The sequence below is a fragment of the Pinus tabuliformis genome, chromosome J (assembly GCF_031772625.1).
Source record: "Pinus tabuliformis cultivar Carrire ecotype Pingquan chromosome J, CPIR1, whole genome shotgun sequence".
NCBI classification, from domain to species: Eukaryota; Viridiplantae; Streptophyta; class Pinopsida; order Pinales; family Pinaceae; genus Pinus; species Pinus tabuliformis.
In genome coordinates, this window is record NC_142295.1 from 857,938,669 (window position 1) to 858,010,757 (window position 72,089).

Sequence of the window (72,089 nt, forward strand, 5' to 3'; positions counted from 1 at the left end):
AAGCGCAGGTAGGAACGATGTTTCTGTCTCGTTCGTTGAACTGAAGCTGTACAGTGATCGGATAGGTGTTTCGTTATGTCATCGTTGCAACTGGGTGTCCTTCATCTCTTCCTCCCTTTCATGCAACCCCTACCCGTCCTTCACCCATGGTTGGACCTTCTTACCCGAATGAAGCTGCGGAGTACCCTTACTTTATTGAACTCCCGATAGAACTAGTCCTTCCACACGATTAGCAGTAACTTGAATTCCGATTCAACTAGTTGAATTCCGGAGCTAGATTAGTTGAGGGCGGCTAACTTGAACCTACCTTAAATATAGTTAGTTAGGGGTAGCCAATGAGTTCTTCTTTCTGGAGGGTTAACCCCAGTTAGTTGAGACTGAGGGTTCCCAATAGCTTTCATGTAGTTGGAGATGGGCTAGCTTCCGAACAATCCAATGCTGTTGGGGCAGGCTCCATCGACTAGCCATCAATCCAATAATGAAAGCATGATCCTTCACCCAGGGCAACTTTATTTCCCCCATCCTAACGTAATTCTGGAGTTGGTGCTACTAGCTACTATGGAAGGGGCCAACTATCCGAACTAGTTTAATTGTTAACTACTGGAGCTACCAATGGTCCGGTGGAGGATATAGAAGTCCTTCCGAACAGGGGGTGAAAAGGGTGGCAATGAAGGACTACCCTTAGCTATAGCCAGAGGAAAGAAATATAATTGGGGGTCCTTCACGTAATCTTCCTCGTTCGAAACTAGTATGGGTCCCTGCCTGAGGAGCTACCTCGTTGGGAATCTTCCGTTGAACTCCGAGTGGCTTAGTCGACTTGAACTAACCTGCTGCTAATTCTATTTCGTTTGTCGGGTTGCCTTCCCAAGCTCTTGCCTCCCAACTATTTTCATTAGCAAGAGGAAAGGAGTTGTTTGAATTCTCCCATCTAGTGTTCAGTTCAGGTAGTTACTTCCTCCCCCAGATTGTAGTTAATGCAGCCTGCTATTGAGCCTGCCGCCCACCCTTGGAGTTCTCCTTGCCCCTCACCCACGGTCCGGGGAAGACCTTAAATTAGGAAGGCTCGTTGTACCTTTCTATCCTCCCACTGGGTGGGAAGGAGAAATACACTGGGAAAGAATAATCGAATTCCTATACCTTTTGGGGTGGGGGCCTTATGGCACTAGATTGGTGGGGGTGGGTCTAAATAGAGTTCCTTTTAGGGATATATGGGTGTGAGGTCTGTGTAGGGAGGAACGGGAGAGGTTGATCGAGCGAGAAAGCCCTAATATGGGTGAGCAATATAGTGCCTTTTAGGGATATTTAGGGAGATATGGGTCTGGTCTGTGTAGGGAGGAGTGGGAATTGGCCCTATTGGTCGAGTGCTAACTCACTGGTATTAATGAACAGCCTCTCCGATGGCGGCCTGTTGGTCGAGCGATGGCGGCCTTTTAGTTCTTCAAGTTGATGGCAGGGGCCCCTCCCCCAAAAGAGAGTTGTTCCTCTCCCTCGTAACCTTGGTTGAGCCCCTTACCAGGTCCTCTCCCTTTGGTCGAGCACCCTACCGGGTCCTCTCCTCACACGACAGGCCCACCACCACCCAATAACGCAGAGCTTTTTGACATTCCCCCTACGAGATTTTCCATTTGACCGTGGCAGAGGTTCTTCAACCTTGACTTCCTATTTGATAATCTTTCATTTTACTTATTGGGTGGGGGGGTGTTGGTCGAGTCCCTCTGGGCCTCACCCTCCTAACCTCGGATGAGTCCCTTTGGGGCTTGGGTAGGTTCTTGCTAATTTCACTCCTCGATCTCCTATGGAGAGGTGTCACTTTCATAGTGCAATCATGGATCAAAAACACCTTCCTTATCAAATGAATTAGGAAAATAAGGAGTCTCAACGGGGTTGTGTCCATGCATTCTTGGTACTCCATGCTGCCAGTACTCATTTCAGCAGGTGGTTAATACACTACGTCAGTGTTACATACCAAGGTTCAATGCCCCATCCATTCACTTAATGCCATGAGTAGATCACTTTATGCCAGATTTCTATTTCTTCTTGTCCATTTGGGAACCAATTTCATAAGATAGTGTCTGCTCTCATTCACATGGACTAAGGAGGCATGGAACTAATCCCTAATGATTATTGCCAGGAGGTGTTGATTCAATATATTTTGGTACTTCGCTAGTCAATTCCTATGGGTAGCTCTAATCCGCTAAATAAGGCAGGCTATTCCACTAATTCAATGGTAGAGGCTTCTAATCCTACTACAGTGATCCAATGGGGAGGAGGAATCAACAACAAAAGAATCAATGGGAATAATCCAATGGGAGGAGACTCCTATATAAAAGAAATTCGTTGATAGTAAGTGCCCAAGAGGTCTTTGCTCATTGTTAAGCTGATACCAGTGCCAGTCTCATCTGGAGCCATATGTTCACACGAGGTGGGTTGTTGCTGCTTTTATTTTACCCTGCCCAGGAGGTTTTATTTGTCTATATATTCTATTGCATATCTAGGCTTAACTTATCCATTTGAATAGGTCTCCTTAGGCACCCCACCTACCCATTTCCTATTGTTGTATCAATCAATAGGTCTGCTCCATTGTAACAAGAAATCAATAATTGATATACGAGATCGCATCTCTACGTCGACCTTGTCCATAAAGAAATAGGAGAACTACTCGGAGTGTAAGTTCCTACCAAGGAAGCTTGGCGTTAGAGAGAGCTGGTTGAATACGAAGGCTGGTCCAGTTAGGCGAGAAGAGAACATGTGGATGGCTAGATAGGGAAAGTTAGTTAGTGCTGTTAGTAGCGAGGGATGGACTTGAAATGGATATAGTGTGGGAAGGCTAGATAAGGACTTTAAATGGCTAGGGACTTGAACCAGTCGTTATAGATAGGGACTTGAAATGATCATTATGGACAATGTATAGGGATACTATTTATTACGTTATTTCAATAGTGTTTTCTACCTACTTATATATCTCCCCCAGGGTAGGTTAGCACAGGCCTCGATACTCTGGCTACACTATAAAAGTGAGTCATGCCAGAGTCCATCCTTGTAAGAAGGAAGGAAATAAGTAGGAGGGTGACCATCAGGATACAAACCATCAGGGGGAAAGATCTCTGGTATGGAAAGATCGGGCAAGATGGGCAAGAGAGCCTACCTTTCCCGTAGCTCTGATAGGCATCCATAGAGCGTGCCCTTACGAGCTTGGGTGAAGGTAGCTCAGCCTGGTTGTGAAAAGAGCGAGCTGCTTGGGTGAAGTTAAAGCAGGGTTATCCTCTTATCCATTCAATCAGGGGAGAATCCAATTCCTTTACTATGTGGTCCGGTACGTGCCCAATCTTTATTCCCTCAACGAATTCTAACCATGCATCCTCCCTAAAAATTACGACTTTTTAGTGTGAACGTAACATAGGGGTGGCATTTGAACCAGTTCCAGTCGCAGTTCAATAGTTAGTAGCGTCCCTTCCTATTAAATAGAAAGACGCAGCATCAAGGGTAACATCAGTTTAGGCGGTGAAACCCACAATGAAGGGGCAGCCTTGAGAAATAGATTTACCCCCCCAAGAACAAAGTCAGGTAGAGCGAAGGCATAGGCATCGTAGGTAGAGGAGATAGAAGAAGCGTAGCTAGGACTTGAATTCAGAGCATAAACCAAGCTCATAAGTATCAAAGGCTCGGTAGGAATCAGAACTATAGTAGTGGGGAGGTGCACCGGAACTACTAATCCCGTAAAGGATCAATCGTAGTAGAATAAAACCCATGACCTTCCCTTTTACCATATTACTTGCTCTGTCTATACTTTTCTTTTCCGGTCACTTCCTTTCCTATTCTCTATTACCGCCCCTATCTTTCCTATCGTACCAATGTATAGGTTCAACTGATCATGTAGGTTGTGTTGGGGAATGATCTGATTGACCGTTTCTCTTTGATCCCACGGATCCCATTGCATATCCACCACGCCATCAGCAATAGGGGTAGCCGCAGTTCAAGATCGAGATTTAGATCTCGTGCCAGAACCCATTGATTCACCAGCAGAAGTGGTGGATGCAGATCTCGTTGTAAAGCTACCAGTAGCAGATGCAAATCCAAATGCATAACCTATGGACCTGATCTCTCCGTTCATAGAAGGTATCACCTTACTGGGCCTTTATATCTTGACTTTATTCCCCTATTTCATTCCATTTACGACCAACACCCGCCTTTTCTTCGTCAAGCTTCTGGTCCATTAAAAGGAACTAGTGAAGATTAAACTTGAACTTGCTCTGGGATAGGTTATGCTGCCTCTCTAGTCTTTGCTCCTGGTATTGTTGGTTCAACTCCAACCTAGCCTTCGCCCCTGCTACCTTCCTTATGGGTGCCACTCCCTTTGATACTGGAGTGAAATCGAAATATGACACTATCTAAACTTAATCCACTGGTTCTTCTTCAACGGATGCTACTTAAACCGCTGCTCCTTCCTCTGCACCTGGAGGATCTCCTACTATAGTTGCCTTTGCTCTACTTGATGTCCCCCACGATAATACTTTTGTGAAAAACCAATCCAACCACATACTGGCATCGATGATGCACCGTACAATCCTGAATCAAACCTAACAAGCCAAATACTTAAGCCACACATAGGCCTAATCACCTAATCGTCGAAGTGCTAGTGGGATGTACATTGACGAGGCCATAGGTATAGGTCTCTGCTGCTATCTAAGCCCAGATTCCAATCACTTGATGCTTGAATGCATAGTGCCCTAATTAGCTCTGCAATGTAACTTGTGCTTCCATATGTATCCACTTGCTGCTACTTGTTCTGTCTAGTCATTTAACTAATCGGCCGAAAACCTACTAATAGGACATCGCTCAGTACCGTATAACGTCATTCAGCATGCCCAAGATTTATCTTCAATTGCGGGTTATGCGCCTGGATATGTACCTGGATATGCACCTGCTCCTGCTTTTGATGCACCTGGACTTTGAACTAATAGCTTCGCCTCTGTATTTAATGCAAAGATAATGTGTATAAGAATATCATACCTGGACATAAAATAGAACTTACCACCGAGAGGCTTCTAATTACCTGTCAATCTCCCTCCATCTATCTATGGGCGGGTTAGGTAACTCATGTGAGCCGACTCGTGCATGTAGAATAGGGAGTTGCCCCTAGGTGGGCTGAAAAGTAAGGCCGATCCGATCGGGCTGGACTGAGCAAAGAAGAAGTGAGAAGGGCATGATTCACCAGACGAAAGCACCTTTACTTTACTTCTATACTGGGTAGCCAGATGGAAGGTACATTATATATGTAATTTAGGGTTTTTCTGAAAAAGAAAAAATACCACACATGCATGCAGAGAATCAGGTCATGCGATGGATGATTTCAGATTTCTCCTACCTTTTGATTCAGAAGGTTATCCATCACTATCTATAGGCCCTATCGGACCGATACCTACCTTACTCATCTTCCCCTCAAAGCAGCTTATATATGGTCCATAGGGAAAGGAAATATTGAATTACAGATGCACGGAGAATAAAAGAGCTTTTCATGAAGCTACAAAGCGGAAAAAGAACAAAATAAGGAGAGAATGCATTTGATCCTAGACGTATGATATTTGGTTCAAATTAGATTACGGAGCGGAGGGTATAATATATATACTCTATTTTGTTAAACCCAACCAAAGCAGGAGTGGAGGGAGGGGAGAATGCATTTGTATGTATACGAGTGAGTTTCGTGAAACGTACCAAATTCACCCTAGCGCAAGGAGAGAGAGAATGCTCTACCGCTAACTAAAGGAGATAATGCACTCCCCCTATATTTATTACCCTCAAAGCCTGAGATAGCGATTGAGGGAAGAAAGTAGTATTTGGTTCTTACCCCGAAAGATAGGCATGCATCAGACTGCCTAGCCAAGCCAGATAGGTAAGCAATAGAATTCTTATATAGTTTCCCTACAATAAAATAAAAGATAGGTAAGCAATAGTACTTCATTCTTATGCCTGCCAGGGGGCCTTTGCTTCCCCACAAGTACGTTCTCTTTCGTGCGTGAAAAGGAAGGCAGGAGATCTCTTTCGTTCGGGTTGCCCACCCTAAGGCTCTGGGGCTTCGTAGAAGGCTTTGGGCTTCGTAGATGGGTAAGGCATAACGTATTGAAAGCCAGTGGTCAATATATCTTCAGTGGTTTGAATCAATAGTTAGTCAACAGCCACGAAGTGGTAATAAAAATTGGAACTAACCCTACTACTTATATCTATTTAGGAATTAATGGTCAACCTGGAATTTTCTTTACTACTCAATCAGGAAGGTCCCGGAGGGGCTTGCTCTTCCTAGTGGAAGGACCCGACAAGGGGCTCGACTGGTAAGGAGAGGAAATACTCTGTTAAGTTCATGAGCCACACCCCGGTAGGCTACACAACACAACCCTAACCTCTCACTTCTATCCCGAGAAAGGGAACTCTATGAGAGAAAGTGCACTCAAGCATGATAATTTCCTAACCAGAAGCCCTATCCCTCCTTGTTGTATCCCAGTACCCTCTCTCCTATCTCCTTTCCTTCTTCTTGATTGACCAAATATCCCTACTAATGGAACCTTCTCCCCACTTGGATCTCTCCCACTAATGACAGGATCTCTTCAGCTAATGAAATACAAAGTATGGTATAGGTTCTTCATGAGGTAACAGATCATCCTAACAGGACCTTATTGTATTATCAGGTAACATGATGTCTATGGAATTGTAGTATCACTTATGAAAAGGTGCATTTTCCGGGCCTGATCATGGGTCCGGGAATGTCGGGTGATGAAGGGACGGGAATCTTGGATATGAATCTGTTGATTGAATTTGAATGAATGGATGAGAGAGTGATTGAAATTGGTAAGGGATGGGAAGGAAAGACCTATCCTTTGCGGAAGGGTTAAGGGCTTCGGCAACACCCTCTCTACCAACTACTGATCATACCTTTGCGGAAGGGTGAAAGGCAAGGCCCGGTAGGGACTCATTATTCATATGGTGAGGAACGGCAGGGTGCGTAGCATGCTCGACTAATAAGGCCACCATCGGCTCGACTGTTAAGGAGAGGATGCCCGCGGCAGGGTGAAGTACAAACGCTCGACTGTTAAGGAGAGGGCTCGACCAACAAGAGAGGATTTTGTCTTGAGATTGGGGAAGGAAGGACTGACTATTTCTATCAGAGAGTTTTGTTATATAGGCGATTATGCTAGCCAGGAAGGTGAAGGTACTTTCCCTTATAGTATAGATAGGATGCCCAAAGGGCATCGTAAGGTAAGGCACGCTTGCCTTCTTGCTGGAGAGAGAATGTCGAGAGAGATAGATATTCGAAGGGAGATATGGAGGGAGGGTTGACTTCGCTTCAGGAAAATAATTGGTTTGGGAAGACATTGAAAGCATTCGATCGAGCGATAAAGAAGATTACTATAGATAGCTGGTGTCTGATGGGCTTACCTTATAAGTTCAGTATGGTACTCTTTCTTATTTGTGAGGTAGGTTCATGAAGGGTCGAATTTGATAATAATCGATCGTATCGTGCGAAATATCATATAATAATATAAGCCAGCTGGTTAAGAAAAGAAGCTTTCCTCCTGGGTGTGAACCGTGACAGCGACACCTTAATCAATCGTTGGAAGAGAATGTTAAGGCGGTGGGACTTCGAGCCAAGGAGATAAGAACAGCCGATTCGAGCCAAGCCCAGCCCAGCCAAGGATATAAGCGAGCGAGGCAAGGCGTATTTGAAGAAGCCCCGGCAGCAACACTTATTTCCTATTCCAATAGGATGGAAGGTGTCTAATAAAGGCCTCTAGCAAGGGCACTTTATGCAAAAACGATCCGCCGTTGATGTAGTATTGTTGGGGGCTCTTCGATTAGAAACAATGATAGCGCTAAAGGCCCATAATATCGAGGGAACCTTTCTCTCTCCAGGTGGGGATATCGAAGAAGTAAGTGAACGTGATCGGCCGGTCCAGTGCCTACATGAATATGGAGGGCCCCACGAGCGAGATGGACCAGGCTTTCCCTGCCCATGAGGGCTCGGGACCTGTTACCTCACGCTTTCTTTCGCTTCAATCGTATCCATTCAGCCGCACCCCGTTTCACTATCTAATGGTCGATCAGCGGTGGTCAATCATCCATCGGGAACCGGTCCACTAGCGGCGGCCGGCTAACATGTATTTGGCGTTAGGAATACGGTCAAGTTATTAGGCGTAATAATGCCCCACCACATAGAAAGCTTCCGCTTCCTGGTCCACTATTATTGAGTTAGACCGGCTAAGCTAAGATCGTGTTCATTAATTATATTGTTCACCGAATCACCGGTTAGCTTTACGCTTGATCACCCTTACGTAAATCGGTATACAGCAAAATACCAATTCTTCCTAACCCATATTCTATTCCTGGGCGCATACTAAATCTCTGCTGCGGCATATCCCATGGGGTAAGGAAAGATAGCATACGAGGGAGGAGGAAAAGGACAAGGAGGGAGAGATATATTCGAATGTAACCTATTGGCCCTGTGTAGTAGGTTCTGAGACCCGTTCCAGAATGATATACGCCTCTGTAGGAAGATAGGACTAGACTCTGGTGAAAAATCCCAAAGTCAGGTTAGGGTCCAAGGTAAGGTTAGGAAGTATGGTCCATTCATTTCATGTCATGTGGCGGGCCTGCCTTAACTATAATGAACGAAAAGGTTCTCACTTCACTAAGGTTATCCACTTTCCCCTATTCCAGAGTATTTCCATCCAGTAGAAGGGAACAGGCCGGAAGGCTGGTAGGGCGCTAGGGGCTGAAGAATATGGGGCCGATATAAGAGGTTAGGGCCGAGATGCCACTCACTGGCCGGTAGAAGGGGCTGAGTAGGGCCGGTAGAAGGAGCTGAGAGGGCGTTTTCACAAGCTCTGGTATCTTATATAATACATTCATTCCCTGACCCAGTTCGAGCCGACTGACTGCGGAAGGAAGAAAGGGGGATCGAGAGAGCAGCTCTCAATAAGTACTTGGCAGGAGATGCGCTAGAAAGAAGGGTTATCCCCACCATGAAAGAAGTCATAACTCCATAGATCACTTGGCAATGAAGTGTTTCTATAACATAGGTAATTGGCAAGAAGTGTTTATTTCACGTATTACTTGACTATCCCATTTCGGTAACTAGGGATAGCACAAGGAGAAAACATAACTCCATATTCCACCACTACACTACTTTAGCCCATCAATCGAATTCGTTAGGCGAATACGAAAAGTAGCAGGCATGTCAAGGCCCTGTAACGTTATAGGCGGACCTATTTGATACAGTGCAAGGCCATTCTGGTAAGGTCCTTCAAGGTCTTACCTGAGCTCTGCAAAGGTAAGGTTCCTCAAACCCTATCATTTGAACCCGGTAAGTAAGTCGAGTAAGGTCGCCATCGTGCCCCGGCAGGGTGAGGTAACAAACTCTCGACTAAAAGGAGAGGGCTCGACCAACGGGAGAGGTACATTAAGTGACTTGCCTAACAATAGGCCCTAAGGGTGAGGTAACGTGTGAGGAGACGACCCAGTAGGGGACTCGACTAACAGGCTCGTAGGGACGGAGTCACTCACTATTCATATGGTGAGGGTGCGTAAGCACACTCGACTGTTAAGGAGAGGCCCGGTAGGGGCTCACCATTCCGATGGTGAGGACCGGCAGGGTGCGTAGCACGCTCGACTAATAAGGCCGCCATCGGCTCGACTGTTAAGGAGAGGCCCGGTAGGGGCTCACCATTCCGATGGTGAGGGATTTATCGCTCACCTTCCCCAAAGAAGTGAGGGACTCGGCCAAGGTTACGAGGGAGAGGAACTTTAGTTGCTTGACCATAAGGTCCGGAGGCACTCGACCATAGGACCTTTAGGTGCTCAACCATAAGGACCTTTAGGTGCTCGACTGATAAGGAGAGGATGATCTGGATTTAAACAGGAACGCAAAAAATTACAGAGATAACCATGTACACAAAGATGCAGCGGAAATAATACTTCATTTCATTAATGGAAAATACCGAAATATGCTTACAACCAGAAATGGAAATAAACCAGCTAGGGCGATGGTAGCTTATCTCTGAGAAGAGATGTGATGGCTACATGCCTCTGAAATGTCTTACAATGAGGCTCAAAGGTATATTTATTGTTGAGAAACAGTGGAAAAACCCTTAACATTCCAAAACCTAACCCTAGAAGATGAAACGCCAAACTATGGGGCCCCGTTTGGGGTAAGTTGGTACATCAACTTCCCGAGGTCGTAACTTTGGCATACGATCTCCGTTTGATGCATACAATAGCTCGTTAGAAAGATCTATCCGAGCACTATCATTGTTGGAACGGGCAACATCGGTCCATTCCAAAAAATTGGACTCCCCGGATTCCCCAAAAACGTCGTTTAGGGCCTCAAAACGGCTCCGGAAGTTCAGGACCCGAAAAAGTGCTAAAAATAGTAAGTTGTGCTACAATTAAGGAAACTGAAAATGCTGAGAAGAAAAATGGTGGGGGTCCAGGTGGACTTGGCAGGTGGCCACCAATATCCACCTGGATCATTCCTCCCCCCTTAGGAAGCAATGGTCCCCATTGCGTTGAGCTCCTCCATGAGATGAGGAAACTTTTGCTGAACTTGTTCCCTGGTGAGGCACTTGCCTTGCTGAAGGAGTTGGCCTACTTTGACAACTCGATACAGTTGGATATTCTGTTGGAGAGTGTTCTTGATCTGTGTGTCCATGATCCGATCAGTTGCAGCTTGTTCCATGCAATCTGGATTTAATTCTGTGGGTTTGAGCTGTTCTGCAATGTCGGATGTGTCTAGCAATGGTGGAAAGTATGGCCGAAGGCAGTCCACATTGAACACTAGGTGCAGGCCAAGGAATGGGGGAATGCTAAGCTCAAATGCATTGTCTCCCATAGCCTTAGTAATGGTGTAAGGACCATATTGGAGTGGTCTCAATTTCAGATAGGCTCCAGTAAGGCGTTCCTTTTGCAAATGCAACCAGACTTTGTCGCCCACCTGAAACTTGTGTGGCACCCGATGTTGATCATGTCGCTGCTTGTACTTGGCATTTGATTTCTCAAGAATGTCATGGACCTGCTGGCGAATGTGTTGGATGTGCTCAATGAAGCTGGTGGCCTTATCTGTTTTGGACTGGACATGAGCTGAATTTATGGGAGTAGCTGCAAGTGGCATGGCCTCATCAATGGGGCATAGTGGCTGGAATCCCAAACCCACCTGAAAAGGGCTATGGCTAGTGGAGTTGTGAAGAGCTCGGTTGTAGCTGTTCTGAACATAAGGGAGGCTCTCGTCCCATGTGCATGGATGCTTGGAGTTATACATGCGCAGAATGTGCATAATCATCCTATTGACAACCTCTGTCTGGCCATCAGTTTGAGGATGGAAGGCTGTGGACTTCGTGATTTTGGTGTCCAACATTGACCAGAGACTGGACCAAAATGTGCTGAGAAACCGACTGTCCTGATTTGAGATGATAGACTATGGGATCCCAAAGTGCACCCACACTCGTTCAAAGAAGAGTTTAGCAGTGGCTTCTGCTGTGATATTCTTCTTGCAGGCCACCATAATCGCCATCTTCGAGAACCTGTCGATGACCACAAAAACACAGTCATTTCCATGCTTGGTGGAAGGAAGGCCTGACATGTAATCCATGGAGATGGATTCCCAAGGTCGACTTGGGGTAGGAAACGGGGTATAGAGGCTGTGCTTCTTAATGGTCGGTCTGGCAATGGCACAGGCAGTAGATTATCTGATGTACTTTCCAAAATCCTGTCTAAGATTCGGCCAATAGAAATAATTTTGCAGAACTGCCATTGTTTTCTCGACCCCGAAATGCCCAGCAGCCCGACTGTAGTGGGCTTCCCAAATCATCTTGGCACGCTCGCTTGAAGGAACACAAAGGTGACCGAGGTGGCATAATAGGGCATCCTGAAGGTGAAAATCTGGAACATGCCGACCCTCCAAGAGTGTCTGGTATGTGTGGCCGAATGCTGGGTCGCTTTTGTATAGAAGTGGCCAATCAGAAGTCTCGTGCCCACAAGAGTTGAGCACGGTGGTTAACGCCATGATCGGTGGTCAACTGAGGCAATCTGCAACATTATTGGTGCTGCCCTTCTTATACTTGATATTCAAGTGGAACTGTTGCAGGTATGTAGACCACTTCTGATGGCGATCATTCTGCAATTTCCCTTGGGTCTATATGAACTACAGGGGTCGGTGGTCTGTGTGGATGACCATTTCCTTCCCCAAAATGTAATGCTTCCATTTTCGGCAAGCTTGTACAATGGAAAACATCTCTTTATCATAAGTGGGTTACTTCCAGACTGTGTCTGAAAGTGTTTCACTGCGATATGCCACTGGATGTCCATGTTGAGTAAGGACTGCCCCAATAGCATAATCAGAGGCATCTGTCTCGACCTCAAATGGTTGTTGTAAATCTAGTAACGCGAGCACTGGTGCCATGCAGAGGTGATCCTTCAACTCCATGAATGCCTTCTGTTGAGATTCAGACCAAAAGAATTTTGCTTTCTCCCCTCCCTTGGTGACTCGACTCAAGGGCCAAGAAATATGAGAAAACCCCAACACAAACCTGCGGTAGAAGTTGGCAAGACCTAGAAAGCTGCGGAGCTCTGTTAGAGTGGTTGGAGAGGGCCAATCCCGAATGACTTGGATCTTGGTTGGATCGACATGCACCCCCTGTTCATCAATGATGTATCCCAGATACTGAACCTGGGTCATGCCAAAAGTGCATTTCTCCAAATTGCCACATAGCTTGTGTTGCCGCAGTGTTTGGAGAACCTGTCGGATGTGGTGGAGGTGCTCTTCCCAACTCTGGCTGAAGATCAGAATGTCATCCAAGTATACTACTACAAAGGAGTTGGTGAATGGCCGCAAGATGTCATCCATTAGCCTCATGAAGGTTGCAGGAGCATTCGTCAATCCGAAAGGCATAACCAACCATTCGAAGAGGCCCTCCTTGGATTTGAAGGCAGTCTTCCACACATCAGAGGGTTCGATTGGTACCTGGTGATATCCTGACTTCAGATCGATCTTGCTGAAATATTTCGCCCCCTTTAGTTGGTCTAGGAGGTCATCAATCCGCGAGATCGGGTACCTATTACGGACAGTGATCTTGTTCAGCGCCCGATAGTCAATACAGAGTCTCCACGTCCCATCCTTCTTCTGTACCAACACGATCGGGCTCCCACAAGGTGATGAACTCGGACGGACGTGACCTTTCTGCAGGAGCTCCTGAATCTGCCTCTTGATTTAATCGTTCTCCAGAACGGAGCGCCGATAAATTGGTCCATTGGGTAGCGGCACACCTGGGGTCAGATCGATGGAGTGCTTGACTTGATAGTGCAGAGGAACCCCTGCCGGGGAGGTGAAGATGTCCTCGTACTCCTCCACAACCTTGTCCATCTGTAGTTATCGTGCAGAGGGACCCCGTCTGGAGGCCGCGACCACTGTCTTCTTCTTTCTTTGAGGACGTATCATCAGGAAAACAAATTTCCTGGTTTTGGAAATGATCTTACTGCATTGTTTTGCAGTAATCAAAGAGATGGCGGTAGGTGGTGCTACCTCTGGTATCCTGTACAACTTATTTCCTAATGTAATAATAACAAAACGGGGCCTTGATTCATACACAGCATGTCGCTTCCACAAGTATGGTTGTCCTAGTAATACATCACAAACTTCAAGGGGAGCAATGTCACATAATACCTCATCCGTGAAGGGCTTGATGTTGTATGGAAGGCGACACTGTTGGCTCACGCGAAGATCTCGTCCTTGGTGAAGCCACCCAATGGTGTATGGTTGTGGATGTGCTGTGGTCGGTAAGCCCAACCGCTTCACGACCTCTGCCAAAATGAGGTTCTTTTGACTCCCGCTATCAACAATGAACTGTATCGGGGAGGTCTTTACCCACATCTGGGAGTGGAAGAGACGCTCCTCCTCCTCTGGATCTTCGGGTTCATTTTTCTGGATCTTTGTGGTAGCAACAGTGGCGCTGGGATCCGCATCAATGATCTGCTTCCCTTTTTCATTCCCCTTATCGGGTTCTGACTCAGAGTCAGAACATGCATCTGATTCTGAAACCTTTAGCTCAGCCACCAATGACTGCTTGGCCTAACACTCACTTGTGTTGTGAGTGGAGCTCTTATGGAACTCGCACCATTTTCCAATGTCCTTTCTCGGCTTCGCGGCGCTATTCTTTGCTTGCAACTTCAGCTAGTTGTCTTGGGTTGTCTTGCCTTGGCTTTGTCCTTTGTTCTGTGGTTTAGGGGCACCTTTCCCCTGCTTTGGATTCGCAGATCCAAAGTCTCGCTTCTTTTGTTTAAACTTCTACTCGACCTTGACGGCATATCGGTATGCTGCACCGAGCGAGGAGATGTTTAGGAATTGTATTTCTTCCTGGATGTACTTGTGCAGGCAGCCACGATATTTGAGTATCAAATGTTGCTCCGAATCCTTGATACCCAACTTTGTGCGAAGGGTATGGAAAAGATTGGTGAACTCCGGCACGTCTTGGTCCCTTCCCTGCCGCAGCGTGGTCCACTTTATGTATTCATCCTCATAGCTTCCAACCGGGTAGTACTGCTCCTTGATGGCATCCCGGAACGAATCCCAGGTGGGTGCGGTTGAAAATAGTGAGCCAGTACTTTCATCCTTCTGTTCACAGTAGGTTTCCCACCAGTCCTTGACGTGGGGGGCTGCTTTGAGAAGAGCAAAAACAATCTTTTCCCGACTCGAAAATTCATGAACAGAAAAATAACCCTCTAGCAGATTTAACCATTTATCTACGACATCTGCGTCTATCTAACCCTCGAATATGGGGATTTCAAAATTAACTTGTACCTTAAAGGGTGTGGCGTTTCCAGAGTAGCTGCTGGAAGCCGATGCGTTGCTTCTGGGTAGCTGTTGAAGGATCTGGGCAAAGTTGTCCATCATCGTGTTCCGTTGTCGCTCGAGGGCTTCTTCGAGCAAGATTTTGATGGGATCTCCTGCCCCCTCGTCTTTCTTCTCATCCGCCATGGGAGGCCATTGGGATTTTCGAGGCTAGTCTTGCAAAGGTTCAACCAGTTCAAGCCCTAACTCCTTATATCCTGACCTTGTTGGGGACATGCAAAGAAAAACAGAGAAAAAGCAGACCGTTCTGATACCAGTGATCTAGATTTAAACAGGAACGCAACAAATTACAGAGATAACCATGTACACAAAGATGCAGCGGAAATAATACTTCATTTCATTAATGGAAAATACTGAAATATGCTTACAACCAGAAATGGAAATAAACCAGCTAGGGCGATGGTAGCTTATCTCTGAGAAGAGATGTGATGGCTACATGTGTCTGAATTGTCTTACAATGAGGCTCAAAGGCCTATTTATTGTTGAGAAACAATGGAAAAACCCTTAACATTCCAAAACCTAACCCTAGAAGATGAAACGCCAAACTATAGGGCCCCGTTTGGGGTAAGTTGGTACATCAACTTCCCGGGGTCGTAACTTTGGCATACGATCTTCGTTTGACGCATATAATAGCTCGTTAGAAAGATCTATCCGAGAACTATCATTGTTGGAACGGGCAACATCGGTCCATTCCATGGAACCATGTTGCCCCCGGATTCCCTAGAAAACGTCGTTTAGGGCCTCAAAACGGCTCCGAAAGTTCAGGACCAGAAAAACTGCTAAAAATAGTAAGTTGTGCTACAATTAAGGAAACTGAAAATGCTGAGAAGAACAATGGTGGGGTCCAGGTGGACTTGGCAGGTGGCCACAAATATCCACCTGGATCACAGGATGCATAAGCAGGCTCGACTGTTAAGGAGAGGACCTTTAGGTGCTCGACTGTTAAGGACCTTTAGGTGCTCGACTGATAAGGAGAGGATGCATAAGCAGGCTCGACCATAGCCCCCCCACACAATAAGTAAATTGAACCTTTAGGTACTTGACCATAAGGGAGAGGAGAGGGAGAGGGAGAGGATGCGGAGGTAGGCTCGACTGTTAAGAATGCATAAGCAGGCTTGACTGTTAAGGAGAGGACCTTTAGGTGCTCGACCATAAGGACCTTTAGGTGCTCGACTGATAAGGAGAGGAAGCATAAGCAGGCTCAACTCTTAAGGAGAGGACCTTTAGGTTCTCGACTGATAAGGAGAGGATGCGTAAGCAGGCTCGACCATAGCCCCCCTACCCAATAAGTAAATTGAACCTTTAGGTACTCGACTATAAGGGAGAGGAGAGGGAGAGGAGAGGACCGGAGGGATGGAGTCACTCACTCATTCCGATGCCCACCACCCAATAAGCATCAAGGTACATTAGTGACTCGAATGATAAGGACCCTTTACGGGGCTTGACTGATAAGGAGAGGAGAGGAAAGCACACTCGACTGTAAAGGATGCGTAAGCAGGCTCGACTGTTAAGGAGAGGACCTTTAGGTGCTCGACCAAAAGGACCTTTAGGTGCTCGACTGATAAGGAGAGGATGTGTAAGCAGGCTCGACTATTAAGGAGAGGACCTTTAGGTGCTGACTGATAAGGAGAGGATGCGTAAAAAGGCTCGACCATAGCCCCCCCACCCAATAAGTAAATTGAACCTTTAGGTACTCGACCATAAGGGAGAGGAGAGGGAGAAGAGAGGGGCTCGACCGTTAGCCCCCCCACCCAATAAGTAAATTGAAACTTTAGTTGCTCGAACATAAGCCCCCCCACCCAATAAGAAAACCCAAACCAGCAACGGGGCTCGACCATAAGCCCCCCCACCCAATAAGTAAATTGAAACTTTAGTTGCTCCACCATAAGCCCCCCTACCCAATAAGCAAACCCAAACTGACAACGGGGCTCAACCATAAGCCCCCCCACCCAGTAAGTAAATTGAAACTTTAGTTGCTCGACCTTAAGGGAGAGGGAGAGGAGAGGCATTTCACTGTCATAAACTGGTAAATTCTACCAAATACCGACCCACTCTCCCGACCAAAGAAGGGGGAGGGGCCCCAAAAGAGAGGCTCTCTGCATGGTATTTTGATAGCTCGATCGACAATGAATATATTATATATTTCATTATGCATTCATTCTTTATATATGTCATTATGCATTCATTCATTATATATGTCATTATGCATTCATTCATTGCTCAATATTCCAAAACCTCCACCACGGTCAAATGGATAATCTCATAGGAACGTAGTCGCTTGTCCGCATCAGGCAAGGGTGAGGAATCAAACTCTCGACAAGGGGGCCACCATCAACATAGTCGCTTTTCCACATCAGGCAAGGGCCAAAGCATCAAACCTTCGTGTTATTGGGTGGGGGTGAGCCTGTCGAACTCTCGACAAGGGGGAGAGGTAGTTGAAGGGTTGGAACATTCATTCAAAGGTCATAGGTCAAGCAAGTAGTTTCAGGGTACTCAAGTTGTATGGGCTAAGATGAAGGGGAATAGCTCAAGTTGTATGGGATAAAGACGACATGACACAACCTTACCTTAGATGAAGCGAGAGCCCAGCCAGAAGCCAGCAAGATAAGCCTTCGCCCAGTCCCCCAGCCTTAAGCCCTACCTGGCTTAATCAATTGGTTGGTAAGGGCAAGCAGTACTCCCTCCATCCATAAACTAAGTAGGATGAAGCATTAAGTAAAGTATGGTAATCAAAATAGGTGGATAGCATGCACGTAAGTAAAGGTAGGCTAAGTAAGAGAGTACTAGTGCTGATACTGCTACCACTAAGTATCTTAAAGCAAGTGTTATTTATTGAAGCCTGCCTGTGAATCTTGTATTTGAAGCCCGTGACCAATGCTCTATGTTGAAGTCCATCTCTCTCTGCTCTATGTGAAGCCCTTCCATCCATCTTCTCAAATGCTTGCTTTAAGTCGTCTAAGTAAGGCAGGCAAGTCTCTATCTATCTCTAGGTGGGTAAATCTCAAAGTAAAGGCAGTAACGTTATTCAAGCATATTCTAGCAATTCTCGCTGTCTAAATCAATCAATTGTATATGTAAGCTCGTCTACCGAAAGCTCAATAGCAGTACCACTAACTAACTAAGATTCCTGGCTAAAGCAAGTGCTTAGGGCAGGCAGCACTCCATGCATTAACAAGGGTGGTTAAAGAAGTAAGTAAAGGTCCGGTAAACAGGTGGATAGAGATCGGGCAGCAAGAACTCGGATCAATCACCAATATGAAGGCAGGTAAGAAGGTTTGATGGGTGGCTAAGAAAGTTGGTGTGCTAAGAAGGACTGAAGTATTGATTATGAGGAAGGCAGGTGTGACTGGATCATAAGGCAGGTTGTTCTACTGAATAACCATCCTAGTCTGTTTGCTTGATTGATGGCTATAGACCCTCTGGTACCTATCCTTGATTCCTTGATTGAGTGAGCTTGGTTGGAAGGAGGAGTCTACTGAGTGTAGGTAGGTCAAGGTAAGGTGGGTTGGGTAGGCACGTAGGGTAGATTAGGCAGTATAGGCATCTAAGTAGATAGATAGAGCTAGCTAGGGATATAGATGTGTATAGCTATATAGAAGGTAGGATGGGTATGGGGATAGAGTGAGTATAAGGGTTTGAGTATAGGTGGTATAAGTGGTATAAAGTGTCTTAGTATGATAGTTTTATGGAGGGTTAGTATGCTTCCTTGATTGAATGAAGTGTGGAAGGCTAATTTGTATTATGTTTCAATGGGTAAAACCCCGTTTGAAGGGTGTAAAGGTGGTTATGAATAACCCATCCTAGTTAGTAAACCGACCAACTAGCTTTTTGTAAAATGTTATTCTCAATGCGTGGATTCAGCAGTTGAGTACATGAATGAATGTTATCTATCCCATTCGATGGAATTTCTTTGCCTCATCTATAGCTTGAAACACCTACCTTTCATTGCTTTGAGAGGGAGATTTAGATTAAGTTCCACAGCCGAAAGAAGTTTGGGAATGATGTGTATGCTGACGGGATCTCGGACTAGCTTATTCACACAGAAAGGGGTTTCTTTCTTTCTGCCCAGATCCCAATTCTGTGCTAGGGCCAGATGCAATTATATACATAATAAGGCAGATGTATAGGATGGATGATATGGCTGGTATTATTGGTCTTGCTGGCTGGTACGACTAGGTGGGGCGGATGGTAAATGAAATACAGAAAAATAGCGTTGTGAGAATGCTTGATTCGTTGAACTTAGCAATTGAAACTGGTAAATTCACAAGTGAGAAGGTGGCGTCTCCAGATGATAGAGAGTGTGGACCTATCGACGAGTTCTCCTCTGTTTACCTGGCCTTGATTGAAGTGGTAAATTAAGGAAGCAAAGGTGACATATCCAGATGAGAGAGAATGCGAACGTAGCCTATAAAGTTATCCTTCATATGTGAACCTGGTCCATCCAGATGGTGGGAAATTAACGAGTGAGAACCTGGCGTTGCGAATGCTTAATGGATCGTTGAACTGAGTAACCGAAACTGGTAAATTCATGAGTGAGAGGGTGGAAACGACGATAGGCCCGGAGGGACTCGACCGAGGTTACGAGGTCGAGGCCCGGAGGGACTCACTATTCATATGGTGAGGAGCTTGGTCTCTGGGGGAGGGGCCCCAATAACAGAGAGGGGGGAGATTCCTAAATTAATTCATTAGATAATTCTTCAAGTTGGGAGCCACCAGCTACTTAGAAATAGGGGGTTGTGAGTGGTGGGACTGCACAACAGCAGACGTGATAGCACCAGTGGTGTAAACACCTTCAAATGCCCTTCTTATTCAATATAACGTAACCTTTCGTCAATTTGTGATGGGAGTAAATTGAACGAATATGAATACAAAAGGTGGGTTGTTCCCGTTCGGAAACGGTTCCACAACGTATATATGAGATTCCAATAGCTGGCCGAAAAAGAGCCCTTGTACCAACCAATCGATCAAGGATGGGTGAACTGGGAGGTGGAAAAGCAGAGAATCAGGGCTGCGGTAGGAGGGAAAACACGCTTTTGAAGCTATGCAGTTAGTGTGGGAGGGGCGAAACGTTACATACGATGCACCAGATGATCATTTGTTCTATCCATTTCATAAGCTGAGATGAACATATTTTTTATTGCTTGTTTAACACATGGGTTTTTGTCTTTGGGTTGCATGAGGACATGCAATATATTCAGTTTTCGTTGCATGAGGACATGCAACATATTGGGTGTGGGGGTATGTTGGGTCATTAATATGCCATTATTATTATCACTTTTGAACACTTATTCCACCCATTTCTATTATTCTTCATCATGTCATTTATTATTATTAATTTATTATATAAATCCATTTTATGATGATTTATGCTTCTATGAATGAATATTATTTATTCCCCTTTATTTATAATAAATTGATGATTATGCATGATTTTATCAATGATAGTCTTAATAAATCAGTTGTAACATTATTCACCATTTTTAGCCTCCAAGATAATTTCCAGATTGAAGATTTGATCATTAAAAGTGTCAACTCAGAAATTCGCTGGAATAAGAAGTGACAGTTTTGCGGTTGAGATTCCGAGCAAATGAAGCAGAATCTGGAAAATATGGAACATGGGTTTTGTCCAGAACGGACCCAATTAACTTTATGAAAGAATGGTTTTCCAAAATTCGGCTTGTACTGAGAGAAACGCAGGGTTCTTTGAGCACAATTTTCTCAGATTTGTTGTTGCGGCCGTCCTCCAAATCTCAGCTGCAAAGCCAAATTCGTCTTGCTCTTGTTGAAAGCTGGATGAAAATATATCTTCTTGTTGATCAATTGGTTAGAAGAAAACCACTTTTGTAATAGAAATCATGTTGTACTTATGTTTATTGTAATTGCTCTGATCTCTCTTTATTTAAATCAGAACAGAGATCAAAGATGGGATGATTTGGGGGATGGAAAAATGATGGAATTGAAGATTTAGAACTAGAGATTTAGAATTAAGAATTCATCATAGGATAGGAGGAAGAAAGGATTGTTTCATGCTGTAAGTCTCAAAGCTTCATCTGTTGTAATGATTTCACCATTTAATGATTAATACCTGATTTGGGAGTTACTGTTCATTCTTTTCATCTGAAGTAACCGAGCAGCGTCTGCTGGCGGCTAAGGGCCCAGCCTCTCGTGGAGTACGCTGCTGCTGTGTATCATATCTTTACAATTGCTTCTGTGTGATGGTTTGATTTATTTCCAATTCTTTTGAATTGCATTATTTTACACTTTCATGTTTTTATAGTGTGCTGTTAGAATATTTTATGGAATTGTTTTATTACACAAGTTGAGATTGAATCGCTTGGCTGTTCTTTTCCATCATAACAGAGATTATTATCCTTTTCAACTTATATTGTTATGTTGTTCATTTCAAATGTAGAGCTCCGCTGTTCATTTCAGATTTTTGGTTATTCGATTCCACTAATCAGAGTTTGCTTTTAAAGAGTTTTCCTAGTTTACTTTCAATGGCAGCTTTAGTTTAATTTCTATTTCCTTTTAATTGCTTTAAAACATGACTGTCAACTGTAGATAACATTGGTTATTGCTTCCTCGTTCCCAGATTGATTGTCTTGTTCCGGTTTGATTTCAATTGCATCAATATCCAGAGGAATTGCTACTGTATCCTCGATTGATGGTTGTTTGAGTGAATGATTTAGTTTAAGAACATTTCAGTTTCTTACTATTCCATTTCTTAATTGTTGTTGCATTTCTTATATGTCGTTCCATTTTCTGTTATTCGCATTATCTTTGCTTTGGTGTGAAGAACGATTTGAAACTATAGTGGGTATTGGCATTTGCTGTCTAGTCCCCAGATTGATGATCTGTTCCTTGATTACTTTTGGTTACATCAGTTTCCAGAGGGATGAGTTATTGTTACTCGACCCTTGACTGATACATTGCTTATTTTTCTGAATGCATGATTTAAGTCTTAAAGTGCTTTGTTGTAAGTAGATTTTATTTCCAGCTTTCATTTACTTTTGGATTTTGAGCACTATACTGCAAAACATTACTCTTGAGTAAATAGCCGCCTGAGACTGAGTACACTCTTGAAATAAAAATTCGTCCCTGGGTTGATAATTAATGTGAAGGTAATTAGGAGTTAAAAAGACACCTTTTTATCGCACCACAAAAGGCTACAACCATACAACACATGGAGAGGTACTTCAATTTGCTGTGAACGTGGCTAATTGGCTCCAAGTTTGGATATTGAGCACTATTTCATTTCAAATTTTTGGCTTCTAAAATTAGTTTGGATCATGTCGATAGGTGGCATATTGTCTTAGGAGGTGCACTTAGAATTTTATTTGAAAATATTCCAAGTTGGTGATGTTTTAGGATTGGATTGGTTGTAAGGAAAACCACACCTATTTTTCAGTATATGCAGTAAAACTTTGATGTATCTAGTTAGAAGTTTCTTTTGGTCAATTATTTCCATCACCTAGAGTAGGATATCGAACCTCATGATGTATATAGAGATGAAATAGATGGTAATGGGTTTTGTCGGTTAGATTAAAGAAGAACAAACTTTTTGTGCACTATATTTCTTGAAAACTTTGTGAGTGAATGAATTAAACTTACAAGGTGATTTGCAAGTACTCCTATGTCAAAATCTTGGCGGTTTGTGCTCCTTTTATATTGTAAGTAGTCTCATGTGTTTACATTTCCTCAATGTATATCTTCTTTCTTGGAAAAACCACATGGTTAATTGAGAATTCATCTTCATGGTGTTGTGATTTAGTTTTCCAATTTATTGATGTTTTCATCTCGAAGCAAGAGTTTATAATTTATATATGGTATTGATGCTCTATTTGTTCTATTTCACATCTATGCACTCACCCTCTACAATGATTTAACCTAAATTCCACCATCACAGCTGCCTACCTTGCCCTTGTGGAGAAACCCTTTCTTTCTTCATCATATCACTCGACAAAAAAATGATTTGACCTCATTCCATGACCAATGGATCTCTCCCTTTTCTCATCAACATACCTTAAAAATCAAACACTTTTTAGCATTATACCTAGCCTAATAATTAATTTGTTGAGAAACCTAAGTGAGACAACCCTCTCCAAGGCTATAAGGGCTACATTCTCACCTTAAGTGGTTTGTGGTTACCTTTGTAATTTCTCTTTTCAGCCTACAGAATTGATAGAGTAATAAGAGATTCATTCACCATATTGGAGATAGTTTCAATGGGAGCTCATTATATGGTAAAAGTTGGTGTAGTTGTATTGGTAATTGGTATTGTTGGTATTGAGGGATTCGATTATGAAGGTGTTCCATAATTACGACTATGAGTTTAGAGCAAGGCATATGTTCCTTGAATGTAGATGTCATGACTCACATTGTCATTGGAGCTGCGTCATGTTTGATTTTCATATTGGGGAGGACCAATGTCATGTTCAGTAGCTACTTCTCCTTGATGGGAAAATATATTATCCATGAGAGATGATTATTGTTTTGCACCCCCGATACCCTAGTATATCTCATGTGTTTCAACTCTAGGATTTGAGGGAAATTATGGGTATAGTGCCCATATTCTCCATGAATGATAAAATAATGTATTCCATAGAATATCATTCTTATTTTCCTTTTCTAAAATAATTCATGGGATTTCCACAAGTCGTACCATTTCGCAGCAGGGATGGTGAGGGTGTGTTGAAATATTATCAGTCAAACAAATTCATCAATGATATTGTTGGAGGAACACCATAGATTAAAGGTCATTACATGTTTGGTGGGATATTCTCGTTATATTCCTTTTAATTTGAGAATATTTGATGCTAACTTGGTTGACATAGGGGGCACATTTTTGATTGTATTCAATGGGATCACTTGTAAGCTTCATAATGTTCAGGAAGTTGAATGAAGTTACATGATCCATATTTAAACACGAACGCAACAAATTACCGATATAACCATAAATACAAAGATGTAGTAGAAATAAAAATTCATTTCATTAATATCAAATACTGAAATATGCTTACAAAGAGAATAGAAATGAGACTAGCTCGGTCAATGGTAGCTTATCTCTGAGAAGATATGTGGTGGATACATGCCTTTGAACTATGTTACAATGAGGCTCAAAGGCCTATTTATTATTGAGAAACAATTGAAAACCCTTACATCCAAAAACATTAACCCTAGGAGATGAAGTGCCAAACTATGGGCCTCACTTGGGTAAATTGGTATATCAACTTCACGAGGTCATGGTTTTCCCAAAAAACGTCATTTAGGGCCTCAAAACGGCTCCGGAAATTCAAGACCCAAAAAATTGCCAAAAATAGTAAATTGTGCTACAAATAATGTAACTGAAAAAATAAAAGAAATAATGGTGGGGGTCCGAGTCAAATAGGTGGATGGCTACTAATTTCCACCTCGATCATTACAAATGATATTTTCCCTTTTGGGACAAACTTGCAATTCGGTGTTGATGGTAGTGTTAGTAGGGGGTACCTTGGAGGGTAGTGTTAGTTTTACCTCGAGGGGTGGTGATAGGGGTACTTTGAGAGGAACTAGATCCTAAGAAATATGTACCAAGACTAAATTTCACCAAAAAGGTAGTTGGATTTTGTCTCATATGATGATGTGGTGAGAGACCAGGAACTCCTCCTCGAAAAGGTGGGAGCTATTGTAGGCACCTAGAGTGATAGGAAAACCTAGGGTCCCCTATGGTGTTGTAAAAGGTACAAGGCAAATATTGTAGGGTGGGGGGGTTAGAAAACCAAATGTATCACATACATAAGACAAATCAAAGAATAAATGGTTAATTTTCCATTTAAATCTTTTAATGTGTGAAAAAAATAAAAAATAAGAAGGTTCGTGAGGTTTTTCCTATTATAAAAAAATCCTAAGAGACCTAGTTTCCTTCCACTCAATGGGAAAGAGAGATTTGTGAATGTTTTGTATAAGGGTACTAAGGCCACATCCCAAAAGCACCTACGATGTTTCTAATAGCTGAAAACCAACCAAGGTATGGAAGAGGGTTATATGAGGAGGGTACTAGGGCCACACCCTAAAATTACTCGAGACACTTCCAACAACCTAATTGAAATTGCCTCCACGTGCAAGTGCTACTGCACTTGACTACTAAGCTACCTACATACAATAGGAATGAGAGAATTTTAGCTTTTAGTTGTCAACTTTGGACCGAGTGGCCATACCAAGTGTTGAGAGAAAACAAGGAGGCTCATGATAATCTATTGTCTAGGTCGTTACCCTTCACGAGTTGCATCTCATTACTAGTTATATTAGTAGATAGTGTAGGATTTGAAAGCTCCCTAAAAATACAACTTCTATGTTTAAAATGTAAATAACGAAAAAAAACTTATGGGATTCCTACCCTTATGGTCCTAGCTTGAACTATAAATTATTTTGTGACCCATATGGGGAATTCAATTAGTTCAAGTTTTATTTTTAAAGAGCCTTTACTTTGCTTACGGTGTGCCAAAATATAAACACATAAGTAAACTAAGTACACATATTACAAAAGAGTATACCCTTTGTACAATGTTTATGCGAGTTTGGCGTGTGAGGAGATGGTGGGTGCAAGGAGAATGGTTAACATTCAATGATCCTTTACAATGTGGATATTCGACAATCATTTATATTTCCCACTTAGTTAAACTATGTTATGTTGTTCCTTGTAGAAAAGAAAATGATTTGTGGATAATGAGCCACTTACTTTTCCTAATTATGTTATGTGAGCCTATAGGGATATGGAAAATTAGTGCTTTGAGAAACTTATTGGACCCCCCCACACGTTCACCATGAGGGTGTGAGGAAGGGAGGGCCTACTCTCTTTCTTTAAACACCAACTCCTAGTCCCAAAAAATGGAATTGATTTCAAAAACAAGTAAAAACGATGTTAGAGACACTCACTTCTTTCCTAGTTAAGCTATATGTAATTTGTGAATTCAAAGTGACATGGTTGGTAGTATTTTAGAACATTTTTAGATTCCCCTAGAGGTTCACCACAAGGGTGTAGGGGGGGAGAGTCTACTCTTGTTCTTAATCACACTACTCATAGTCCCAAGATATAAAATTTAAAGTAAAAAATAAGAAAGTCACTCTACTTATGATGCCAAATAAAACAAAATTAAAGAAAATATGAACAATAAAAAATTGCAGGAGCTGAGGAAGGTCACTAAAGGCTCCTAAAATACTTAGGAAAGGGAAATTATAATGATAATTATAGTTCTTTGTGTGTATCATAAGTTATGGTTTAGACAATTGTGAGACCTCCATGACTCTCTCTATGAAAGGCCACGAGACCGACCCAAAAATTTGAAAAGGAAGAGTTTTAGGCAAGCGATAAGTCATAGGGGGACCTAAAAAGGTTTAGAAAAATAACATTAATAAAATGATATTTAAAAACAATGATATATTTCCTACAAAACAACAGATTATATAGAAAAAGGAAGGAAAGTGGAGTCGACATTTTGTATGGTGTGTTTGGTAACATATGAGTCCCAAATCCACCTTCCTTTTTGTTGGTTGCTTCCTACAAGGAAATATACAAAAAATTATTGACGTTAGTGATTATACATGGATTAAAAAAGAATTGAATTAAGTGGAAATTATGCATAAACAAAATCTAAAATAAAACAAAACTAAAAAACTTGAAACAAGTGAATGAAGCAAAAAAAATCAACAAAGGAGTAGGAAAGGGGTACTCTTTATTGATTGTTGGTAGTGGAAGAGTTACAAATGAATTTCAAAGACACTTAAAGATATTTGCTTGAATAATGGTGCTCAATAGACCTCAATAAGTATTTTCCCTTCTCAGTCACTTTCGGAAGCTCCTTCTCTCTCAAATGGTGTAATTATCTTAGCATTGGTATGCTTGATTCCTTTGGAGCAATTTTGGCAGCATAATAATGCACACCTTCTTCTTGTTTTTCAATCCTACACGCTCTTTCATTTATATGATTTTTTAACACTCTCTTCCTCCTTTGACTTATCAATGAGGTTGTTTGTCTCACAAATAAAAAACCTTTTTATTTTTCCTTTCTATAATTTTTTCGATTCGAAATGTCATGTTACATGTTGCTTACTCATTTTGAGTTCCTATTACTTGGTACAAATGAGTGTACCATTTTCTCATAAAAATGAAGGAAAATATTGATTTTATTATGGTGTGCTTATTGCATCCATTTCTTTATGTTTAAATAAAATATATATGTTTCAAGAGCTTACAACTTAACCCTTGTCATTAAAAAACAACCCTCGCTAATAACATGATTTCATGCCTTCACCTTATTCATGTGAATGAACCTTAAATATTATTCCATAATATAAGGAATCTACCTTAAATAAACTCATTTTAAATAAGAAAACACTTCACTCTTAAAAAAATTACATCAATCCTTATAAATCTCACATATCATTAACACACATAACTTCTCTTTTAATAAAATATTATGCTCCTTATATTTTTCAATTTTACATATATCCATTTAAGCTTATACCTCCTACACATTTATGGACTTCTCATATTTATACCATAAATACATTGCAATTTTATGTGGTGGACTTTAATATTATAATCACATGATTTTGCTTTATATTATTAGTGCTATCTTAAAAAGTGATTTTTTTAAAAGTGTCTATACATTATAGCTTTTTCAAATTTATACCATAAATACTTTACTATTTTATATGGTGGATGTTGAGATTATAATCACACTCTTTTACTTTATATTAGCTTAGATCCATCTTAAGCTTGGATCTATCAAGTGGATAGAGGGATCAAATGTCTCGAGGTTTTCACCTTGAAAGATATGATCCCTCTTGGCACTTGATATATAAGGGGTTCAGATTGATGTAGGATGGTTATGTAACACTATGTATTATCTAAATTTGTCTCTATGTGTCTCTTTCTTATTCCCTCTCTCTCTTCCCCAGCTCTCTATCTCTCTTTTCACCTACCCCTCCCACTCTATGTCTCTCTCTTTTTCTTAGTCTTTCTCCTCCATACCATATATATATATATCTATATATATATATATATATATATATATATATATATATATATATATATATATATATATATATATATATATATATATATATATATATATATATATATATATATATATATATATCCCTCCATTTCTCTTTTATCTCTCTATTTGACCTCCCCAAACGAACACATTTTCTGTCCTCCATATTTATCCCTCTTCCTCCCTCCCTCCATGTGTCTCTCTCTTCTTCCCTCTCTCCTCTCTCCCCCCTCCAACTATATATGTATCTCCCTTAGCCTCTCCTTATTTTTCTCTCTATCTCACCCTAAAAGATACACACACTCTCTCTATATCTATATATATCTATTTCCCCCCTCTTCCTCTCCATCTCTTTTCCCTCCCTCTATTTCTCTCTCTTCCCCTTCTCTCCCTCTCTCTCTCCTCTCCTTATTTTTCTCTTCTTTCCTATCCTCTATCTCTCACTCTCTCTCCATCTCTCTCTTATCACTCCCTTTTTCTCTCCACCTCTATTTCTCTATGTATTTGTTCTTTCCTCCATCTCTAGCCCCCTTAGACTTCATCTCTCTCTCCCTCCATCTCTCCTTCCCTCTCTTCCTTCCTCTCTCTCTTCCTTTCTCCACCCCCCTTCTCTCTCCCTATCTTAAAATTGATCCCATTGTATTGTATTTAAGAAAGTATCTAAATTAAAAATATTCACTTGGTTGTAAATATTAAGCATATATGTTGGATCAATCATGTCTAAGAAAATACAATAATGAAAAACTTAAAAGAATCATGCATTGTTTTTCCTCTATCTTTGTTAGTCACTTTGAAAGCTCTCATCCTTAGTTAAGATGGAATTGTGCTAGTACTTAATAATATTATTTATATTATACAAATTTTACATGTGTGTATACATAGAAATATTCCCATTTTTTATTTTATTAGAAAATTTATTTAATTTATATGGGAATATTTTTAGTAGTTGTCACTATAGAGGGTTTATAACTAATTATAACCTTTTTGCATTTAGATTTAACTAAAAAAATAATATAAAAATAAATTAAAGTAAAATATTTATAAAATATTTTGATTTTGACATAAGTTACTTTTTTTGGGCATGTGGTATTGATAAGTGGTAGTATTGACCAATAACAAATTTTATTTACATTTTAATAATATTCATAGTAAATTGGGGGTGAATATCCATGGTTAATAGTGTGGTCATATTGTTATAAAATATTTTGATTGTGAAATAAGTTATAGTTTTTGACCATGTTGTATTGATAAGCCATGGTATTGCCCCATGGTATTGTAACAAAGCCTATTTACACCATCAAGTGGGGATGATGGTTAAGGATATTTTCATCTTGTAATTATTAAGTTTTATGTGATTATTAATTAAATTTCAATATGGTTATGGAATCATTATTTTAATTTTCAAGGTAAAACGGATTTTACTTGATAGCTACTACTTATATTTTTTAATGTGGCATGTAAGTTAATTTTTTATCTAAAATGTTGTTCTTAATTTTATTAATTAAAAAAAATCAAATTATAACAAATTTAGTTTTATTGGTTGTATTACTTTTAACCTTTTTTTATTGATTGAAGCAAGATTTAGATATCTAAAGTCATACTTGAGAGTAACTTTATTTATGTGACTTTAAAATTTTTATTTATTATTTTTACTTTTTTTATTATTAATTGTCCAACATTTAAATGTTTACAACTATACTAAATTTTGAGAAACATTGTTACATTACACCTACATTTCTCCCATAATCTAGGTCTATTAATAGTGCTACCTTAACAATTGACTTTTTGATAAGTGTGCATACCTTGTCATTATATGTTAAGCCTTTGGCATTCCATTAAGATAAGATGTTCACACTAAAAACATTTGTTTTTCTTTTTTTTTTGAATATTCTATATTATATTGATATCAAAATATGTGTTTATAATACAACAATGATCATTTTCACTGCACCTTCTAATGATAAGAAATAAAAGTGTATTTTTTTGGACTTTTTGATTGTCTAGGGACTCATAGTGTGACAATAGTTATGTCAATTTAGGAAATTTTGAGTGCATAATTTGGAAAATAAAATCCTGGGAGCTCAAAGTTATGGAAATTCAGGTTATATTTAGAGAAAATTAGGTGAATATTTTTGTAAATCTAAGTTATAGCTGTTAAACTTCAAAATTTTAGGTGTCCTAGATGCTTTTGATGGTGGAAATCCATTTCCACCATTAAAAACACTATTAAAACATTGCTCCTACCAGATTTAAAAATATTGCGGAGCCACTTTTGGCAGTCTGGGAAAGGAATTCCTCAGCCTAGCAAAAAATAAATCATTAGAAACAAAGTCCATGAAGTGAAGTTATTTACATTTCAAATTCCACAAATTTTTTAGAGTTTTTATTTTTTTTGTGATGGTTGCAAATTCCACTTATTTGATCATTTTTTTTTATATTGAGCACATATTCCACTTAAAAGAATTCTTATAAATTTAGAGAAATGTGACATTTGTGATGGAGGTAGACATTTGGCCTTTAACAAACTAGTAGTTTTGGTAAACTATGGTATCTATCCATGGTACTTGAACAATGTAAGAAAACAAAACAGAAACCATGTACAATTAAAAGTGGACAAATTTTTAACGGGCAGTCTATGTTTTTTTGCCGTCAAAGTTATGGAAATTCCAGTCATATTTTTTGTAAATCCAAGTAAAAGTTCTCAAAATTCATAATTTTAACTGCCCTACAAGTTTTTGATGGTGCTGAATCCATTTCCACCATAAAAAATATGATTCAAATGGTGCATCTACAAGATCTTTTGAATTTTTTTTTAGGGGATTCAAGCCAGTTTTGACTATTCCTGCGGCTGGGTAGTGGATTCCAATTTTTAAGGGTTTTTTGGGTAATGGATGCAAATTTCAAAGATTGGATAAATTTTGATAGGGAGCACATATTTTAGTCAAACATATTCTTATAAATCTAGTGAAATGTGGCATTTATGATACACTTAGATGTCTTAGAATAGGCACTGCCAATAATTGTTTTCTATTGTTGGTAGTTAACAACCCCATGATATTAAAAACCTACAATTTTTAAGCTATTTTTTCTGGATGCTTGCAAATTTACCAAATTATGTAAATTTTGATACGGAACCCATGTTTTAGTCAAACATATTATTATAAATCTAGAGAAATGTGACATTTGTGATAGGGATAGATGTGGTTGAATAGCCAAAGTGAATAATTGGTTTTTTATTGTTGGTGGTTAACAAGCCCATGGTTTTGGTAAACCTCCATAAAGGCCCATTGTTATAGACATTTTTGTGCCTTGCATCACTGAGCATGAAATGTCAATAATTAAGGGATCCAAAGTCTCTAAACATGTTGTTCCTACCCCTAGAGGAAGAAGGCCAGCAAACCACAGTAGTTTACAAAAGTTCTCCACCTGAAAACACTCAAAAACAAGGCAATTCTGGATCATGTCAACTGCTCCACTGAGCATCTGCGCTGAATGTCAACTGCTCCACTGTCTACCTACGTTGAATGTCAACTACAAAGAAGGCTACCTGCGCTGAGCGTAACTGGACAAGTGGCAGACTCATTTCTCAAGGTGTCAATGCCCAGGAAGCTTCCAAAATGACACTTGGATCAGGGAATTCGACTAGTGATGAGTAAGAGGTTCCAAATCTCCAAGTGGAAGCAAGAACCTCCAAGTGGACTCAAGAACTGAAGTGGGAGAGGACACTAGTCAGCTCCATGCAAGCCTCAAGCTGACTCATCCTTTCTCCAAAACTCCTATATATAGATCTCTCTCATAAGGTCTAAGGAGGCTGGATTGTAATTGCAAAGAATTGTTGTTGGTTTGTGGTTGGATCGTTGGGTGTTTATGCTTTGAAAGGGGCTGAAGAAGGAATTCCATTCTGCTGGGAAGGAGATGCTGGGTTGGAACCCTATGGGTTGTATCTCTTCCTGAAACTTGTTTATCAATCAATAAAGCTTCTTGGTTCTTTCCTATATGCTGGTGTTTATTGTATGATTTGCATTAGTGTATTTGATTTACTTCTAATCCTCAATCATTTATGAATATGTATATTTGCCTTTGTGTTGTGTCCTTCTCTTGTTGCATGTAGCTGTTCTCTTGTCACAGGTAGTTGTTCTCTTGTGATCTCGTGGGAGCAAAAGCAAGGAGGCAAGTAGTTGCGGACACCCAAAGAGGAGAGGATCTAGATCGAGGGACAACCGAAAGATAACGGTAAGTATACCAATCTCCCCTCTTTCATATTTCATAAAGGAAGAAACCAAAGTAGCTGCATTCGTTTGTTGCTAAGGCACTATCACGCCTTAGGTGGATAGGATCGTCCTGCATAGGCATTTTTCCCCACAACAAATTGGCGACTCCACTGGGGAAGAACTTTGTTTTAGTCATTTTGTTTGAGTTTGCATCATTGTTTACTTCATAGACTCAACGACAACAATCGAACTACTTTGCAAAGTAGAATGTTGCTGCTTTGATCCTTCACTGGGTTTTTGTCTATGATCTCAACAATGGACTCACAAATGACTTGATGATCCTTTGTGATAGTCTTTAGTACCCTTTAAAAGCATCCCTCTGTTTATACCTTGCTTTTGTTTCTGATTTGGCCTGAAACAGTTGATTTTTGAGCATTTTATGACCTGGAAACCAAGAGAAACGAGAGGTTCTCCTTTCAGCGCAGGCACTGTGAAGGCAGTCTGCATTTCAACGCAGGTCTCGTGAAGGCTACCTACGCTGAATGTCAAACTGACAGTGTTACACCTGTGCTGAACCAGTGTGGCCTTGTGCAGCTGGGGTTCCTTGCTGTCTTTTTCCCTGTTTTGATCTCTGTTTTTGCAGCCTTTAACCAGCATAGGTACAACCACTGATACCCCTTTTCTTTGCTTGTATTCCGTCTCATTTTTGTACAAAAAGACTATAAGTGTTTTTATGTTTTTGTGGCGTCATTTACAGTTTTCCTTTGCATGAGCAAAATAGTCATCCTGTAGCCTTGATTCAAATCTGATTGAGTGATTGATTGTGATCTTAGAAGAGAGTTCATTGGCTATTTGCAGTTTGATTTATCATTTGCTTTTGCTTATTGGTTTGAATTTGTCACTTTTAAGTGTCGAAACAAGTATTTCTTTCGAAAAATCACAAATTGATTGTAATCTCTTCTACCCTTGCTGATTTGGGAAAAAGTAAACTTGTTTATTTTCAGTCACTTAAAAGCAAATTCGAAGTTGTGCAAAAAGCTTTCTTTGTAGGCATTTATACTAAGAAAGTGAAAACAAACACCTGCATTGTGCATTTGCATGTTGATAAGTTTGCATGTTGGATTTAGGAAGAGTGGATTAGAGTGTGTTGATTGCTCTTTGAGAAAAGATAGTCGCTCTCTTTTCCCTTAGTAGCTAGGATTTTCAAAGTTGAAAGATTATAAAGCTTGCTTATCATCTTAGACTGCATTTAGGAATTTGTACCAATACATCTCGTGGTGATCCTGAAAGACAAACTTTAAAAAGATCAACTTAAAATATATTGAATGAACCTAACAACGCTTTGCAACATAACGCTCATCGTAGAGGTCTAGGTAGAGACGTGTTCCGGCGTCGTTAAACGTAGTGACTGTCGATCTCTAAGAAGGTGGGTGATTCCTCCTGAGGGACGATAGCACTAATACGGACTTGTGCTCCCACGTACCGTCGCGTATATATTGGGAGACCCCTATAGGCATATATCCTTTATCCTTAGGAAGCCGTGTCGGCCGCCCTACTGATCGCAATGCAGTGAACACAGCATTCACGAAGATCGACCACCCGTACCGTAAAACGTATTCTGTGGTTTTGCGAAAGGTTTGGCACACCCTCTGCCTAGATCTCCAGAGCAGTTTCTTTTGGCCTTTTTCAGACTCTATAACAGAAAAAGTCCAACCGAGCATTTGTCACTTCGGGCTCGTTAAAACATCGAAGGAGACTAGAGTCATCTTTAGCTTTTTCTCGACTCTTTAAAACTGAAAAAGCAAGTTGTGTCTAAAGCGTCGCTAACAATTTATTTTAAACGGAACAATCACCCTTATTCCCACGTTGATCTTTGGGTTGAAAAGATGGAGCACACCAGCCAAGGAGTTCCCCTTGGTGGGAATCCTAGTCCCTTCTCCTCTTGGGGAGATGTTGGTGCGCCCCACATGGCCACATTGTCGCTTCCAGGATTGACAATTGGCCTACCTGTATGGCTCTTTTCAACCAGTGTCGTTCAGAATGCCACCATTCCTGAACAGTCGAGTCAACAGTTAGATCAGACAAGAGTTGCCTCCCAACCTTCTACTTCATCTTCCTCTCCTCCTTCCTCTTCGCTTGAAGGAACTGGTCGGTCAAAGAACCGGGTTCCTAAGGAGAAGAAGGCGAAGAAGAAGAAAGAAAAGAAGCAGAAGGAGCCTAAGGCGACTGGGGGCAAACAATCGTCATCTAACAAAAATCGACACAGAGCACTCGTAAGGCCTAAATCGCCATGCGTCATATGCAGGGGAGACCACTTCCATAGAGATTGTCCATGTATCCCCCGGATACTAAGCGACTGGTCCCCCCGTGTGCACAATTCGGTAGCGTCTACCTCTGATAGCCATGTCAATTGTTCACCGTCAACTAGTGGGAGTGAAGCTCCAGGACAGAGGGGGAAAGCTAAATTTCCCTGCAGACTATGTGAAGGCAATCACGCCATCCACCGTTGTCCCTTCTTAGACGAGGCGAAAAGAGTTCTGGAAGATCGCCCGATATTACGAGCGAATCTTCCTCCTGGATATCAAAAACTCTTGCCAAGTCCCTCACTAGTTGAGAATCCGGTTGACCCGCCCAGGTGGTCAGCCGAAGCACCTGTCATTGAAGATGAACCATCTGAATCCATACCTGACGAAAGTCTAAAGGTTGAAACGGCAGTTGACCCGGTTTTTCCTTCAGAGGCTCTATCTTCGGATGACACCATCACAGAGGAGAATAAAGATGACACCGTCCAAATTCTCTTCATCAGCACTGACTCTGATGATCAAGGAGGAAATGCCACCATTCTTTTATCGCAGGAAGGAATTTCATCAGAGCACTATCCAACCATTTACTCAGTCCCACCACCAAGCAACCTGGTTGTGTCCTTTGACTGGAACCAACTAGGCAGACCCCGCTTGCGAGCTAGCATACCGTTCAGAATTATTGTCCAAATATATAGAATGGTAATGGCTGGTACAGTTATTGATGAAGGGGCATCTGTGAGTATCCTTTCCTCTATTGCTTGGAAAGCACTTGGTTCGCCTGCGCTTTTACCTGAAATGAGAAATCTATCAGGCTTTGATAAGGGAACCAGTCGCCCTTTAGGGATCCTCCCCAATGTGCCAATAACATTGAAAGGGAAGACCGTTCAAATGAACGTGATGGTCATTCAAGGACCCTTGGATTATAACCTACTCCTTGGACGAGACTATATATATTGCATGGGAGCAATAGTCTCCTCACTCTTTAGAGTAATGTGTTTTCCGCATGGAGGAAGAATGGTCAAGCTCGTGGACCAACTTTCGTTTCCCGGATCACACATCGTAAATAGTCATATACCATCCCTAAATGGTCTATTCACGCAAGAAGTGTCTCAACCCACGGTCCGTCCTCCTGATGAGTGCGAGTAATCCGGGAGGACATGACTGGAACCCAGGGGGCATGCGTCCTGGTCTGCTTCGGCAGAGAACTTTGGGTATAAGGTAGGATTTCCGCGAGAGAATATGACTAGTCCGTACCCCGTCCGTGGAGGAAAGAGGGTTGTTCTAGAATAGGATTCTTTTGTCAAGGTTACGTGGGAAAGATGGGACCCGTCGCCCACCTTTCTCTATTTCGGTAGGCATTGCCGAGGAAGTGTTTTGTTTAACAAGACAATCTTTAGGTAACCTAAAAAAGGTAGGCCAAGGAAGTGTTTGGTTTAAAACGAGACAATATTTGGGTAACCGGAAGAGGTAAGCCTCCCTCAGTAACACAAATGTTTTGTCTTTGAGTAGTGTTCTTCTCTTGTCGCAAGTAGCTGCTCTCTTGTCGCAAGTAGTTGTTCTCTTGCGATCTTGCAAAAACTCTATTAAAAGTTGGACTAAAGAGAAGACAAGTATTGTATAGACCCGTTAAAACTTAACTAGCAAGACGACAAGTAGCTGTGAACACCCAAAGAAAAGCAGAGGTGAGAAGGAGGAGGGGCAACCTTGAAATTGTATTTTATACCTTGGGGCATGCAAACCTTTTGGAGTGCAAGGAAAGAGCGGTTATTTATTTGTTTTTTGGGTTAGCCATTTCTGAACTTGCATAAAGAAAGGAGATGGAGTAAAGCGTAGTGAGATGAAACTCCTTAAAAAATAGCGATCTCACATGAGACAATCTTATCATATGACTGGTATATACGAGCAGTTTTAGCATAAAGTTCATGCTCGTTAAAAAATAAACACAAGATCCGAGCAGTTTTAACGCGGAGTTCATGCTCATTAAAAAATAAACATAAGCTTGAGTAGTGTTTTGGCGCATTCAAGCTCGTTAAAAAATGAACCCATCTCGGTAAATAACCATTGTATATGTAACCTGATCAACCATAAAAGCCTTGGTCGTGTTTGCACCGTCACCTCCACTTCTCATTTGGCCGATCGTTTACCTCCATATGATTTTTTACCCATTTTGAGGAACAGATGCGAAGAGTGATTTCACTTAGCCATCCTTGTGACATTGCCGTGATTGGAAAATTCCAACCTGTACCTCGAATCAGCTGCTATCCCTGTTCATCACTCGTTCCTCAGAAGACGAATCTTCTTTAAGCTCTTTTCAACTGACTCATAAAATATGAAAAGATTGCCGAGTTTTGGCCTCCCAGCTCGTTAAACGACCGAAAGAGCTATCCCTCCTCTAGATTTTAATCTTTTTGGACCTCAGGGATTATTGCACAAAAAGATCGAGCGCTTGTTTTGTTCAGCTCGTTAAAACTATCGAAAACTCATCCCTTATGTATTGTTTTATACTTTTTCGGACTTAAGGGATTAGATGACGAAAAAGGAATTTTGGAGTTAACTTTATGTACCTTTTCAGACTCTCTAAAAATGAAAAGGGCCGAGTTTTCCTTGTCGTTAGACTCGTTAAAATCACTAAATAGCGACAAACTTGTCTTTAGACGAGAACGAGTTTCACTATCGCTAGGCTCGTTAAAACATAGCGATGGGCTTGGCCGAAGGGCAGGTTATAGAACAAGCATATGTTATCCTCCTCAAGCTTGACAAAAATAAAGAGGTACTGGTCAGCAATGACTGGGGAAAAATTGGGAAAAATTGAGAAGTCTTTGATGGTAGCAGGTCGCTCTTGAACATGACACTTTTCCTCTGTACCACATCGGGTTGGGTTGTTTCATTCACCAGTCACATCACCATGGTCTTTGCCACACCATCCATACTTGGGGTAATGCTACCGATCCATCACATCAATGTCGCCATATGTTCAAGAGAAGTCGTTCAGAAAGAGTCAACCAGGTCCCATCCACTGCCATACATTATCCTTCATCCATTCATGACCGCCACCCTGAATCATATGTCACAGATTGTTTTCACCTCCACTAAAATCATTAGCTCCGTTCCGTGTCACTGATGTGGGATTCATTAAGGCTCTCCTTTGACGGATCGCTTCTTGTCGACATCATCTCATTATCCAAGAAGCATATCTAGGAACAACCCCTTCAGTACTTTGAAGCTTGCATGCCTCAATGGCAAGTTTCTCACTTCCGGCGACAGGTATACATCAATGACCTTCGACCAGAAGATTTTGCGTGGTGTTCGACGCCAAGTCCTTTATTCACACCACGTGAATTGTACTGTAGTACCTTGAGGGTCATTATCATTATCGGTGATTCCTCTCGCGCTTGTTAACGGTTTACATTATTGGCCGGTAATCAAGCGATGTCTTTCCATGTTCGACTTCAGTGCAATTCTCACATGGATCGACTTGTACTTAGAGTGAATATCGAACGAGTATTGAAGACCCCAGATCTAGTTTCATCCATCCGGGCTGCGATATATATTCAGGAAAATAAGCACATTTGACATGTACATCATTCCAGCAGATGATCATCCTACTCAAAAGGATGGTAGTTTCACCAGAACTATCAGTCTACCATCAGACAATCGTCTGTTCTATGTACCAAAATGTATTTATAAAGTTGAGCATGGGAATGCCCGCCTCAGCTAGATCATGAAAGCAGTATGAATCATAATGTATTGTATTGTATCTCATTACAGGTCTCCTCCCAGCAAATGGATGAACTTCGGACTCCCCTGGATAAAGCATTTCACCCGATAAACGGCCTCATACTTTAGGGGGAAACTGTTATAGACATTTTTGTGCCTTGCATCACTGAGCATGAAATGTCAATAATTAAGGGATCCAAAGTCTCTAAACATGTTGTTCCTACCCCTAGAGGAACAAGGCCAGCAAACCACATCAGTTTACAAAAGTTCTCCACCTGAAAACACTCAAAAGCAAGGCAATTCTGGATCATGTCAACTGCTCCACTAAGCATCTGCGCTGAATGTCAACTGCTCCACTGTCTAGCTGCGTTGAATGTCAATTGCAAAGAAGGCTACCTGTGTTGAGCGTAACTGGACAAGTGGCAGACTCATTTCTCAAGGTGTCAATGCCCAGGAAGCTTCCAAAATGACACTTGGATCAGGGAATTCAACTGGTGATGAGTAAGAGGTTCCAAATCTCCAAGTGGAAGCAAGAACCTCCAAGTGGACTCAAGAACTAATGTGGGAGAGGACACTAGTCAGCTCCATGCAAGCCTCAAGCTGACTCATCCTTTCTCCAAAACTCCTATATATAGATCTCTCTCATAAGGTCTAAGGAGGCTGGATTGTAATTGCAAAGAATTGTTGTTGGTTTGTGGTTGGATCATTGGGTGTTTATGCTTTGAAAGGGGCTGAAGAAGGAATTCCATTCCGCTGGGAAGGAGATGCTGGGTTGGAACCTTATGGGTTGTATCTCTTCCTGAACCTTGTTTATCAATCAATAAAGCTTCTTCGTTCTTTCCTATATGCTGGTGTTTATTGTATGATTTGCATTAGTGTATTTGATTTACTTCTAATCCTCAATCATTTATGAATATGTATATTTGCCTTTGTGTTGTGTCCTTCTCTTGTTGCATGTAGCTGTTCTCTTGTCACAGGTAACTGTTCTCTTGTGATCTCGTGGGAGAAAAAGCAAGGAGGCAAGTAGCTGCGGACACCCAAAGAGGAGAGGATCTATATCGAGGGACAACCGAAAGATACTGGTAAGTCTACCAATCTCCTCTCTTTCATATATCATAAAGGAAGAAACCGAAGTAGCTGCATTCGTTTGTTGGTAAGGCACTATCATGCCTTAGGTGGATAGGATCGTCTTGCATAGGCATTTTTCCCCACAACACCCATGGTATTTGAACTCTAGAAGAAAACAAAATAAAAATCTTATTGTAAAAATAACTTTTACCATATACAGCCATTAGTTAGTTTTATGGTAGTGAATTATGATATTTACCAGGTAGTTTTTTTGTAACCATGGTATTTAAAATATAATCAAAATAGAAGATTCTAGGTTAAATCAAAGTGGATGATTCTATGTTAGAGGGCACCATAAATAAGGAAGGAAGATATTGAAGGAATCAAAAGCTCATTTGCAAACAAGTATTGAAGATTTTAGAGGTTTAAATACTCAGAGGTTCATTTACAAACATCACAGGTCTAGAACAAAATGAATGCTCATGAGAAAAAAAACTCAGAGCATGGATTAGAATCAAGAAGCCAATATCATGAACAAGTTGTTGCTCCAGTTAACAATGGTGGGGCAGGGAGATCTGTAAGACCTAGAAAAAGGCGAGAAAAATACAATGATTATATTCCTTGGGATTTTGTAGAACTAGATAGCGACCCAGAAAGCTTGGTGGACAGAAAGCTTGGTGGACTAGAGGAAGAGGACAGCCTAGTGGAAGTGGTGGAGGAGGAGGAGGACAGCATGGTGGAAGGACAACCAGTGGTGGAAGTGGTGGAGGAGGAGGAGGACACCTTGGTGGAAGGAGGACAGCTTGGTGGGGGAGGACAACTTGGTGGACCAGGACTAGGACAGCCTGGTGGAAGTGGTGGAGGAGGACCAGGACCCCCTGGTGGAAGAGGAGGGCTGAAAAAACCTCTTTTCTATGATTGGGAAAGCATAGTAGATGTATTCAAGATCTAGAAAGATATTTTCTGATGCTGGTTAGGATTGTAGTTAGACTATAATTAGATTTTCATTGTTGTGATATGTATCATCATTTATGTTTCAATTTCTTGACTGCAAGTGTCCTCAAAAGTGAGCTTAGCAAGACTGAGATTCATTCTATATTTTTGCATCTATGAAATATTCAAGTGTTAGAAATGGAGCTAAGGAAATGAAGCTATGTAAAATTGCCAAGTACAATTTTTTTTTGAGATTCTTTGGTTATGTACTAGAGCTTGAATATATTTTGACAAATAAATCATTAAAAATGGAGCTAAGGAAATGAAGGTATGTAAAATTTCCAAGTACAATTTTTTTAGGTTTTTTTGGTTATGTACGAGAGTTGAATATATTTTGACATATTTTGACATGTTTGTGTGGAGGTTTGGTTTTGGTAAACTATAGAGGTGTAGTGATTCTTGTAGCACCCCCCTTCAAAAGCAATTTGGGGGAATAGACCCTGGGTCTAAGGTCTGATACCATGTGCAAGTTTGCCCTTACACCAAAACCCTTAGGTTTTGGTAAACGTTCCAAACCAGTAACTAAGATCCCTACTATAGAGGTGCCCTGATTCTTCCAACAGTTTGACAAAAACCAATTCTTATTTATAAATCTAAAAATGTTATTGAGGGAAAGTCTTACCACTATCCCTCACTGTCCACTACTACTGAAATATTCACCTGCGGCCTTGTTATATCTCGGTACTGTAGATGTCAAGAAGAAGAAAAGCTCACATATTGTTAATAGAAGAAGAACCTCAGACTTGTTACTTTTGTCCAGACGTGCGTTATTTACCAAATTCAATCCTGTGGAGTTGAGGAGAATTCACATTCGAGACTTGTGAGGTGAGTATAGTTTTTTGAGACGGAAGTTCTATGGCCCCTGTAACCAAGCCGAATGAAACTTTGGAACTAAACTAGTGGATATCAGAAGCATGATCCGGAGCAGGGATATTCTAGTTTTTGTTTTTTTGTGATCAATTCTTTCCTTTGTCTCTGACTACGTAAAGTTCTGGCACCATGCATTGAGCTATGGAGCAGCTGATAGTATTCATGAGATTCAAGTAGATCTTTGGGTAGTAAACAGTTACGGATGCATTGAATATGTATCCGTACATGATCAGTAAAATGTTGAACGAAAAACTAAGGTTGAATGAACATGAATGGGAGAATGAAGAGAAATTCACACATAAATTTCATGGTTTTTGCATTCAGTTATTTTGACAGCTTCCATTTTTCTTTGTGATATTTCATTGGTTTGGCTTACGAACATTATTTCTCTGGCTAAATTATTTTTTCATGTGGTCATGTTTATTACTAAAAAGAAAGACATAAGTTATGTTTAACCTAGTTTAATATTATTAGATTTTGTTGGAAGTAATGTTTTTATGTAGTTGTTAGTACTTATTAGTTAATTTAGAAAGTGTTGATTCCTATCTAATGAATTTGGAGTCTTGATGTAAATGTGTTGAAGTATGTAATCAATAAAAATATTTAAGTGTTGTTTGTTGCCTATTTTCTCTATATTTTCCATCATCTTATATTCCCTAATTTGAAAACCAAGAAAATGTGAGTCTTCAGTGTTATTGTGCCGTACATAGATAAAATAATATAGATCTGTGATAATTGATTTCTGTGGTGAGGCAATGTGTATATCTAAATTGTTTTGTGAAATATGATGTTTCTGAGATCTATAGATCTGAATGTTTTTGGGATCTTCTAGTTTCTCTAAAAACTGAAGGGAGATTTCATTCATTACTGAGATCTGGAAGGTCTGTTTAACTACTGTCTGGATTCCCTCTAGACGTTCTGTCAAAACTTTCCCTCTGCCTGTTCTGTCCAGTCAAACATTGTGCATAATGGATCTATGTTCGTTTTGTCAAAACAAATGGATGTTATTTTCTATGGACCGGATCCATCCATCTGACGATTATTCATCTCAGCATCCGCAAGGCTTGTCATCCAGATTTATTCAGGCTTGGCAAGAAATGAGTTCCTCATGTCTAGCTGCAGTGGAGAGCATCCTGCAGGGTGATTCAGCTTCTCATGGAAGCTCCAGGTCGGAATGACTTCGTTGAAGCTCCTCAGTGGCGATGGCAATGGCAATTAGAGCACTGCCATGATGTCATGTGGATGTGGGATTTGGCCAAACGGGGTCTCTACATTCGTTGCAGAGGGTGTAATAGAGTTTGGAAAATCTGAATCTCTTCCGTAGATCATTATATCAGGATGGCTCAAACCTTTTTTATGCTATCGTTATTCAGTTTTCAGATTTGCGCTGTGAATATTAAAAAGTTGACCATCGTATCATAGAAGAGAATTACGCTGTCAGATATTCTCTGACCTCATAGTTATCCTAGGAGTGCCCATTCATCCATTGATTCCACCGTCTTGGTTATCGTGTTGAGGATACCTCAGAAGCCAACTGATTCTAGCACAATTCAGGAGATCAACTCAAAAGGCCGCGGACCAAGCGGATCATGTAGATCTGTCATTAAATGGGCTCATGGGAACAAACTTATGGCTACCCGAGATTGATTCGACTCAAAATTATTCAAGGATTCATCCATCAATTCCACTGCCCACAAATCATAATGGGCTTTCTTTTCTAAACATATTTATGTAGATTTCATATTTAAAACTGTGAAGTTTATTATGTGGTATGTTATTATCATTGTAATGTGAAAAATCAAATGAAAAATCCATTATAGAACATATTAGCATAATTTTAAATGGGTGGTTTTTTGATGCATAAGGTGACACAAGAACATATCAAGAATTTGATTATATAATTTGTTCATAGGTTACTTTGTTGTGTTTAAGAGGTCATCTCATAAAATTGACTTCTGAATTTTTTATATTCAGACTGCCTTGCTATAACTTGGGAACACAAGGGAAGACCATATGATGGTTCAGTATCTAGACTGACCAGTTGTGCTCCAAAGGTTTAGAAGGGTCAATTGTGTGTTATGTTGATTTAAATGGAGGTTCATATTGTTGTTGTAATATGTGTTTTTAAAGTTTTCAATGACTACCAGTGATATATATAACATATTGTTGTTCTAAAATGTGCTTTGAAATTTTTCCATGTAAGCATTAAGTTGGAGATAATACTTCCATGTGATGTGTACTTGTGAGTGTGAGTCCCTAAGCTCCAATCTAGAAGATGTTGATTCCTATGTAATGATTTGGAGTCCTGATGTATATGTGTTGAACTTTGTAATTTATGTCCTATATATTTGTACATGTGGTGATCAATAAAACTATCTAAGTGTGGTTTGTTGTGTGCAATCAATTGCTCTCTCTGCTCTCTCTATTTCAACACTTTTTCAACCTGGATTGAAAATAATAAAATCCATTTTTCCAACATGGGTTGAATTATACTTTTGAGAAGAGAAGCTATTATTCATAGGAATAATGTACTAAATGCAGGGAATTCATAAAATCTTCCCTTTCAACATGGATTGATCAAAACTTTTAAGGAGTTGATATTGATAGGAATGATGCACTAAATGTAGACTCTATTGATTGAGTTTTTGAAAAAGAAATTATGTGTATTATAGATTATACCATTAGGATTTTTCTGAAAATAGATATGGAATCCTTTAATTTTATAAATAAATTAATAGTACATATTTACAATGAAACATAAACACTTATATACTTGCTAATAAGCTATCACATCCAAAAGCTATCTATCTTTATCTCATAAGTTATATGCATGCTTTCATGTATATGAAAAAATTGGTTTTTAGCCTGGGGCATTCCTTTTTTTGATATGAAAATTTTGGCCTTGAGTGGGGAGTTTTTCTTTTTTTTGGGGGGTTGCCACAGTTTTTCTTTTTTCCCTCTTAGCTTGTTATGGAATTTCCATCTCACAATTTTTTACACCTACTATAATTGGTCACACAAGTGTTTTGGGGTCCTTTCTTTGTAGTCTTGGACAATGAGCTTTTGGATTTTGGCCACAATGCATGTAATCAACCCATTTTTATATTTCAAAAAGAAATTAGTAGCAAAGATTTTCCATCATTGGATTTTGGCCACAATGCATGTAATCAACCCATTTTTATATTTCAAAAAGAAATTAATAGCAAAGATTTTCCATCATTGATCTCGTGTTCATCACCTTATTCATGTAAGGAAACTAAACTTTCATTTCCCCAACCAAAAATGGATCCATTCCTTCAACCATTCAAATTGTTTTTAGTGAGATAACCCTAGCCTCATATATTTTCCACAAAATCCTTTAAAACCTCATCTAAATAAAGAAAAAAATGGTAGTAGGGGATGATATTCAATGGCTGCTAGAAGCGTTTGAAAAAGGCCATTGGCTGCAATAAGATTTTGAAAATACAATTCTATATTGACCTAAGTTTGATAGTAGAATTTCATTTTTATGATTTTAAAGTTATTTGATCCTATTTTGATGGTGTTGTGTGCATGTGAGAATTGAATTTATCTCAATGCTATTAAATTTTAAGAACTATATATATGTATATTTTTTTAAATCATTATCAACAATGATAATTGGAGAAGGCAAGTAAAACCCTATGACATGAGGCCGAGAGCATGCAGGGGTTTTTTTCAAACTTTTTTTCCAGCGCGGATCATTATGGCTGCCATGACTGATTTCCTATGGCGGCCATGACTGATTTCCTGGAGCTAGTGGCTGTGGGGGTCAGAAGGCGGTAGCGTCCAAGGAAGTAGTTTTTTTATCACGCAAAGATGGCGTCGAACCCAGGTGAAGTGCGGGTGGGTATTTTTCAAAATGAGACTTTGGACATCGACCCGACGCCCGAAGACCTCCTCGCCTACTGGGGTCTGGAAGAGTCAGAGGAGAACCTGCATCATTTCTTCTCGATGCAGGCAGTGATGTAATTAGGTGTGGAAAGGTCAAAGGAAGCGGGAACTAAGGTTACAAATGTTATTGCGAGGAGTCCTCGGGGAAATAAAATGGGGAAGGGCGGCTATTTAACTCCGCTTTGCCTCCGTCTTTTGAAAAGCTGGGAAGAGATGTAAAAGACTCACGAGAAGAAGGTTCAAATCCAAGTTTCCTAGTAGGATCGGCAGGTGGGGGTTCCAGAAGGACTCAGGAGCCAAACGAAGGCATCTACCTACAGCCTGATAAGCGTCCTCGATCTTTTGAGGCTGCAGAGGGAGGAGATAAGCTGGAGGATCTCGATGGAAAGAGGAAGAAGCCCAAGATTTACAGGAAAAAGGCGGCAATACCCAGCTGTGTCTTTGGAGTGGATATCCACATAGACAGGGCGTTGGAAGCTTTGGAAACCCTTCTTGTAGGCATAGTTGGTGGAAGGAAGTTCTCGGTGGCCTACTTTAAGAAATGGGCACTGGCTGAATGGAAAGAAGCCCCGGGACAGCCTAAAGAGTTCAAGATGCTTGACAGAGGCTGGTTCTGTCTTCGTTTTGGGCAAAAGGAGCATGTTGAATGGGTGTTTTCCAAGCACTGGAGCCTAGGGAAGAGGCCTATCTTATTCAGGAAATCGACGCCTCTCTTTGATGCCCAGAAAGAAAAATCTGAGGAGTTTCCAGTCTGGGTCAAACTAATGGGACTTCCTATTCATTTCTGGACTCACTCGATTTTTTCCTCAATCGGAAATACTCTGGGTACGTTTCTCATTGCTGACAAATCCTATTTGCATTCTCATGACTGGAGTGCAGCTCGTCTTATGGTAAGCTTAAATCCAAAAGAAGGTTTGGCGGACGAAATACTTTTAAAGTATCGGGGCCAAGAGTTCATCCAGACTCTGGACTACGAAAACCTCCCGTTCAGATGTCACCGGTGCAAAGTATATGGTCACCTAGCTTGGGATTGCCCTTGTGGTCATCGTAGGAGTTGAAGGCAAAGGCAAAATGGTTTTAAGGCAGAGGAAAAGGGAAAAATGGAGGTTACTGCTCAGAAGGAAGTTTTCTAGTTCAAGGAGGTCGAAGTTTTGGGAAATGGCGAGGAGTTAGGATCGGAACCTATGGAGGGTATTGGAATACCTCAAAGTGAGGTGACAACGAGTGTTGTTGTTTCAAATCAGTTCCCTGCAGCTCATTTCTCAGTAGTCATTTCAAGGGAAGAATTGAATCAGGCTTGTCCTCCCCCCCCTAAACCCTCCTCCCCTCTCTTATCAAGCGATTTGCATCAGTCGTGTAATGGTAAGATTGATCGTTTATGTCAACTCTCAAAAGTTATGACAGACACGATGAAGGGACCAAACACAAATGACAGTGTTATAATGACGGTTCCATCCTCCCCTCCTCTTGCTCCTACGCATTCTGGAGATGGAGGGCATGAATCTCATTACAATCTAAGGCCTTTAGCTACTAGAAAAGGAAAAGAGTCGGTAGCAGGCGGTTTGGCAATGGATGAGTTGTCCATAGGTCCAAAGAAGTTAAGAGGGAGGAAGTCAGACTTATCGAAAGCCAAGCTGAAGGCTATCATAGATATTGTTGGAGGGAAGCAGTTTTCATTGCCACGAGTGCTTAGAGCAAAGCAATCACCTCCCGAAGGTTTTAAATGATCATTTTATCTTTCAATTGCAGGGGTCTTGCTAGTATCCCCAAAAAACTAGCTTTGAAGGAGCTGGTGAGGGCTAAAAAACCTGATATCCTCTTTCTTCAGGAAACGCTTGGGAAAGGAGATGAAATATTAGGCTGTCTGCATAAACTTCTGCGAGGATGGAGATTTCACGCAGCGGATGCTATTGGGCATTCTGGAGGTGCGGCTTTGGGGTTTAATGTGAAGGTTGTGCGTGAAATTTCATCTTGGGGGGCAGAAAACATTTTGGCGGTGGAAGTCTATTCCAACGAACTCTGTATTCCTTTTCTCTTTCTGAATATCTATGGTCCAAATGCGGAGTGGGAGAAGTTCTGGAACTCCTTCTTCACGAAGTCCTTTTTGGCGCATCCAAATCTTATTATTGGTGGAGACTTCAACTTTTCGTTGGGCCTGGCTAAATCTTGGGGGGTTAATGCTAGAGCGGATCCCCTCTCTGCTTTCATTCAACAGAAATTGGCCATGTTGCCTCTTTTTGATGTTTGCCCATTAAAGATGCGCCCCTCTTGGAGCAATCGCAGGATTGGCGAAGACTCGATCGGGAAGAAATTAGATCATTTCTTAATAAACGATATGTTGGCAAAGAAACTACAATCATTCAGGCATTGGGTTGGAGATGGTGGTCTCTCCGATCATTTCCCGGTTCTTCTCGAGGTGAAAGGTGCTTTATCTAAGCCACGTATCCCCTTCAAGTTTAATTCCTCTTGGCTCTTGGATGAATCTTACATCAATTTATTTCACAATACTTGGATGAAAGTAGTGGCAAATGAGAATGAGAACTGAAGTCAGCTGTTTATGGAAAACCTATTAAGGATGAAGGCTGCTTCAAAATGCTGGGCTCTTCATAAGAAGCTAAAGGAGGAAGAAAGAATGCAAGCAGTGACCTCAGAACTCGACCTTCTCAAAGACCCAGACAGTCAGGGCTATGGATCAGGTGCATCTCGATCGAGGATACATGAGTTGGAAATGGAAAGAAGGAGAATTTTGCAGCTCTGGGAGCAAAGTTGGCGTCTTAAAAGCAGGGCGATCTGGTTACAGGCAGGGGACGAAAATTCCAAATTTTTCCAGAATTACGGCAAAGGGAGAAAAATCACAAATAAAATTTGGGAAATGAAGAAAGCAAATGGTGACTTAGCGCTCTCTTTCTAAGATTTGGTTACTGAAGGGGTAAACTATTTTAAACACCTCTTTAAAGCCCCAGGTGAAGCCACAATTGCTGAAGTTATAAGGGTTGCCCACATTTTTCCGCGGTTCATAGAGGAGGAAGACAATGATTTTCTCATGGCACCTATTTCTAAAGAGGAGGTTGCAAGCGCACTCAAATCAATGCAAAAAGAAAAAAGTCTTGGCCCGGATGGCTGGACTGTTGAATTCTTCCAGCATTTCTTTGAATTTATAGGTGATGAGCTAGTGGAGGTGGTGGAAGAATCCAGAATTTCAGGTTCTATTTATCAACCCTTTAATGCTACATTTTTAACTCTCATTCCCAAGACTGACCTCCCAGGTTCTTTTGCTGATTTTAGGCCCATTTCTTTGTGCACCTATGTTTATAAACTTATTGCTAAAATCATTGCTGTCACGCTTAAACCCTTTCTTTCTAAAAATGTTTCTCCGGAGCAGTTTGGGTTTTTAGATGGCAGGCAAATACATGAAGCTGTGGGAGTCTCTCAAGAAACGCTCCACAGCCTCAAAGTTGGGGAAAAAAAAGGAGTTGTTGTAAAAATAGATTTATCGAAGGCTTATGATAGAATCAGCTGGCTGTATCTGAGGCTTTTACTAACCCATCTGGGCTTTAGCTTTGAACTTGTAAGATGGATTATGAGCTGTGTCTCGTCTTCTTCCATAGTTGTTCTAATTAATGGAGCAGCTTCTAGTTTTTTCAGTCCTGAACGTGGCCTGCGGCAAGGCTGCCCTCTATCTCCCCTCCTGTTTTTGCTGGCAGCAGATGGAATCAGTCGTTTGATCCATGAAGCGAAAAGTCAAGGTTTGTTGAAAGGAATAGAAGTTGCTCAAAATTTTTGGGTCACTCACCTTCTCTTCGTGGATGATATTATACTATTCAGCAATGGCAGCCTTGAGGATTGCAGGATGCTTAAGAAGATATTGGACCTCTTCCTGAAAGCGACTGGCCTCTGTATAAATGAGAGAAAATCTACTATTACCTGCTTCGGTCTGGCTAGAGAGGAGATGCGTAGGGTGGCCTTGTTTCTGAACTTTGAAGTTAAATCGCTGGAGGACTCTTTCAAATATCTGGGGTTCTATCTGAAACCAGACAATTATAGGATAAAAGATTGGCAGTGGATTCTTGTAAAATTGGAATCGAAATTGAACCATTGGAGCCACAAGTGGCTCTCCCGGGCAGGTAGACTTGTTTTAATAAAATATGTTTTAATGGCAATTCCAGTCTATTGGGCGAGCTTGACTTGGGTGCCTAAAGGTATTATAAACTCATTTGAGAAACTTTGCAGCAGCTTTCTGTGGGCGGGGTCTAAGTATGAGAGAGTTACCCCGTGGATCGCATGGGACAAAATTACTCGCCCTAAAGAGTGGGGGGGTTGGGGCATAAAAAACCTTGTAGATTTCTCCCAATCCCTTGCAGAAAAGTTAGCTTGGAGGATCATCACAGCGGAAAATCTATGGACTACAGTGACTAAAAGGAAATATATAGACCCATTAACAACGCTTGATTGGATCAGACTGCCACAAAAGTCGTCCAAAAATTCCTCGGTGGTTTGGAAAGCAGTGGTTGCCTCCGTTCACATCATTGAGAAGGGCTTGGCATGGTATGTAGGAGACGGAACTCAGATCCGTTTGGGGCACGATCCTTGGATTGGCTATTCTGAGGGGTTTAATCTATCTCAAGGTTTGGTTGAAGTTTTAAAAGACAGAGGTTTTTTCACTTTAAACCAGGTCGCTAATCCCCGGGCCTCTTCCATCTGGAATCAACGGTGGCTTAAAGGTCGAGACTTAGATTTGACCGAAGACAGGTTGGAGGAATGGGACAGGTACACAAGGGATCTTGTTAACTCCTCGGTGCGGCTTTCTGACTCTCCGGATGAGTTAAAATGGGTTTTTGCTCAGAATGGCTTTTATTCCCCAAAGGAAGGTTACAAATGGATGATGTCACAAAAGGGTATGGAAAATCCGGGCTGGTAGGCTAAACCTTTATGGAAGTTAAAAGGACCAGCTAAAACAAAACTGTTCTTCTGGTGTGTCCTTTGTCAGAAAGTCCCAACGTGGGATTTCCTTCAAAGAAGAGGCAGGATTGGTCCTGGTAGATGCCCTCTGTGTAAAGACAGCACCGAATCTGTGCAACATTTATTTCTCTTTTTCCCTTTCAATTCGAGTCTCTCGGCAGCAATGCTAAGCTTAATAAAGGTTCCTCATAATGGGAAGGGTAGGGACTCTTAGAGGCCTCGCAGAGTTGGTGGAACATTTCTTTAAACGAAAGGGAAAGATCCATTCCTTTAATCATTACATGGGGGACCTGGCTGGCCAGGAATCAAGCTATTTTCCAGGACTCTGCTTTCCCTATTGGAAGACTTGCTGTAGAGGGAGCGGCTATCTATGATAGTATTCCTATACCTCAAGTTCCAAATTCTTACAGGGTTGTTTATCCCGAATTCATTAGACACTCTATGCCGTGGGCTTATTTTGATGGGGCTTCGGATATTAATGGGCGGTGTGGGGCTGGCTTGGTCATACATTTCTCAGAAGAGAAGATAGTTAAAGCTTCAATAGGTCTAGGACAGGGTTCAAATAATTTTTCCGAATTGAAAGCCCTTCATCTCCTCCTTAGCTGGCTTATTCTTCGTAATGTGCTAGAAGTTCAGCTTTTTGGGGATTCCATGAATGTGGTGCAATGGTTCAACAGGGCTCATCGTTGCTACAATCTTACTCTGCTTCCTTTGTTTAGAGAAGTTTCTCGGCTTAGGAATCATTTCATTGAGGTTTCTCTTAGTCATATATACCAGGAAAGAAATTCTGAAGCGGATCGTCTTTCTAAAGAAGGAGTAGACCGAGAGATTGGGTCGTGGGCTGTCTCAGAGGTTGATAATGGGCTTGTTCGGCCTGTTGATCAACCAATTTTCACCTAATCTTTCTTCATTCTTCCTCTGTTTCTATAAATATATGTGTGTTTTTGTTTTCGTTCCATGTCTCCTCTTCAAATTTCTTCTACCCTGCCTTTTTTATTGGGATGTTTTCCCAATGTGAGGATGCCCGGGCAGTGGATCCTATTTTCTCACAGGGCTTCAATTTTGTGGATGCCTTTCTTTCGTTGTCGCTGGTGTTATTGGGACCTAGTTTTTCTTACAGCGGCTCTTCATTGTTTAGCTGCGGGCCTTAGGGCTGTGCTCAAATTCTTTGATCATTTCGGGAGGTTTCTTCCTTCCTGTGACGGGTTCTCTGTCTTCGAACATTTTGCTAGCTGAGTCTCGCCCTTTGCTGGCAGCTTCAGGCTTGGCGTTTTTTTACATATCATATGTAATCCTTTTTATTAATAAAAGGAGGGATTTTTCTGTGGAAAAAAAAAAACAATGATAATTCAGTGGTCTATCTAAATAATTAAAAAATTCTATTGGTTATATTTTATTTTAATTTGTTAATATGTATTTAGAATTGCTTATGTTTTAATTTTTTAAATAAAATAGTTTCAAAATATAAAAATTGTGGTTATATATAGCATTCAAATTATGTATATTGTCATCAATGTGATATGTATTACCATTTAAGTTTCAATTTCTTCAATAAAATAGTTTTGAAATATAAGATTTGTAGTTGGATACAACTTCTATATTATAAATGTATTTTTATTGGAATATTATAACATTTTATTAAATCCTAGGTTTTTTCATTGTAAAACACAAAAAGGTAGTACATCCCTTTATGGAATGATGAGTCAAATTATTATTCCATGGAATGGATTATGTGTGGTTAAAAATATTTCATTCACCCTACTCTAGTTTATCTATTGTCCAAAGTAAATGGTTTAAAAGTGACCTTCCTTCACTTGTTGCATGACCTCTCCATTCTAGGGGTGATGTAGAGGCACATAGAAAACAATTAAAACTAAGAAAGGGGATTAGTCTCAATAATAAAAATGGAGAGTGCAAATCAATTAGAAATATTGAAGTCTCTAATAATTTCTAACTAGTTTGTCAATCCTTCCTATTTACTTTGCTAGTTGGATCTAAACCTACTTAAAAATGGAAGAAAAAGACAACTTGTTATCATGCATAATTCTCCACCCCAACTAAGCGAGCTTGTACTATGTAGTCATTTATGAATTTTGCAATATTGCTAAATTAATATGTGAATTTAGGTGTGCAAATAAATACTCATTTTTATAAAAATGGGGGTTTAACATTGAATATTTTGTTTGAAATTTAAGATTTGAATTCTAAGGTCAAAGTTCCATTAACAATATTAAGATATAGAGGAAAAAATTAGAAATACTTTACAATAATGTTACAAATCATAGTTTTGGTATTAAAAGAAAGTGGTAATTGACATCACTTTTATTTTTCATTTATTGTCAAGGGTAAGTCTTTGTGAAAAAACTAAATTTAAATGTAGAGAATGCAACTACCTCATTATGTAGATATAGATTTGTCAAAATCTCTTAAGATACTTGACATTATGGATGTTTAGATAAAACCTCATGCAACCTACATAATTTTTCTTGGTTTCTTGGAGATTATAAATCTACTCTCTAGTTATAGTGGCAACTAGTAAGAATAATCTCAAAATTATCCTTAGCCTAAATCACTTTAACTAATTATTATTTTTTTAAGGAAAATTTCCATCTCATATTCCTCTCTCAAATAAGTGAGCACCATGTATTATTGAAATGTACCAATCTTAAGTGAAGTTAGAATGTCCTCAAAATTGACATTATTACGTAATTAAGTGTCATTTCAATAGATGTTTTGAAGCTACAAATTCGTTTAAAGTTGACCTACTTCAATTACTCACTTCATGACCTCTCCACTAGAGGGGCGATGTAGAGGAACATTTCAAACAAGTTAAACTAAGAAAAAGGATATCCAGAAGGTGCAACACTGTATATTACAAAAATCTACTTCACTTAATTGTTGTATGACCTATCACTTGTTGTTTAAAATTTCTATTAGGTTAAATTCAATTAAATTAAAAAATTAATTATTTTGACAACTAATGGTTTTCCTATTTTGTTTTTAACCCATGGATTTTTCCATAGTATTATTATCTAATGTATATTATAAGTGATGCATAATTCTATTTAGATTTTCCAAATTTTCCCTATTTAGAGTGTGTGATTAATATTAGTTTCTTGATATTTACCCTCTAAAATTCCCCAACTCATTTTATTTGGTTGCACAAAATAATAGAGATAGATAATCATATGGTAATCTTTGAATCTCAAAATTAGGTTTTGTATCATTAACCACATTACAAAATCACTCTTATACAAGACAATCTTTCACTTACTTTGCCTTAAATCTTTGTTTTCGAAATAGATCGTGGCAATAGGTGTTGTGGTCAAGACTATGTACCACTCCTCCATAGTTGAAAAAAAAATCTTGGTCCTCCAAATAAATGAGCACTATATATTATTGAAATCTACCAATTTTAAGTGAAGCTCAAAGGTCCTTAAATTGAGAAATAATTAACTCATATTTCAATCAAAGCTTTGAAACTTCAAATTGATCCCAATTGGATCCTAAAGAGCTCTAAGTTTTCATAACTCTCAAAAATTCATGCCAAAGTTTCAAAGACTTACAAAGGTCGAGCTTATCAGAAATACCCTCAGAACAATTGTAATTTGTGAATAGCACAGAGCAACGAGGACCCTTAGTCAAGAGAAGAGACCGTTGGCCCATGGTAATGCGCTACCACGAAAAATCAAAATGGGAGGTTTTTTGTGAAAGAGGAGAGGTTTCTCATATGCGATTAGTGAAAAGTCTCTAATCACATATCACTGGGCAAACCCCTCAAAGATGGAAAAACCTCGAGCGACCTCGACCCGAAAAGTCAAAAACTGTACGAAATTTTCCCATTCCATTCCGTGAGAGGTGGGTCCCACACACAAATCGAGAGGATATTGGAAGGGCTTCGAGTGGTAAGCAGTTTCAACTGAGTCCTGCCTCATGCCACACACTCAGTGCCATGCGTCCGACAGAAGAGAGAGAAAACTACTCGCATTGGACGGGTAAACGTCATGCAACTTACCTACCCGACATGGACGGAGACCGTAGGATCTCGAGGCTCCAGATCGATGGCACGCATGGGATCCGATGGATGACCGGATTCAACAGGGTAAACAAGCCGAGTTGTATAAATTTTGAATTCTGGCATGAACGATGAGTTGGCAGAAGAATCATGTTCATGGGAAATTTGGGATTCAAATGGAAATAATGACTGTTCAAACATTTCCAAGGGAAATGACACTCAGTTTGTTACGAAATAGGTGGCCACTTCCCTGCGAAGCGTTACACGGTGATGATGACGCAGAACAGGGGAACTCAAACACAAAGAGGCAGAAGAGCTAGAATGTTGGGAAGCAGAAAGGAATAGTGAGAAAGCAGATTGGATTTAAATCCACGAACTCACAGAGACAAAGTAGGCATTGAGAAAAGCGAGTAGAAAGCTAAGAGGAGAGAATAGAGAAAGTAAGATGAGCTAACCTGCAGAGCAAAGGCAACGTCGAGATAGAGTGAGAGAGAATCATAGAGTCTGTGTACTCTAGAGAAGGCTTGAGAGGTTCAAGTGAACTCCTTGGCATAGGAATTTCATGTATGAGTCTCAGATTGGGCTCACACTACTGTGACCAATAGAGGTTGATTTTGAGTAAGGATAGTCTGTGTAGTCCAGAGACTTGGGGGATCCAATTCGAGTCCTACTGATTTATATCTATTGAGTGAGACTCAAATTGACCTCACTATTGTAAAAGCCCTGCTTTGAAAACATAATAGAGAGGCCACCACTGAAGGCTAGACCACGAGACATAGCTGAAGAGCATTGGGTGAACTCCTTATTAAACTTGTTGTATTTACATGTTTTCATGTTGTGTTTTCTCTAACTACTTCAATGTCTATGTATTTCATAGTCTTATGAAACCGCTGCACAAAGTAACATAGGCACATCCATTCACATGAGTGTGTAATACCTTTAATTCTTTGTCCTCGATAAATTCCAGATTAAGTGGTATGAGAGCTCTAGGTTACTAAGGTTAGACAAGCTTGTGCTGGATTTTGTTGATGAATGCTAACTAGATCAAAGCTTAAATTAGGAGAAGAAGAATTGGTTGAGGCTAACCCTGAAATTGGAAGAGTCTATCCTAAGAGAAAAATGTGAGAAGAAAGTTCCTTGGAATCAGTCCTCCAGTTCATGGATAGTTTTATGACCATGAGAGCCATGGTGGAGGAAAAGTATAAAGAATTTAAGAGAGGTAGAGAAGAAGATTCAACAAAATCCAAACAAGATAAAGGAGTAGAAGAATCTCTCCTCCATTACCATTCTAAAGGAAAAGAGAAAGAACAAAAGTTGCCCACACCTCCTAGTAGCCTTGAAAATAAAAAGAAAATGTCTTTGATTAAATTAGATGTTAAATTTGATTTGTCGATATATGATGGAGAGTTGAATGCAGAGAAGCTCGATAATTGGATTAGAGAGATTTATGTTTATTGTAGAGTGCATAGCATTGATTCAGACAAGAGTAAGATTCGCCTCGCCAGCCTATGCCTTGGAGGCACTGCCTTGGTATGGTGGGAAGGAGGGAGACAAGGTGACATGAGGAAGCATGGTAAAATTCTTTCTGTCTCGAGTGAATTTTTTTCTACAATTAAAAATAAATTCTATCCACTAGCCTATATGCAGTAAACCATGATGAGATGACAAACTCTTTGCCAACTAAAAGGGAAAAGTGTACAAGGCTACACTCAAGAATTTAGGAAAAGATCTTTGATTATAGGAATTTCTTTAGACCCACCTGAAACTCTACTGAAGTATATAGGTGGTCTACATAGTTATTTAAGATATACCATTCTCATGTTTAATCCCACTCACATAGATGAGGTATTTTTTCAAGCTACACATCTGGAGGCTAGAGGTAAGAATGTGAACCTAGAGTTTGGGGGATCATCAAAACCCACTACAAGCAAGAATAAGGAGAAAATAAAATAGAAAAGGAAAGAGAGGAAGATAGAATATTGTACAAAAGACAAAATCTTCATGCACTCATTGTAAGAAGGATGGGCATGATGATGACCATTGTTGGATCCTGCATCCGGAGCTGAGACCCAAGAAGTTCGAGGGCAAAAAGAAGAAGGTTTATGCAGCCATGCAAAAGGATTTGGGGTCAGACTGAGGAGATCAAACAACAATCACAGCCACAGGTATAAAAGGTAAAAATTCTGAAGCATCTACTAGTAATTCTACACAATCTACTCATAATGAAGAAAATGAGAGGAAAATACTTGAGCTTTTCCATATTCGAGTTATTTCAAATCATCAAAAGATCGATACTTTGTTTGATAGTGGCTCACAAGTAAATTTAATTTCTGAAGCAATTGTAAAGAAGTTGGGATTACTAACCACGCCTCACAAGAAACCATATCCATTAGGTTGGTTATGTGATAAAGCAAAGCTACAAGTGACTAGACAATGCAAACTTAATTTTTCTTTTGGGTCAGCATTTGTAGATGAGGTTGAGTTAGATATAGTTCCTTTGGATATATGTGGAATTGTTTTAGGAAGTCCTTACTTGTATGATAGGAAAGCTATTTTCTATAGAGCTGAGAACAAGTATCAACTCATTAAAGATGGAATTGAATATATTGTAAGAGCTCATAATCTCAAGAATAATTATACTCTCATAAACTTAGGGAAGATGAAAAGAAATGTAAATTCATGTAAAAAAAATTTACTGATGGTTGTAAAGGGAAAGAAACCTGATAAAACGAGTATATTTGAGGGCTATAATGCTAAACAACAAGCTAATTTAGAAAAAGTTGTTTTAGAATATGATGTACTATTTCAAGAACCTAAAGTTCTGCCACCCAAAAAGGAAATAGTACATGATATTAATTTGCAGCAAGATGCTCCATTGCATAACATCAGAATGTACAGGTTGTCCACTTTAGAGAATGTAGAAATCAATAAGCAAGTATAGGAGTTACTCGACAAAGGGTTCATAAGACCTATCACATCGCCATGTGGGTCTCCAATTGTCTTGGAGAGAAAGCAATATGGCTCATTGAGAATTTGCATTGATTACCAAGAATTGAATAAGATAACAATAAAAAAGTGTTATCCCCTTCCTCGCATAGATGATCTATTTGATGAGTTAGGGGCTATCATGAGGTTAAAGTTGCAGAGCAAGATGCATAGAAGACTGCTTCCAAAACAAAGCAGGGATTGTATGAGTGGTTGGTTATGCCTTTTGGATTAACTAATGCTCCTCATACTTTCATGAGAGAAATGAATGATGTACTCCCTCCTTTCCTTGATGATTTTGTCATTGTATATTTGGATGACATTCTTATATTTAGTAAAACATGGGAATAATGTTTAAAGCATGTCAAGCAGACTCTAGATGTTTTGAAAAGAGAAAATCTTGATGTTAAGCTCTCAAAATGTGAATTTCGCAAAACATCTTTGAATTATTTAGGTCATATTGTGTTAGGATATTCCGACACATAGGAAATAGTTAAGTACAACTTGGTCTAGTATAGAGTTAGGTATAGAGTTAGGTAAAGTGTGTTTCTTTACCGTTGTACATTTTGTAACTTACAATCCGACGGTCACGATATGTAGTGATCCGACAGTTCATTCTCTCCTCGGTATTACCGACACTTGATCCATGGCTTGACACTCGATTGGTCCATGAATTATATTTAAAGTGCATGGAGGGTCATTTGTAGGGTAATCCATGCATGAGAGAAGCTTATGTAAATTTTCATTCTTTGATTAATAAATAGCCTGAAGTGGCCGCGTTGGCTCAGGCCGTGGACTGTTTCCCTCTTTGAGGGCTTTAACCACGTCAAAAATACTGGTGTATTTATCTGTGATCTGGTTGTGAGCGGTGTCCTTTTGGTGTTCTTTCTGAGGAACTTACCCTGTAAATTCCTACATGGTATCAGAGCTATTTGAGAGCCGCGTCCGTTGGTGATCCAAATTTGAAGCCGGTAGAACTGCATCTGACTGTCGTTTCCTAGATCTGCTGTTTCTGACTGCTTTCGGGCCGAGAGGACTGCTCTGTTGTGTTCGGAGCATCTGTTCCAGTGAGGAACCCCTTTCGTTTCACGCGAAAAGGTTTCTGGTACCCTCGCTGCCTCATTTTTAAGATCTGGAGGTATACAGTGTTTATTTGCAGTTTACTATTATTTTCTCTCTGCTTATTTCGGTTTCGGTTTATTTAGCTTTTTTTTAACCGGATCTATACCTTTCATTTCTACGTATGCTCTTTGCCCTAAGACTTTGTGTGATCTGGGCAAATCAGAAACAGAAAGGAAGGATTTTTCTCATGCGTATGCTCTTTTCCCTGCACCTTAGTGTGATCTCGGAAAATCAGAAACACTGAGAAAAATATTTAGTTTTTCGGCTAAAGCTAACTTTGAGCCGCAAGGTTCATTTTTGAAAATATTTAGTTTTTTGGGTAAAGCTAACTTCGAGCCATAAGGTTCGTTTTCTTTGCATGTCCGTGTTGGGTTTTGTGTTTTTTTGTTTTGTAGCGAAAAAGAGCTTTCTCAAAGCAAGCACACAACCCAAGCCCCCCCCTCTCTCTCTCTCTCTCTCTCTCTCTCTCTCTAATTTTTTGTATAGATCAATTGGTTCAAATCTATTTTAAGAGAGTAGAGGTCTTGGGTTCAAGTCTCCATTTTGTGGGGGCGGACTTTTTCATTTCCGCACATTCCCGCACTTCGTCAGCAACTTCAACAACTTTTTTTCAAAAAGCCATAACTTCTTCATCTGGAAGCCTTTTTCAGAGCCGTTTTTTTAAACCAGCCTAATTTTTCGAGATCTATCCATTGGAACACTTACATTCAGCATCTTCAGCTTCAGTTTTCTGTTGAAATGGAAAGTCAATACCAAGTTACCCTTGACAGCACCAACTACTTCCAATGGTTGTCCTACATGGAGGATTTACTCAGAAGTAAAGGTCTCTACCGAATAGCCACAGGCCAAGAAAAGAAACCGAAATATGAAGACAAGGCTGCTAAATGGGAAAATAGACAAGATCAAGCACGTGGTTTGATAGGGATGTCTATTTCTCTAGATCTTAGATTCCATATTGCAGAACTTGAAACTCCTCATGAATCAATGGAACAAATCAATAAAGTTTTTGGGATTAAAAATGAAATTAGAGCCCATCAACTTGAAAATGAGTTGCTTACATTGGACCCTAATAATTTTTGTTGCATTGAAGATTTGTTATCTAAGTTCAAGACCCTTAGATATCTTTTGGAAGGTGTTAAGGTTAAGAAAGAAGATAGTAACCTTATTTATTCCATCCTTACTAAGTTGGGACCAACCTACTCTGTATTTGTTTCCACCTTCCATTCTACAAGAGAAGCCTTCATTTCTCAAGGAAAAGACTACAAGCCCCCTTCCTTTGACTCTTTTTGTGATTCTTTAATAAGAGAACAAGAAAAACTCTTACAGCTTGGTCTTCTTAATCTTGGAAACTCTTCCAAGAAAGCGTTAGCCGCCCAACAGAAACCAAATTCAAAGAATCCTAAGAAGTCATATCCTAAAAAGAATGGTCCTAAACCAAACAAGGATCCTAAGCAATTTCAGCCCCAAAATGAAAGATCATTTCAGCAAAATGATAAGACCAATAAAAACAAATGGAAGAAGACTGACAGACATTGCAACTTTTGTAATCGAGATGGCCACTTAGAATCAAAATGCTTTAAAAAGATGGAAGCCTTGGAAGCAACAATGAAGAAGCATAACATCCATTTGGGACAATCTTCAACTTCAACTTCATCTTCAGGAATGGCACTTTCTGCATGTGGTTGTCAAGCATCTCGGTCTGGCTATGCATTAAATGTATCTTCTTCTTCTCATTCTCATGAGTGGCTCATTGATTCTGGAGCTTCTTATCACATGGCCAAAAACAAAGCCATGTTTTCTTCTTTAAATGATTGTAACACCAAAAATATATATGTTGGTGATGATAGATCTCTTAATGTTGTAGGGACTGGAACTGTTCATCTAGACAATGGTCAGTTTAATGATGTATAATGTGTTCCAACCTTATCCTGCAACCTTCTATCTGTATATCAGATAACTCATTTAGGTGAATGTAAAATCGTTGAATTTTCACCTCATGATGTTGTAATCAAGGACTTAAAATATCCTAAACACATTTTGGCTACTGGCATTGCTGATGACTCTACAAGGTTGTATAAGTTTCACAGCTTTGGGTCATCAAATCTTCCCTCAGTGTTTGTTGCTCATAACGATGAAGTGAGCAAACTTTGGCATGAGTGATTTGGTCACTTAAACTATCGCTCCCTTTAGCATCTATGTAAAGAAAATATGGTGACAGGTCTTCCTATGGTATCTTGCAGAGATGGTGTTTGTTCCGGATGTGTACTCGGAAAACATCATCGGGACAGTTTTGAAAAATGTGCCTCTTGGCATGCCTCAGCCCCTTTACAGCTTGTGCATACTGATTTATGTGGTCCACTTCCTGTTGTTTCATTCTCTGGCTGCAAGTATTTCTTAACTTTCATTGATGACTTCTCCAGACGCACTTGGGTATACTTCTTAAAACTCAAGAGTGAAGTATTTAACACCTTTTTGGCCTTCAAGGCCTTTGTTGAAAAACAATCTGGACATCAAATTCTTAAGTTAAGATCTGATAATGGCGGAGAATATGTTAAAAACACATTCATCAACTATTCCACTGAGAATGGAATTCAAATGCAACATATTGTTCCATATACTCCACAACAAAATGGTGTAGCTGAAAGGAAGAATCGCACCTTAAAGGAAATGGCTAATTGTATGCTACAATCTAAAGGACTTGGTCTTAGTTTTTGGGCAGAAGCAATTAACTGTGCAAATTACATAATAAATCGCACTCCTATTAAGGCTTTAAACAATATCACTCCAGAAGAAGCATGGAGCTCAATCAAACCAGATGTAAGTCACTTTCGTGTTTTTGGAAGTGAAGCGTGGGCCCATATTCCAGATGAAAAGCATAAAGCTTTAGAACCTAAGAGTGAAAAACGTACTTTTGTTGGATATTCTGAAGATGTCAAAGGCTATATAATTATTCCATTTAAGTCCAAAAATGTTATCATTAGAAAAGATGTAAAATTTGATGAAAATATATCGTCCTACGAGCCTAGTCCGGCGGATGTGCCACCTCTCCCTATCTCTTCTACCTTTGAAAACATTTCTTCTTCAGATGATGAAAGTGAGGATGACAATCCTCCCCCACCATCTCAGGATCCTCCTTCAGCTCCTGAGCTTCCAAAATGGGTTCGTGCTACTCGAGATGCAGCAGGTGATCTTGCCGGTGATCCTACAGATCAGCGACGCACACGTTCTCAGTTCGAGAGAGCCTCTTCTTTACTAGCTCAAGCTCCAGTAAAGTATGATCCTGACACCTTTGCATAAGCTTCAGGCGATCCAGATTGGGAAGCAGCTATGAATGAAGAATATCATTCATTATTGGCAAATGACACATGGGATCTTGTTCCTTTACCAAAGGGACGGAAACCTATTTGATGCAAATGGGTTTACAGAACCAAGTATGGACCAGATGGGAAAATTGATAAACATAAAGCTCGTCTTGTTGCTAAGAGATTTTCACAGGTTGAAGGCATTGACTACACTGAAACCTTCTCCCCTATTGCCAAAATGAACTCTATCTGCCTTGTTCTTTCCCTTGCTGCCTCCTTCAAATGGCAAGTCCATCAGATGGATGTTAAATCTGCCTTCTTGCATGGGGACTTGCATGAAGAAATCTATATGGAACAACCCATTGGCTTCATACAAACAGACTCCAGCCTTGTCTGTCGACTTAATAAATCCCTTTATGGTCTCAAGCAAGCTCCTCGAGCTTGGTATGCCAAAATGGATAGCTTTCTTTCAGAATCTGGCTTTTCTAGGTGTCATTCTGACAATACTGTCTACACCAAGAGAGTGGGCAAGTCCCTTATCATCCTTGTTCTTTATGTTGATGATCTTATCCTCACTGGTAGTGATCCCAACCTTATAAATCATGTGAAGTCCAGCCTTAAAAAGAAATTTGAAATGACAGACTTAGGACACTCACACTATTTTCTCGGTCTTCAAGTCTTGCAATCCAAGGAGGGTATTTCCCTTTCCCAGTCCAAGTATGCTTGTGATATTCTTCGTCATTTTCACATGGAAAACTGTAAGCCAGCCCCTTCTCCCTTTCAGTCTGGAGTCAAACTTTCAGTCACTTGTACTTCTCCTGAAGTTGATGCTACCTTATACTGTCAACTTGTAGGAAAACTCTTGTATTTAACCCATACTCGTCCTGACCTTTCCTTTGTTGTTGGCCTTGTTTCTCGATTTATGCAAAACCCACGTGAAAGTCATTGGAAAGCAGCTAAAAGAATACTTCGTTATGTTTGAGGTACAGTTCAGTTTGGGATTCATTATAGTGCCGAAGCAGCTCCTCTATTGGTTGGTTTCACTGATTCTGATTGGGCTGGTGATCCTGATGATCGAAAGTCTACTGCCGGTTATGTCTTCACTCTTGGTTTAGGACCTATTACATGGGCTTGTAAGAAACAAGCTGCCATTTCTCTTTCATCAGCAGAAGCAGAGTATCGTGGTGCCGTAGAAGCTAGTAAGGAAGCCTTGTGGCTTCGTGAGATCCTGTCAGAATTTGGCTTTCAGCAGCAGCATCCGACTACACTTTGGTGTGATAATCAAAGTGCCATTCAGCTATGCAAAGATCCAGTTCAACATTAGCGCAGCAAACACATTGAACTGCACATGCACTTCATCAGAAAGCTCATTCATGACCATGTTCTTGAAGTGCAATATTGTTCAACAGATGATCAAGTTGCAGACATCTTCACAAAGGCTCTCACAGAGGCAAAGTTCACTAAACTTCGATTTATGGTTGGAATTTAGGAAGTTTTCACTAAGGGGGGATAGGCTCTAGTGCCTCCTTCCTTCTCCTATTGTGTCATATTTGTAAATCCTTCAATCCTATTCCAAGTTGTTCTTAAGGGGGGATGTTAGGATATTCCGACACATAGGAAATAGTTAAGTACAACTTGGTCTAGTATAGAGTTAGGTATAGAGTTAGGTAAAGTGTGTTTCTTTACCGTTGTACATTTTGTAACTTACAATCCGACGGTCACGATATGTAGTGATCTGACAGTTCATTCTCTCCTCGGTATTACCGACACTTGATCCGTGGCTTGACACCCAATTGGTACATGAATTCTATTTAAAGCACATGGAGGGTCATTTGTATGGTAATCCGTGCATGAGAGAAGCTTATGTAAATTTTCATTCTTTTATTAATAAATAGCCTGAAGTGGCCGCGTTGGCTCAAGCCGTGGACTGTTTCCGTCTTTGAGGGTTTTAACCATGTCAACAATACTGGTGTATTGATCTGTGATCTGGTTGTGAGCGGTGTCCTTTTGGTGTTCTTTCTGAGGAACTTACCCTGTAAAGTCCTACATATTGTAGGGGGTGGTTAATTGAAGATAGATTCCCCTAAGGTTGCAGTCATTGTAAACTAGCCTAAACCAAAATCTGCTACAGAAGTTAGAAGTGTTACACAAAATATTTTCACCATGACTATTTGCAGTCAGTATGGGTCTATCATCATTCATACTTTCCTCCTTAGCAAGTCTCAAACTTGAGCTCTTCATATCAAGCTTTAAAAATGAGAGAAAGTCCTTGAAAATCAATAAAGCTCTCATTTTGCACTTTCTCTTACTGTTACCTCTAGTCCTACACCCCTTGTTCATGTTACCTGTGGACCTGCCCACTCTGTCTCTAAAGGAGTGGGTGCGGACCCCTGTGAAAGTCAAAAAGGCGCAAATTTATTCTTAAAAACTCACTTTGGGTCAATTCTAGATGATTCTAGAAGGAAACTTGAGATGGATGGTTCACTCCTAGGTGGTTCATGCATCCTAAAAGTGAAGGAGCTAATCCCTTGATGAGAGGAGCTTATCCCTTTGAAGGAGGGCTTTATCCCTTTGAAGGAGGACATAGTAACTTTCCTCCATTGCACTATAAATTAAGGCATTGGGCTGGTTGCTAGGGAGGTTAGAAGCTGAACATTTTTTAGGGTAAATGCTATTGGAATTGAGACTTCCTAGTTAAGCTTGAGAGGAGAGATTACATACCTTTTGGCTTCATTGGGAAGAGAGTGAAACTTGCCAAAGTAGAGGAGACTTCTTGTTGGACCCTGGGAGGAGCTTGTACAGCATCAAGGCACCAAGTTTGTAAAGTTCTTCTTTGATTTAAGTTAATAAAATCAGATTCATTTTTCTCAACAAATTGTCTTATGTGATTTGTTTCATGAATTCCTTGATCATCATGATAAGTATGCTTTATTATATTGGCTTTTCAGGCGCTATTTAATGTGTGCGCTTGTTTGTGTTTGCATATTCTCTATAAGGGAGCTCATTTGGATCAACGGAGCGAGGCTTCCAAAAACTTGCATTGGACCCAAGGTAGGCCTAAAACACTTGTTTGCCTTTATTTATAAATTGCATATTTAGAGAAAGATAGAATTTGTTTGGTTTTCTTGTCACTAGATATCATTAGATACTAGGGAGGTCAGTCTTGTCAGCAAGAACGACTCATCCGATTGACAAGAAGCTTCTTAAGAGAAGCATAGTATTTGAGAATGTTTATTTCTAACTTTTTCTTAATTGCAACTCCCTTACATGCTTTAACAGGATTGAACAAGGTGTCTCAGTGGTGAGGCAAACAGCAGAAAGCCTTCGACACCTTAAAAGAAAAGATTAGTACAACACGAGTACTAGCACTGACCGATCTTCCAAGACCATTTGAGATTGAAATAGATGCCAATGATTATGCCATGGGAGCAGTGTTGATGCAACATGGTAAACCCATATTTTATCATTCTATGACGTTTAATTCTGTAGTAGTTAACTATCCCACATATTATAAAGAATTGTATGCATTAGTATAGAGTGTGAAAAGGTGGAAACATTATTTAATGGGAAAAGAGACAATTATACGTACTAATCATCAACCACTTCAATATTTACATTCCCAAAATAAGTTGTAAAAATCAAGACACTATAGATGGATGGGTTTTCTACAACAATTTCATCTAGTCATCAGATATAAAAAGGGCATACACAATAAAGTTTTAGATATATTGTCGAGACCAATCATAAATGCATCTACTATACTTGAGCATAATTCAATATTGCATGAAAGCTACATTGAATAATATGCTCAAGATATAGGTTTTAAAGATGTATATGCAACTTTAAGTCATGGAAAATAAGTAGAAGAATTGGATTATCATGTTAAGGACCAACTCTTGTATCATTTTGGAAAGTTATGCATTCCACAAACTGAAAGAGTAAAGATAATTCGAGAAGCGCACACTTCTCTAATATTAGGTCACTTTGGTGTAAGTAAAACAGTTGCATGGGTGCAAAGATTTTGTTATTGGCGAAAAATGAATGAGACAGTTTCTAGATATGTAAGAGGATGTACCATGTGTGCTAAAAGAAAGCCCAACAATATAAAACTAGGCTTGTACACTCCACTACCAGTTCCTTCTCATCCTTGGGAAAGTGTTTCCATGGAATATGTTGGGGGACTGCCTAAATCTAGAAAAGGTCATGACTATTTATATGTTGTTGTGGATAGGTTGAGCAAAATGTGTATTTTAATACCTTGTAAGAAACAAATTACAGTTGAACAAACTGCAAAGACGTTATTTCAGCATGTATGAGCTCATTTTGGATTACCCACTTCCATTATATCTGATCGAGATACCGGATTTGCTGGGAAATTTTGGTCGAGTTTGTGGGAATTGATGGATACCAGAGTGAAGAAGAGCACAGCTTTTCATCTGCAAACAGATGGCCAAACAGAGGTGGTCAACAAGATAGTGATCCAGTTTCTCAAAGGTTATTGCAGCAAGCATCCCAAGCTTTGGGATGAACATTTATGCTATGTGTAGCATGCTTATAACCAAGCTAAACATTCTTCTACGTAGAGATCTCCTTTTGAGACCTATTTTGGTTTCACACCAAGGTATCCCTTGGATTTTGTCTTTGGTAAAGACATAGCGGTTGATGGACATGGTGATGTGGTCAAGGCAACCAAGTTCATTAAACAAATCCAAGAGATTCACTAGGTAGTATAGGAACAACTAGAAAAGAGCCAAGCCAAGTATAAGGCAAGGCATGATAAGCATTGGATTGAGCATAGTTTCTAGGTTGGTGATCAAGTCTGGTTGTATATCAACAAAGATAGAATGCAAGGTGAAGGTAAGAAGTTGAAGCCAATAAGGTATGGACCTTTTAAGATACTTGACAAAATTGGTGAGAATTCTTTTCGCCTTCATTTACCAACTTACATGCACATCTACTTAGTTGTCAATGTAGATAGCTTGAGACTATTTGAACCTTCATTGAATGAAGATCTCGAAGAATATAGTCAATTGCCTTCTATTGATGATCTGTTGCTTGAATATCTCAATGAGTTATAGGAAGATACAGTTCTAGACAGGAAGGTGAGAACTACATGCAGAGGGGATGTTGAGTACCTCATGATTGTACTCAAAGGTTCAAAACCAAGCAGTGCAAAATGGATTGAAATTAGGCAAGAAAGGAATCTGTACCCTCACTTGATTGATGCTTAAAAACTAACTTTTGGTTGTCCAAAATATTTTTCAATGGGAAGGTCTTGATTCGAATTGGATCCTAAAGAGCTCTTTAAGTTTTCAGAACTCTAAAAAATTCATGCCAAAGTTTCAAAGACTTACAAAGGTTGATCTTATCATAAATACCCTCGAAACAGTTGTAATTTGTGAACAACGCGGAGCAACAAGGACCCTTGGTCAAGCGCGCACACCGTTGGCCCATGGTAACATCCGCTGCCATGAAAAAACAAAAAGGAAGGTCTTTTTGTGGAACGGGGGAGGTTTATAATATGTGATTAGTGACAAGTCGCTAATCATATATTGTCGAGAAAACCCCTCAAATATGGAAAAGCCCTGAGCGACCCGAACCCAAAAAGTCAAAAACTACACGGAATTCACCAATTCCAATAGAGGCGAGTCCCACACAAAATCCGACAGGATATTTGAAGGGCTTCGAGCTGTAATCAGTTTCAACCAAATCCTGGTCGATGCCACACACTGGGTGCCACATGTCCGTCAAAAGAGAGAGAAAATTGCTCGCATCGGATGGGTAAACATCATGCAACTTACCCACCCAATATGGACAGAGACTGTAGGATCTGGAGCCTTCAGATCGATGGCGAACATGCGATCCGATGGACGACCGGATTCAACGGGGTAAACAGGCTGAGTTGTATAAAGTTTGAAGTGCGGCATGGATGATGAGTTGGTAGAAGAATCATGTTCGCGGGCAATCTCGGAGTCAAATGGAAATAATGACCATTCAAACATTTCCAAGAGAACTGACACTCAGTTCGTTATGAAACAGGTGGTCACGACCCTTTGAAGCATTACACAATGATGATGACGCAGAACAGGGGAATTCAAATAGATAGAGGCAGAAGAACCAGAACACCGGGAAACGGAAACTAACAATTAAAAAGTAGGTTGGCTTTAAATCCACAAACTCATAGAGACAAAGTAGGCAGTGAGAAAAGTAAGTAGAAAGATAAGAGTAGAGAACAAAGAAAGTAAGCTGAGCTAACCTACTGAGCAAAGGTAGCATCAAGACAGAGCCAGGGAGAGTCAGAGAGTCTGTGTACTCTAGAGAAGGCTTGAGAGGTTCAAGTCAACTCCTCAGCATAGGCCTATCATATATGAGTCTGAGATAGGGCTCACACTACTGTGACCAATAGAGGTCAAGTTTCAGTAAGGAGAGTACCTGTACTCGAGAGACTTGGGGGATCCAAGTCTAGTCCTACTAATTTATATATGTTGAGTGAGACTCAAATTGAGCTCACTGTTGTAAAAACTCTACTTTGAAAACATAATAGAGTGGCCACCACTGAAGGCTGGACCAGAAGACGTAGCCCAAGAGCATTGGGTGAACTCCTTATTAAACTTGTTGTATTTACATGTTTTCCTGTTGTGTTTTCTCTAACTTCTTCAATGTCTATGTATTTCGAAATCTTATCAATCCATTGCATAAAGTAACATAGGCACATCCATGCACATGAGTCTGTAATGCCTTTAATTCTTTGTCCTGGATAAATTCCAGATCACAAATGCACTTGAAGTTGAAAAATATAATTGAATCTAATTTCAATAAAAACTTTACTTAAAATAATTAAATCATCACTCAATCAAATTATGAACTATTAAGACATTTAAATTGATAAGTATAATTAATCCAATCTCAATAAAAACTTTGTAGTTTCAATATAGATATTTTTAATAGATTAAAATGAAATGATTTAAAATTTTAATTTCCCCACATGCACTCTACTCCCATGTGATGTGTATGTGTAATATAAGTATGTAAACAATTTGAAATGTCCCCTCAATTTAAAAAACAAGAATTTAGAAGTGATATGAGTGTAAATATTTAAATGTTTGCTCAATTAATATTAAAAAGTTAAAATTAATTAAAAAAAATTGCTATATTTTGATTTTGTTATTAACTTGTGAATAGGATTTCTTGCAATACCATGAGCCAATACCATGGTTTATCAATACCACAAGGCCAAAACCCTAACTTATTTCATAATCCAAATATTTTATTTGAGAATGCAAACTTTTGTGATACATAATAATTTTTCAAGATAATTCTTATGGTAAATCACATTTCAATTTTTCAAATCCACTAGTTTAGAACCACTAAGTGTGTTTCATCAAAATATTTTATACCAATATGATAAGGTGGATATTCACCTCCACTTTATCATGGATATTATTAACTTTTAAATAGGATTTGTTAGAATACCATGGGCCAATACCATTGCTAATGAATACCACATGCCCAAAGAGCATAACTTATTTCATAGTAAAACTATTTTATAACAATATGATAAGATTCTTAACAATGGATATTCACCTCCACTTTATAATGGATATTATTAGCCTCTAAATAGCCTTTGCTACAAGGCCATAACCCAATACCATGGCTTATCAATACCACATTCCCAAAAAACATAACCCCCACTTTGTAATTGATATTAGGAACTCTTGGATAGGTTTTGTTACAATACCATGGCCCAATACCATAGCTTATCAATACAACATGCCCAAACACCACAACTTATTTCAAGATCAAAATATTTTTTAACATTATGAAAAGATTATTAACTATGGATATTCACCTCCAATTTACCATGGATCTTATTAACTTGTAAATAATATTTGTTACAATACCATGGACCAATCATCCTTAATAAATACCACATGCCCAAACAACAAAACTTATTTCACAATCAAAATATTTTATAAATATTTTATTTCAATTTAATTTTATACCATTTTTAATTAAATCCAAAAGTAAAATGGTTATAATTACTTTTTCTAATCAATACCACATGCCCAAACACCATAACTTATCTCACAACAAAAATATTTTATAAATATTTTATTTTAATTTAATTTAATACCATTTTTTAATTAAATCCAAAAGGAAAAATCTTATAATTACTTTTGAGATATATTTATACCCTATATCCTCACTACTACTAAAAATATTCCCATAGAAATTAAATGAAGGTTTTAATAAAATGAAAATAACAGTACTTTTACCTAATATAATTAATATTATTAAGAACTAACAGAGATCCATCTTAACTAAGGATCCAAGTGATGAGAGCAAGAAAAGTCACTAACAATAATAGAGGAAAGATACTCCACTATTCTTTTGAGATTTTCATTATTTTATTTTCTTTGACATGATTGATCCAAAATATGGGTTTAATATTTTACAACCAATTGAGTTTTTTTAATTTAGACAGTTTCTTAAACACCATACAATGGCACCAAATTTTAGGGGGGGGGGGGTGGAGAGAGAGGAAGGGAGGTAGTTGTGGAGGCTCATCAATAGGTACATTATAAGGGTCATGATGCCATCATCCAACTTTAAAACTATCTCTTTCTCACATTTATTTACATTTTTTGTTATATTATGGTTAGTGAGAAGGATAAAAGATGTTTTCCATGTCATGTGGCCTAATATGGTTTAATTGTAGGAAATGGAGAAATTTTTGAGATGATTTCTATGTTTGGGCACGAAGTAGACAACAAAGAGAGAATATAGGGGCTTGTCCACCTCTTTAACTCCCTAAATCAAACCAAGATCACAACACTCTCTCCCTGATAAGCTCGAGGTCATTGGTAGCCAAGCAAGCGAAAGTAAGGAGGAGCAATATCCATATTTTTTGAGTTGTAAGAGACAAATATTCCTATTTTATAGGGAGATGTTAGTAGATACCCTCTTGTATAAATAAGCAAGTAGAATAGCTCATTAGTATTTGAGTTTTGCTTTGAGCTACATAGCAATTGAGCTCAAGAACTTGGTACAATTATTTTGACTGTTATTTGATGTATTAGAATTTTATTCAATAATAATGAGAAGTTGCATGTTGATTCATTACTTAGTTAGGTCCACAAGGTTGAGGCTCTGAGGTTAGGGCCCAACCGAGTGTCTTAGGTCTCTCTTCTGTATTTGTATCTCTTTTACTTTCAAAGTACTTCTTATTTTTTTGCATTTCACTAGAGAATAATCCATGAAAATATATGATTGCATCCTCTACCTCACGTCTCTTTGATGAGCACCAATATTGTAGCAAGGATGTTGCAACTCCTAGGCTACCAACTTTATTTATCGGCCTGAGGTTGGTACAAACATGGAAGTGAGAGTGCTATATGCACAAGTAAAAATGAAGGTCGTGCATGTTGTCACTATTCATCTCACGAGAGACCCGAGGGGTTCCAAGCCATAGTTCTATAGAGTTATAAAAAGCTTAATTCTTTGATGGAAGAAGAGAAAATATATTCTAAGAGAGCTACTCTACTGCAGTAATAAAGAAAACAACATGTAATGCTAAATCACACCATATCCTAATTATCCATTTAAACAACTATGTTAAGAAGAATTTCTAAATCAATGCTAACCTAATGCTACTATCTAAGTTACAAAAGTAAAGAACATCAAACCATACTAATGTGTAAGCAAGGAAACTAAACTAAATTTTTTTTCACTTTTTTTTGGTTTTTTGGTGTTTGCGGTGATCGGACACTGTTGGAGTCTCATTGAATAACTAAATCAAAGCTTTGGAGTGGAAAAATTTAAATAAAATGCAGAACAAAGTTCAGGAAGGAGTCAAGTAGAAGAGCAATCAAAGATCGAAATTAGTGAAAGGGAGATGTAATGAAGTAATAGTGCATAGTAACCATTGGATCAGGCAGATCAACAAACATGACTAATGGAAGATGAGCAGTGGAGATCTTATCACATGAGATTAAGTGAATAGATGGATGGATTGATCAATGAACACGATTAATGGAAGATGAGTAGCGGAGATATTATTGTAGAGAATAATTGAACAGATGGATTGGCATGATTAACAGGAGATGAATGGAAAATATTTTATCGCAGTGGATTAAGTGAATAGATCGATGGATCGATCAACAAACAAGATTAATGAAAGATGAGTGGCGAAGATCTTATCGCAGAGATTATGTTAATAGATGGATGGCTCACATCAAGTCACATGGTGACAGAAGGTTAAAAAGCGTGTGAAATGATGGAGAGGTCTTCGTAGGTGGTAAGCAATATCTCGCACACCCTAAGAGATGTAAGCGAATTTCCTAAAGTTCACACGATTAGCCTAAGTGAGTGATATGTTGCACGAGAAAACTACTTTTCTTGCATGTTGTCGGTCAGATATTGGTCATGCAATAAATCGCATGAGATTGTGCGATATCTATTGGATCATGGAGGATTGATCAATGGTGGAGATCGGCCAAGTTAGTTGGCGAGCGGGTGACGCAATAGCTGTTAGATCAAGCGAGACAGATTGATAGTGGAGATTGGCCAAGCTAGTTAGCGAGCGGGTGACGTGATGGAGCAGTCTTCATAGGTGGTAAGTAGTATCTCACGCACCCTAAGAGTTGTAAGATGTATTCCTAAATTTCATGCAATTAGCCTAAGTGAGTGAGACGTAGCATGGTAAAAC

At 39.8% G+C, this 72,089-nt stretch overlaps 1 protein-coding gene across 1 annotated transcript; it reads left to right on the plus strand.

Annotated features, from left to right (window-relative positions):
* Nucleotides 1-46,721: 46,721 nt before the first annotated feature.
* On the plus strand, nucleotides 46,722-47,543 carry LOC149229391 (uncharacterized). The gene has a single exon (XM_089381029.1). It carries the CDS (start codon nucleotides 46,722-46,724, stop codon nucleotides 47,541-47,543), a length of 822 nt encoding a protein of 273 aa, XP_089237155.1.
* The last annotated feature ends 24,546 nt before the right edge of the window (nucleotides 47,544-72,089 follow it).

Coding starts and splice junctions, on each gene's coding strand:
- LOC149229391 (XM_089381029.1), top strand. CDS start 46,722: ATGATCATTTTATCTTTCAATTGCAGGGGTCTTGCTAGTATCCCCAAA.